Consider the following 62,013-nt stretch of genomic DNA (forward strand, 5'->3'; position numbering starts at 1 on the left):
CCTCTTGTTGTATATTCACCTGAAAAAAGTCAGAATATGGTTCATATGGGTGGTTTAACAAGATATACTCCAGTTACAAGAACCACATTTTATTGGGTACACTTTCTCTTTGAGGTGTTTCACCTCTGGCTTGTTTTTGGTCTAAAGATGAAATTCTTAGTGAAACTTGGCTATATTCACCCACTTTTGCAGTAATAGCTTATTTTACTGCAGGACTTACAGCCTTTTATATGTTTCGGGTCTACTTACTTACCTTTGAGGGGAATTTGCATGTTTGTTTTCAAAATTACAGTGGAACTCAAAATACTTCAGCCTATTTGATATCCCTATGGGGAAAAGCAGAACCTAAATCAGTAAATGTCCTTTTCTCATAAATCAAGACTTATTATGAAAATAAAAATATTTATTTTTTCCTAAAACTACAGATCCGAATGTAATAAATCAAAAGGGATATTTTACTACTTTTTGAAAAAAAGTAATTCGATGTATCCTCATGAAGCCGATAATACTATGATATTTTCTTTGCTTATATTGGTAGTATTTACGTTCTTCATTTGAGGAAATGGAATCCCTTTAGGTCAATCAGAAACAGGCTTGAATTTATTATCCAAATGGTTAGTTCCATCGCAATATCTTTTAAATCCAAATTCAGAAGAGTCCATAGATTTAAATGAATTTTTTACAAATGCAAGTTTTTTAGTAGGTATAGCTTTTGGAGGAATATCTTTAGCATCCCTTTTTTACGGATCTCCCTATTCACCTTTGCAAAATTTAGAATTATTCTATTGCTGTCCATCCTTGAAATTTAGAATTATTCCATTGCAAAATGGCGGTTAAACTACATTATTCTATTGCCTTCCATCCTCAAAATGATGACAAAGCTGAGGTAGTAAATACTAGCCTCAGTAATTGTCTTTCTTATCTTGTGCACAACTGCCATATTTCATGGGGTTTCCTCCTATCACATGCTGAATTTACATACAATACTACTCCTAACTGGTCAAAATGATTAAACCCATTGCTCATTTTATATAGTCATAACCAACAAAGCCCATATATCTCAAACCTCTAGGAGTAAACCAAGAATCATATGTTGCATAAACTATGGTGTCCCACATTTTCACCATTCTACAAGATATAAAAACATAGATAAAACTCTTCAACCATGGTTACAAGACCTTTGTCAGATTCAGATCGATGCTTTTAGGAATTCATGAAAGAAGAGCTTGTAATGATTTGCCCCCATCCAGAATGACTCCCTCAAAAATATTAAAAATTGCATCTTTGAAGTGCTGAGCCATTTCATATCCTCCATAGAACTAGCCTAATACATATGTCATTAACATTCTAATGTAGTTGGGAGTTGGTGCTACTTATAATGTTAGGGCTTATTTATCATCATGTCTAACTTGAAATGTTGTGAGGAACCTTAAATCACAAGAAAATATGTGAGTAACATCACTCTTCTTGCCATTTCCAACTCGTATTGAGAAAGTCTTTATAGACGATCCTAGTGTTCAAGACCATATTGACGCAACCTTAGTACTTGAAGAGTGTAGGAATAGGAATTAAATCCACAAGCCTTGCTCTACTTGAAGCCAAGTCCTGAATCCACAGAACTAGCTTCTCCAACCATTGAGTCCACAAGGGGTTTGCTTGAATCCACAAGCAGCCAAACACTCTCTAGCAAAGAGAACACTCAAAGGGGAGAAACAACTGTTTCAACAAAACAATAGATTTCAATAATGCTCATTCAGGGGTACATGGGGGCCTTTTATAGGCCACGACAAGTGCAGGGTCGTCCATAGTGACTGTACCCATGAAAGGAGAACTCAAAACATTGAAAAAAATAAGTATGACAAGCGAAAATAGAGGATAAGTAGCCTGACAGGCCTGAGCAGAGATATCCTGCAGATTCTAGGGTTTGGAGGAGCTGTCAGTAGATATTTGTGTGGCTTAATAAGATCCTGACGGGACAAAGCACAATACATGCAGTTTTGACAAGTTATGGCAGAGATCCTGGTGGAAGAAGAATTTGTTAGAGGATTTTTTCAGATATCAATATGTTAGAAGATCCTATAAGAGAAAATGTTGTTAGAGAAAATCCTGTTGAGAGGATTTTGAGAGGCTCTACGTAATTTTCTGCAGATCTTGTTAGTTATAAAAGAATCTCCTTCTTGGGCCACAAGTTACTAATGTGCCTTAGAAAATGGGCTTCTCTGCCACATCAGGTGCCCCTTCTTCAAATGAACTTGGCCTCAAGTTATTTTCTTCTGTGGCAAAGTACTCATAAATGTCACTTACATTGAATGTTTTGGAGATTCCCATGTGCTCTGGAAGGTTGATGACTTATGCATTGTCATTGATTTCCTTGAGAATCTTGTAAAGACCATACTTTTTTGGCTTCATTATGTGTAGGTACCCACAAGGAACCTCTCCTTGCGCAGAAAGACCATTACCATATTGCCTTCAACAAAAACCTTCTTGTGCCATTTCTTGTTTGTTGCTTCCCGGTATTTTTCATAACTTGTAGCTAGTGCACTGTGCACATTGTCGTGGACCAATTTGATGTTGTCAGCCATATTGGTCGCCGCTAAGCTTTTGCACTTCTACAAAGGTTGTTGCAGGAGGTCCAAAGGAATCTTTGGAGGATAAAGATACACAACTAAAAATGGGGATTGCTTGGTTGAGTGATTCACCATGGAGTTTTAAGCAATCTCAACTTGTGCAAGTGTGAGATTCACCATGGGTTATGGCCAGAGAGACACCGAATCAAGTTTCCCAACGTTCTGTCAACGACTTTCGTTTGGCCATCTGTTTGAGGGTGACATGTTGAGCTAAACTAATAAATGGTGTTAAAACGCCACCAAAAAGCCACCCATAAGTGGGAGAGAAACTAGGAATCACGATCAGAGGGGATCATTTCAGGCACTCCACGAATGTGTATAAGCTATTTGAAGAAAAGATTCGCCACTTGAACCTCATATTTTGTCTTCTTGCATGGTAGGAAGTGAGCCATCTTAGAGAATCTGTCAACCACAACAAAAATAGAGCCTATACCTCGTTGTGTGCGGGGTAATCCCAACACAAAATCCATGGATATATTCATCCACGGATGTTCAGGAATCGGTAAAGGAGTGTACGTGCTTGTGTATTGGGCTTGTCCCTTGCTGCTTTGGCAAATGCTGCAACGCTGGACAAAATTTTTCACATCCGTCTTCATCTACATCCCATAGTATCACGCCTTAAGCAGTTGGAGGGTCTTGTCACGTCTAAAGTGACTACCAAGACCACCAGAGTGCAGCTCCCTCAAAAACTTCTCCCTCAATGATGGCGGGGGATGCACAACTGGTCTCCTCAAAACAAGTAGTCATCTTGGAAATGGAATCCATTTTTTGCATTTCCTTGAATGCAGACCTTCTAGGTAATGGAAAAATCTTCATCATCTGCATACAAATCATTTAGGTAGATAAAACAAACACTTCAGTGCGAAGGCTTACCAAACGGGCAGTCTTGCGACTTAAATCGTCGGCCACCTTATTTCACATTCCAGATTTGTGCTTGATGAAAAATGTGAAACACTAGATGAAGGACACCCAACGCGCATGCATGCGATTGACTGAGGTCTGGCTATTCAATGACTTCAAAGCTTGGTGATCAGTGAACAATAAAAACTCAAGTTGGATCCAGTAGTGCTCTCATGTCTGCAATGCTTGCACCATTGCATAAAATTCAAGCTTGTAAGTCGTCCACTTCCTTGGAGCATCAAATAACTTTTCACTATAGAAAGCCATTGAACGACCTTCTTGGGATATTATTGCTCCAATTCCCACAACTGAAGCATCACAGTAAACTTGGAACAATTTATCAAAATCAGGAAAAGCTAAAACAGGAGCATAACACAATTTGCCTTTGATCTCTTCAAAACTTTTCTCTGCTTCATCATCCCATGATAATTTTCATTTATTCATACATTAAGTGATTAGGGCCATGATGGCACTAAAATTTCGAATGAATCGTCGATAAAATGAGGCAAGTCCATGGAAACTTCGCACCTAATGGATGTTTGCAGGAGTTGGCCAATCCTGAATCGTCTTGATCATCTCTTCATCAACTTGTATTCCATCTACATTAACCACATATCCAAGAAAGGCTACAGTGCCAGTCATAAAGCGACACTTCTTGGAATTTATGTATAGTTCATTCATTTGCACCACATTTAAAACTTCTCGTAGATGCACCATGTGTTCACCCTCAGTTGTGCAATAGATCAGTATGTCATCAATGTAAACAACCACAAATTTTCCAGTAAAGGGTTGTAGTACCTGATTCATCATTCTCATAAATGTGCTCGGAGCATTGGAGAGGCCGAATGGCATCACAAGCCACTCATATAGACCTACCTTTTTCTTAAATGCAGCCTTCCATTCATACCCCTGGCAAATTCGAATCTGATGGTATCCCCTCTTCAAGTTGATCTTCAAAAACACCTTGGAGCTGCATAACATATCCAGCATATCATCAAGTCACAGAATGAGGAAGCGATACTTTACCGTGAACTTGTTGATTGCTTGACTATCGATGCCTATCCTCCAGCTCCCGTCCTTCTTTGGAACCAACAAAGTAGGAACAACCCATGGGCTCATACTCTCTCTTAGAGTCCACTCTGCAACAACTCATCAACTTGATCCTGAAAAATCTGATTCTCCTTTGGGTTCATTCTTTAGTGGGGCCAATTTGGCAAACTTGCTCCTAGAACGAGGTCTATGTGGTGCTGTACATCCCTCATCAGTGGAAGAGCACGTGGTGTATTTTGAATCCTGGGAAACTCAAGTAAGAGCTTCTGCACCTGTTTAGGGACTTCTAGAGAACCACATGGGTTAGGATCCATCTTCTGAAAAACAAATAAACATTAGAATTTTCATCAATGCAAGAAAACAGCTCCTTTTCCATCGACATCATCTCCTGTTTTTTCTTGCTAGCGGCAAGCGTGCTAGTCATAGGATTTTGATGGAGAATGCCCATTCGAGATCACCCCCACGTCGTTGAAACCATCATCATCGTCACTGAAAACCAGCCGGCTCGCGCGCCGCACGATTGACTCGCCAAGGCTATGGTGAAGAATCCGGGTTTAACACCACAGCGTGAGAAGCATGACTGTGCCATCGACTGATTTGAATTTCTCACCAGCTTGTGTTCTCTTCATTGGCCAATTTATCATGTTTTCATTTTTGTTGTCCGTATCGTCATGTTCGTCCATATCGTCGTGTTCGTATCCGTCCGTGTCGTTTATTTTCACATCATTTTAATTTAACTAGTTTCTTTATTTATGTTGTAAAAGGGGGTCGCTTCATGGACCTCCCTTATTGAACTCTTTGTAAGGGGCCCATCATGGCCCGATATAAGGCCATGATAGGCACCAATTCTTGTCAGATCTGGAATTTTTTCTGTTGGCATTAATCGCTCAAGCCTCTAGGTCTCACCGTGAGAAGAGAATAGGGGAGAGGAAGAGAGGAAGAAGAAATGCCCGGAAGGGAGCACGAGAAGAAAGAAATGAACGGGAAGAAGGTAAACGACTATACCTTGCTAGTTTGATACCCTTGGTGCAAGATCACCTGTCCACGTTGGCCCGTCCATGACTATACCCGCAATTCTACCTATCAACGCCCATCGGTTGTGGGAATCATCACTATTATTGCCGGTTGTTGTCACTATTGCTGCGCTGGAATTGCCCCTGATCATTGCCATCGTCGCGCACAGTTGGAAGACGATTCAGCCACGGTGATCACGTGGGTCAGAAGTGCCAAGAACGGGTGGGAAATACCTGCCATTGGAAGCATATTGTGCGCGCGCTAGGTGAAAGGAAGCACATCGTGCGCGTGGAGTTGACTAGTGCGACGGCTGATCAGGGGCATCTTCTCTCGTCGGTTGTTGTTTTCTTCTACCACAGATACACAGATTGGCATTTCCGGAGGTTGCTGACCCACCCCATGGACGTGAAAGAGGGGTTTGCTCGGTCAAGGCATTGGGGAGTCCTCCATGTGACGTCGAAACCCATCGTGTCGCCAATCCCGCTCGAGGAACATTATCTGGCGCCAAAGGCCTCGGTTGACGTTCTTGCACTATTTGATTACTGCTCGAAAACATGACCCCTATCTCGATGGTTTGTCAGGTCAACGATACCCGCCCCCCCTAGTTACGCGTTATGCTGCACCTTATCATAAGGGTGACCTGCGTGGCAACTCCTCCACTCTGAGGTGTGCCGACGCCCTACATCGCTTGTGTATAGTCCAAACACACAACAACTGCCCAACGGGTCGTCAGAACCAAACCCTGCAACGCGAGCTTGTGTTTGCACCTCGCTCCGCATTGTCTGTGCAATCACCACCCACAGGCACCTCTGCTCGCAAAACCATTTTACAGGATGATTGCATCTGCACTAATGACACCACCTGACCCACTCCAGCCACTCCGATCTAGTGATACAGACGTGCCCGTCGAATTCTGGCCATTTGCCTAGATCACTTCGTGACGGACCCTCCTCGCCCTCACCTTTGACTCCTGACTTCATGCTCTAGTGCCGCATTCTCATCGTCTGTCAAGCCACGTTGGTCCCCTTCCCAGCCTGACTCCACTGCCAACCCATCCCGGCCCGTGCATCGACGAAGCCTCTAAAGATAACGCCACCACCGACGAGGTACGCCGTTTCCTTGCTCGATGAGGGTATATCACTTTCTTCAATATATTTTTGACTGCACTTCACCGCGCTCGGGTTAGAATAGGTGCGAGAAAACTACGAATTGAGTGTTTCCCTAGGCACGTGTTGAGCTCGTCCGTTATGTGCAAGCCCCTACATAATTATTCCGTTCGGCGTCGTAGATGCAATCGTTGCTCTGATGACGGTCAAAAGGTCACCATCATTGTCATTGGTTGCCTGCCCCAGAGCTCGGACTCGACAAATTCCCACAAGTAGGACTTGCATGTTCACCCATCTAGGGTCTCATTACATTAACATAGTTACATCTCCTTAGTGAATTGCCTGTTGGACGACATCATCGACGACGTCTGACATCAGATTTAGCACAAATTTCTGACCATCCTTAAAAAAGGTAAAATAATTTTCTCTACCTCCATGTGTTGCATCGCAGTCAGATTGCCACGGTTGCCCAAGGATGATGTGACATGCATTCATATCCACAACATCACATTATACCTCATCCACAATCTCCCGTCAATGGAAAACTTTACTAGACAAGTCTCGTTGACTTTGGTTCCAATATCATCATATATCCAACCTATCTAATAAGGTTGCGCATGGGGCTCTGCCTTTAAGGCCAGCTTCTTCATCATGTTGAGAGAAACAATATTTTGACTACTCCCTCCATCAATAATGGCATCGCATACCTTATCTCTGATGGTGCACCGAGTGCGGAAAATGTTCCGTCGTTGAGGGGTGCTCTTCCCTGGGGTGAACATGAGCCTTCTCACCACAAATGATAAAGCTTCACCACAGTTGCCTTCCATGACGTTTTCTTGAAATTCTTTATCTTCATCCCCCAGCTCCTCGTCTTGATCATCATCTGCAAAATTGATCACCTTTCGAGTAGGACAGACATTAGACTTTTGCCCTTCTTCATTGCACTGATAACACTTCACTACAAAATTTGGTGCATATGGGTTCTTGGTGGTTGAGCTCCTCTCGGGTGGTTTTGAGCCACTCGGCCTTGGAGTAAATGAGTTAGACTGCCCATTGTGTGATTGATTTTCTCCTCCATGTCTAACACCATCTTGCAATGGAGGTCCACCTTGCACCATGCAAGATTTTGGCCTTCTTTGCATTAGCTGCTCAACACGCTCTACTGCTAACACCACAACAGTAAGCTTGTGAAAGGGCTAAACTGAAAGCTTCTCTTCAATATCCCACCACAAGCCATTCTTGTATCTTGCAATACTGTATTCTTCTATTTCATTAAAATCAAGTCTTGTTTGCAGTCGATAGAACTCCTCTGTATAAGCACAGAGAAATCTATTTTGCTGTTGACAAATTTGATACTGTTTATATAAAACTTGTCCATAATCAGGAGGAAGAAATCAACCATTTAGCAGCTTCTTCATCTTTTCTAACTTACGAAGATGCTCTTTACCAGATCGTGTTTGCATTGTTTGTGATAGACCCAAAATGTGTCATGTAATTGCACACATTTTAAGGTCATTTCGGGAATATTTCATGTGTATTATCTATAATTTTATAAGAATTTTACATTTCATACACTAGATGGAGCAAGTAATGAAATAATCCATTTAAATGTCATTTTTATGCATGTTTTACAACTTTAAATATTTCTAAGTAAAATATATTTAAGACATTTTTAATTTTCTAATGTTCTAATTAGTATGTTGTCTATGCAATTTCAGGGGTGAAGTCAATATTGAATTTGAAGAAAGAAATAGAGAAAATTATTTTAAAAAATAAGAATTAGAAAAAAATTAATAAAAATAAAAAATGTTAAATGGGCTAGCCGGGGCCTACCAGGTGCCCCAACACCCGAGCCAATTGCAGGCTTGCGAGCTCGAGACTCAAGCCAGCCATAGTCGATGAGGGCTAATTACCGATAGAAACGTCGAGCCGACCGCAAGCAACAGATGTCCAAAGAGGCCCATAGCGAGGATCACATAGTTCACAAAGAAGGTATGACTTTTATTTTGATTCAGTTGATAGTACATGCCCTCATTTGTTAGAAATTTTTTGCATGGGATTTAGATCCTATAGTCTATTTTGGAACTGCAGCGGCCCGGGCCACAGAGCCAGAATATGATCAAGGCCCAATGGGCCGCGATCTAAAGAAAATAAAAAGACAGTAAGACCGGGCTTCGAGGCAGCCCGGTCCGAAGCCCGTGTCTTTTCGGGCCAATTTTAAAGGCAGATATGATCTCATCCGTGTGATCTTCATAAGAAAGATTGGATGGTGAGATATATCCCATTTTATTATATTTTTTCCTTCTTTCTATTTCAGGCCTTCATATTGGCCGGTGGTGATGACGCGGATCGCGGGACCCTTTGACAGACAAATCAAAGCACACAAAGCTGACGGGGTAGCTGGCAAGGCTTGTTGATGGGGCAATGTAGGGTTACACTAATCATATTGGGTCCACGACTGCAACTTAATCAGAGCCGTTGATCAAAAATAGAAGAAAAAATCAGACGGTCGGGGGGCAATCTTGTCCTTTTGAGCCCCCGACCGTCCTCCTCGTCGACCGACAGGACCACAGGCCGATCCAACAGCCTCAAAACGGCCGTTGGATGAAGCCTGCCCCTCCAAGGGGTCAAGAGAACCTCTCTTGACCCTTTAAAAGGATGTTTGACACCCCATTTCAAGCATTTTTTGACAGAGGTTCGTAGAGACAGCGGACGACCCTTCTAAGGCTGGCAGAGAAGAGGAGGGTTGTGACAACCCTCTAACGGCTCCTAGAGCTCCAGACAGCACCAGAGGAGGCTGAAGAAGATGAAGACTTGTGCCAATGCGGGAGAGAAGTAAAGGGGTCTGCACACCAAAGCTAGGCGCCACCCCCTAATCTTCGATTCAGGGTGAGTTGGTAAGATTTCTTTCTCTTAATCTGAATGAGAAACCATTGTAGTTTATCTAGTTTGAATTTCGATGAACATTATTCATATTATTAAAGCTTGATTTTATCAAATTTATTCAAAATATAAAAATATCATTACCTCATATTCCGACTTCTTTCGGGTATTTTGTCGAACACCTAACGGGCGTTCGACACAAATACCCCTTATCTTTATCTTGATTTTCTTCTATAAAAATCTATATAATATAGATAAAACATGTAAAAAATCTAAAATACCTATAGTGATTATATAATAAATATTTCACCTACATAAGTAGTGTTCTATAAGTGTAGGTGATCTCTTATTAATATAATTATCTCTTAATTACTATTACTACCTCCTTAATATGTCTCGATCCCTATATAATAACTTAGTATATTATAATTAAATAATCGCTTACTCCCTCTCCCTAGCTTTCAGCGTCTACTCTTCTTCTTCCCTCTTACAACTAATTACTCTTATTTAGTACTCTATACCTCTTCACTATCATTATTAAATATAATAGATAATCTCTTAATTATTTATTATTCTTAGTATCTCTAAAATAGATATACATATAAATCAGATATTCTCTCTTCTCTGGTTATCTTATTAAATTAGTATTTCCTCTACTTACTAGTTACTTATTTCTTCTTTTACATATTATTTATAGTATTATTAGTATTATCTTATTAACTAACAACAACTCACTTATTGAAACATCCCTAAAGACCAGTCCCTATGGGGACGACCTTACTCCTATATAGTTGAGTAAGTTTCTATATTTTATCAAATTTATTTTATTGTAGGCAAATTAAAAATACAACGACAATAAAAATTAACACCGCAATTTGCCTCCATCAGTTTGCACCTACTCCCACCAAGGGAATGCACAACCCTGTGACACCTTTGCTTGTTTCTCTTCTGGGACCTTTGTGTAGTCAAAGAACCTTTCCACTTCAACAAGCCAATCTATGAACTCCTCTATTTCCAAATTAAAATGGGGAATTTGCATCTTCATTTGATACCGATCATCATGCTTGCTTCTAACGGTTGTTGAAGAGGAGAGCTCAACATCTTCAGCAACCTTGTGACACCTTGCATCCTATTCGCAAGATCTTTCATCAGATCCTTTTCTAGGATTTTGACTATAAGGGGATTTCTCAAAGGCAGTTATACGTGACAAGATTTATTTCAATGTATCATTCACATTGTCAAACTGCTCTTGAACAAAATATCTTAAATCATAAAGCTCTTGCCTTAAAATAGAGGATACCTCAAGTAAAGCATCTTCCTCAATTTGCGCACCACTACCTCTTGACATCCCTACACGTTGATGCTGGAACGACAGACCGCTCTGATACCACTTGACGTAGCATTAGTACACAAAAAATGTAGGAACTGATGGAAATATATGTGGCTGGCAAGCCAATTACACATTCCACGCCTCGTTCCATGTTCGTTAATACAACATATTCATTAAGTGCACGTGTGATGCTTAAATGAAGTTCATGAATACATGATCGGGCTTAGTGAATTATGATGAGATCGTAATACATAGATCACTAGTCTTTAAGCATGTGTTCTAAATATTCCTATTTGAAGGATACACAAGAAGGACATCAAAGTATCCAAATAGAATAACACTTTCTAGCCTCACTCATATGATTATGGTCGGTCCGGTAGCCATTAGTGTGGCGACACTAAGGATAGATAGTGGGTGCTCTTTAATGGAAAGAGTTCACTAAATTGATCCGTATGAATCCCTGAATGGTAGTATACCTAACTATCAATCAGGTCGATTCACGTCACGGTTGTGTAAGTGGTACTTAGACTTGAGACACCAAAAACATCTTGTGGATGGACGATTGTACTTTGACTATAGCCAAAGAGACTCTAATCATGGGATTCTAAACGGTCTTAGTTCGGGTACATCAATAAGTTCAAGAAGACGATTGAGTGGTCAAGATGGGATCGTCCACCCTCGGTTAAGAGGTGACAGCTCAAGGAAGATGATGCAACAAAGTCCTTGGCCAAGGTAGTGAAATATCAGAGAAGAGTTCTCCGATGATTTCCAAATGCATCAATACTAACTCGCATGATTGATTAGGGTTTGATAGTTGATCATACCCTAAGTCATCCAATGAGCGTCAAGTGGATGAGTGATTGTCTGTACATAGTAACTGATGACGAACAGGTTCCATGAGTGAGTCAATAAACACTCCTTTGTATCTTCTAGGACACGAGGTGTAGCTTGACACCCCACGTGTTTGGGACTCAACCTATTGACTGGGTTAAATTGATCTGACATTAATTGATCTATATGATGATATCGTTAATTAATTTAGAAGGCCAATAAAATTTATTGTGCTAATAGATCTTTAACGAGGCAAATACGTGGGCGTAGAGGGTCACACAAATGGTCTTTTGAACGTCGGAAGATATACTTAAGTTTTGGAGGTTTTTATCAAAAATACCCACTTAGTATAAATAAGGGAAGGCCCTAAATGAAATTCACCCAGGTCAGAGTTGTTCAGGGGCCTTCCCATTCTTCTCCACTCTCCCCACACCCCCTCTCCATGACCGATGCAATTGGAACAACGTAACGACAACGATGGAGGTAGAACGAGGCTCGTCAATGAGAAGGAGGAGATTCGACATGCCTAGGATCGTGTGGAATGTCTAGAGGCTGCACACTTGAGCAGCTTGACTCGTCTCACTCTTAGATCCAAGAAATCACGGATGCAATCCGTACAAAGGTACTTTGTTCATAGTTTTAATGATGTCATTCGATTCCATTCTAGTATTTTGTTGCGGAATGTTTTGATTTATTCATCCATGTCAAGGCCACTAGAACCCAACAAGAACATGACTTGAATCCACAAGCCTTGCTCTGCTTGAAGGAGCCAAGTCCTGAATCCTCAGAACTAGCTTCTCCAACCCTTGAGTTCACAAGGGGTTTGCTTGAATCCACAAGCAGCCAAACATTCTCTAGAAAATAGAACACTCAAAGGGGAGAAACAACAGTTTCAACAAAATAATAGATTTCAATAATGCTCATTCAAGGGTACATGGAGGCCTTTTATAGGCCACGACAAGTGTAGGGTCGTCCATAGTGGCTGTACCCATGAAACGAGAACTCAAAACATTGAAAAAAACAAGTATGACAAGCTAAAATAAATGATAAGCAGCCTGACAGGATTGAGTAGAGATATCTTGCAGATTTTGGGGCATGTAGGAGCTTTCAGGAGATAATTGTGTGGCTCAAGAAGATCATGATGGGATAAAACACAATATATGCAGTTTTGACAAGTTATAACAGAGATCCTGGTAGAAGAAAAATTTGTTAGAGGATTTTTTCAGATATCAATATGTTAGAAGATCTTTTAAGAGAAAATCTTGTCAGAGAAAATCCTGTGAGAGGATTTTGAGGGGCTATCAGTAATTTTATGCCGATCTTGTCACTTCAAGAAGAATCTCCTTCTTAGGCCACAAGTTGCTAATGGGCCTTAGAAAATGGATTTGTGGGCTACATCACATATTATATTATAAGTCTTAGTGAAATGGAAAGACCACCTGGAGTCAGACGCGAATGAGATTTTATTAATTGACTTAATTGACAAATCTTCTTTTCTATGAGACTGTTATATTTCAGGTTCCATGGAACTGACTCAAAGCCCATTCAGTTAACACACTTATGCAATACGAAGTCAATCCTCTTCTAAGACAAATCATTAGAGTACAAAAGAGGAACATACTTCTACTCCAACAAATTAGCCAAACAAATACCCAAGACAATGCATCTCTCCATCAGACCTGATTCTGACCTAAATACTACCTCTATGCCTAATTAGCTTTAATTTATAGTGAGACATTTTACTGCTAAGATCTTATTAATGCGGGGTTTGTTCTTACATGAACTCTCTTTATCCCATCTTTGCCATTTGAGATCTTGGGTCAGCACACTGTTTTTTGGCCATAGAGTTTTTTGGTAGCCTTTATACTGGACGAAATATATTACATCTTTCCTCACTACGAGCACCGTGATCAATTTCAAGCTGATACTTACATCGTGCCCCTAATGTCTACTCATCATCCTTCATTCCTTCAATATTCATTTATGTATCACAACATTGTGGGCCTGCTCCAATAAATCACAATTTGTTAGAAAAGGCGTCAACCATGGGATGTCGACTGGATCCACACTAATAACTTCATATGATTCCTCAAAGGAGAAAGAGAGAGATAGAGATTGAGAGAGAGAGAGAGAGAGAGAGAGAGAGAGAGAGCAGGAGAGAGGAGTGAGTGGGAGGTTGAGAGAAGGCGGGATAGAGAGAATGAGTGAGCGAGTGAGAGGGGAGAAAGTGAGTGAGTGAGAGATTGAGAGAGAGCAAGAGAGAGGGCGTTTGAGTGAGAGAGAGAGCTTGAGAGAGAAGTGAGTGAGAGAGATAGTGTGGGACTCAGAGAGAGCAGGATAGAGAGATAATGAGTGAGAAAGAGAGAGAGGAAGCGGGTGAGAGATTGAGAAAGAGTGAGAGAGAGAGTGAGCGAGTGAGAAGTTGAGAGAGAGTGAGAGAGAGAGCAGGAGAGAGAAGTGAGCAAGTGGGAGATTGAGAGAGGGGGGGATAGAGAGAATGAGTGAGCGAGTGGGAGATTGAGAGAGGGGGGGATAGAGAGAATGAGTGAGCGAGTGAGAGAGTGAGATATTGAGAGAGAGAGAGAGAAAGAGAGAGAGAGAGAGAGAGAGAGAGAGAGAGAGAGAGAGAGAACATGAGAGAGAAGTGAGTGAGAGAGAGAGAGAGTGAGAGATTGAGAGAGAGCGGGATAGAGAGATAATGAGTGAGAGAGGGAGAGAGGGAGAGAGTGAGTGAGTGAGAGATTGAGAGAGAGATAGATAGAGATAGAGAGAGAGAGAGTGAGAGAGATGGTGTGTGAGTGAGAGAGCTTGAGAGTGAAGTGAGTGAGAGCGAGATAGTGAGAGATTGAGAGAGAGAGGGATAGAGAGATAATGAGTGAGCAAGTGAGAGAGGGAGAGAGCGAGATAGCGAGAGATTGAGAGAGAGAGGGATAGAGAGATAATGAGTGAGCAAGTGAGAGAGGGAGAGAGTGAGTGAGTGAGACATTGAGAGAGAGACAGAGTGGGGGGGGAGAGAGAGAGAGAGAGAGTGAATGAGTGAGAGAGAGTGAGTGAATGAGTGAGAGAGAGCTTGAGAGAAAAGTGAGTGAGAGAGAGATAGTGAGATAGTGCGAGCTTGAGAAAGAATGAGTGGGCAAGGGAGAGAAAGAGAGGGAGAGAGTAGGAGATAGAGATAGAGAGAAAGACAGAGAGACACAGAGAGATATAGATATAGACAGGGAGACAGAGAGACAGAGAGAGATAGAGATAGAGTGAGAGAGATAGAGATAGAGAGAGATAGAGAGATAGATAGAGATAGATAGATAGATAGAGATGGATATAGAGATGGAGATAGAGTGAGATAGAGATAGATAGAGATGGAGATAGAGTGAGATAGGGTGAGATAGAGATAGATAGAGAGAGATGGAGATAGAGTGAGATAGAGATAGAGTGAGATAGAGATAGAGTGAGATAGAGATAGAGATAGAGATAGATAGAGAGAGATAGAGATAGAGTGAGAGAGATAGAGATAGATAGAGAGATAGAGAGAGATAGAGAGAGATAGAGTGAGATAGAGAGATAGATAGATAGATAGAGAGAGATGGAGATAGAGTGAGAGAGATAGAGACAGATAGAGATATAGAGAGAGATAGAGATAGAGAGGGAGAGAGAGAAAAAGAGAGAGAGAGAGCTACTCTCTCTCATCTGAGTCAAACGGGTACCCATTTGGCCCAATAACCTATCTAGAGAGAGAACATCTCTCTCTCTCTCTCTCTCTCTCTCTCTCTCTGTCTCTCTCCCTGTCTCTCAAGCAGAGTCAAATGGGTACACACCCTTTTGGCCCAAGACCTGTTCTAGAGAGAGAACATCTTTCTCTCTCTCTCTCTCTCTCAAGTTGGCTCAAATGGGCACCCATTTGGCCCAAGAACTGATCTTTCATTGCGTGCACTCAATTTCCCAAATAGGGATTGACGGGTTGAAGAAACACAGCTCACCATCGCAGCATCCGGGCAGAGACTCGGAGAGGTGGGCAACGAGCGAGGAAGATGGTGCGCAAGGCGGAAGTGATCTTCGACGAGAACCCCCCAGATGACTTCGATCCATCAAAGCCTTATGCCGACCCTGTTGCCTTGCTCGAGTACAGAGAACACCTTGTCCGAGAGAAGTGGATCCACATTGAAACGGCCAAGATCATACGCGAGAAGCTCAAGTGGTGCTACCGAATAGAAGGCGTAAACCATCTTCAAAAATGTCGCCATCTCGTCGAACAGTACCTCGAGGCTACGCGTGGAGTTGGCTGGGGCAAAGATGCCCGTCCTCACGAATTTCACGGTTTTGCGCTAAACCCAGATTTTTTTGTGGATTTTTGTCTCTTGGGTTTTCTTTTTTCTGTTGAATTTATGGTGTTCTTGTTTTGAAAATCAATGTTAGGTCCGAAGAAAGATCTCGGCGCTGAGTAGGCTTTTGATCCCCGAAGTAAGACTTATTTCCTTTTTGGTTGAATATTATCGTTGTGATTATCATCTTTTATCATGTTTCGTTTATGGGAGTGTAGACCAGTTATATTCATCGAGTTTCTGGTATGATTATAGGTTAGGGCATTATCCTGTGGGAAAATGCCAAACTTTTCATCTTTCTGTCCTGATGCATCATTATTGTAATTGTCCTTTTTTTGTTCTTTTATGTCTTCATTATTGTGAAAAGCTTAAATCATATTTATTTGCTGGGAAAGGAAAGGAATTATATACATCGAGTTCTTGGCATATTTGTCTCTTTATCGTTGAATTTGTTTTGAGTGGCCAAGATTCCATGGTTTGTCCGTAGCATGTTATCCTTTGGAAAAATATCCAGATTTTGGCCTGTCTGTTTGAACGAATAATGATTGGCATGTCTTCATGAAGATTAACAACTTTTATTATGTTTGATTTATGGGAAATGAGAGCGATCGAATACATCAAGTTTTCAAATGTTCGCTTTCATCGTTGAATTTCGTTTCCGTGGCGAAGATTCACTGATTTGAAGGAAGCGTATTATTATGTAGAAAAATGTCCAAATTTATGTCGGTCTGAACAGATGAATCATTATTGTGATCATCCTCCTACGAAATGCTTCTTCATGTCTGAAGATGTTCATCTTCGTTGTCTGACATTGCTTACATTTCGCTTCATTGCTGATAATGGGTCCTGGACTTATTCCATCACAATGCTCAAGTCGAGTGATACATGATGAGAAATGATCTCATTTTTTTTATTCCAGAAAATGAAATCATCAGTTAGATGTAGGGTTCTGCGTTTTCTTACTAAGTGCTCCAAAATATCAAATCAAACAATCTTTCGATTGGCGATATCTTGGTAGATTAAGATTTCTGGAATAATTATCTTGACTGGCGGCACCGTTGAATAACCTTATCTGCTGATTCCGTGTCATTATTATTCTTCTTATTTATATTAGAGTTATTTTCTTACGATATTTTTTTTGACTTCGTCGCTTTGTTTCACCTTCACTTTGTCTAAGGAGGCTACCGATATGTGAAGGGAAGACCACCCTAACAGTTATTAAAAGACTATAACTAATGAGCTGAAATGACACAGCTCCCAAAACGAGGGTTATGCTTCATATCTTTTCTTTTCTGGCTGAAGATTTGTAGATATCTCAGGATTTTTGGCCTGAGTTCTCTTGCATAGTTATGTACCATGGAACTCAACCTCATCCTAATAATTTGACTACTGGATTGGTGGACGTCGGGCTAGAATTTATGTCAACCGGGACCTCTGGAAAAGGCGTTTGAATTGGGTTTTAATGTTATCTATTATTGATCATTAAGTAAGATCTAATTATGGACCTAATTGTATCTCCTGTCAGACATGACTTTCCGCTTTTTGCTGCATATCTTTTTCCCATTATTTTTTGTGTTTCGTTGGGTTCAGTGTGATTGCAATTATATTGCATGGTAGGGCTTAAACCTCCAGTCTGACTGAAATTTGATTGCCGCAGATTTTTATTTAATTTGTTAATCAGCCATTGTCGCCCATTTGACATTGACTCGGCCATTTCAATCTTCTTACCCATTTCAATTCACCGTCTACGCACATCCAATTGCCAAACACGTTCTTTTGCCAATTGCTTTACTCATTACTACCTCGAATGGGCCAATTTGGATGGATCGTCAAACTCCGCTACATGTATCGACGAGGACATATCTGTTGATCGGCTTAATCTCTTCGTCATCAACTAGGCTGATGTTGAACGACTCGGTCAAATGATTCAAAATTCGAACAAGCGCTTCAGCTGATCTCATAAATTGCTTTGAACTTGGACTGGGTTATCCAGGTTGATCAATGAAATCAAGTGGCGTAAATAGAGATTTCTAGCATATAGTTGGAGGTACTCTTACTTATTTCCTTAGTTGGAGCCCTTTGCTTGCCTTTGTGTGCTCTTCCTTACTGAGGGAGAGTATTTGTGCTTGCAATGGAAAGAATACCACTTGAGCACTTGAAAGGCCAGCTCCATCCAGAAGAAGAAAGCTGTGGACCAATCCCAAGTTTTACTTCATTAGGTCTTATTTTTTTCGAAAATCATATATTCTTTGAGCGTAATTCATAAGTACTCAGTCTGTTGTTTTTCTGTTACAAGGATCAATGTGTTGTGGCATAGACAAAATTTTCTTGAAAATCTGATATGGCATGATATTTTCTAGCCCAAGTAGTATTTTCTAGCCCAAGTTTTAGGCGGACAGGGATGGAGTATTCCCACTTTCTATGAAGCAACTATACCTATTACCTTACTATTTCTTCAGTTTTACTTGAATGAAATGGTGGAATCTTAATTTCCGGGTTCAGAGATTTAATCTATTGATATAATCATAACATTATATTCTGAAAGACGTTGTGTATAATTTCTAGTTTCTGTTGACTCTCTGCAGAGTTCTGGGGTTTGGCATCTGCTCAGAGGGTTGATTAGCTTTGATTGTTCCGCATCTAATAAAGGGATTTCCGAAGATTGTGGCCATATTTTTACTCTCATGTGCTATATAATTCGTGAAGTTGACTTCAATACCGCTGAGAACAATGTCCCGGTTCTGTGGAAGCTCGGATTCATCGCAGTATTTCTCTTTTTCTCTGTTGTTCCTTCTATGGCATTCTTATCAGCTTTTCTCTCTCTCTCTCTCTCGATTTTTCTCTCCCTTCTCTTTCTTTTTCCCACGTGTTTTCTCCATTTCATTCTTCATTTCTATCTGGCTTACTCTATCCTCCTCTTCGACCTTTTCTTTAATTTATCAGTCCTTGTCTCTCTCTCTTCCTTTATATCCTGGCCTCGCCATTTCTCTCATTCTTCCCATCTCATCCTCTTGATATTGCTCCAACTGCCATGTCTCTCTATTGTCTTTGGTTTCTCTTCCTCTTCATCCTTTTTTCTCTTTTCTCTCCAATGGCATCTCTCCTTCTGAGTTTATCTATCTCTCTGAGTTTATCAATTTTCTTGCATCTTTCTCTCTCTATCTTTCTGTTTCAAGCACACCCTTTTTCTAGTTTGTGTTAGGTTTCTCCCTCCTGCTCTCTCCATCTCTCTTCCTGTCATGCATCTCTATCTTTATCTCTCACGATCTCGGTTCTCTTTTCTGATCTTCTTTTGCATCCTTTCTTGCATTTCAATCTCAATATCTCTTTATTTGAACTCCCCCTGCATCTTTCTCTCTCACATTTTCCCTTCTCCATCTCCTGCTTTCTTCCTCTTCTCCTTGTGCATATCTTTCTCCCTCTCTTTCTCTTCTCTTGAATCTCCGTTGTCGTGTCTCTTGCCATCTCTTTCTTTCTTTCTATCCATACGAAAGGTTCAAATGGTTAAATTTGTTACCACTTTGTCAACTCACATTTTGTTTTATTTCATATCTCATTATACCAAACCTGAGTCAAAAGAATTCCCCATGCCAACAGCAGAATTCTCTGGTGTATTACTTTCATGATGGTAGCAGAGCTTAAGGTGCATTGACAGTGATGTTCCACCCTCCCTGTGCATTGGATTGAATTTGATCAATTGATCCATTGGTGGTGAACTGATCCTATCAACTAATAGCAGGGCTTCCTATCAGTATCCAATATCTTTTATCCTGGTAATGGAGAACCATAATGCTGTCAATTATGGATACTGATAAGAAAATGGTAAACTTGGACTAGATGATGGATACTGGTAACAGATGTCATCTGATTGTTATGATAACACGATAAGCATATTTCAACAAAAATAACAAAACCAACATTATCTATGCCTTGATGTCTTCACATGCATTGTACATAGGGAATGACAGTGTCGGTCTCAGCATCATTTGTATGCAAAACCTTAACCTATGCCTAAAACTTGGTTCAGTTTTGAATTGGTCAAAGACTGATTTTGGTGTATCAGTCAAACCTATAATTTTGATGGCGTCTATCAATTAAACTTATTGAAGAATTATTATTATGTTAATATCGAGCATTTCACATGTTCATTGGAATTAACTGATCATTGTTTAAATTGATGGCCTGTTTTTAGAGTGATATTCCACTTTTCTAGATTCTGTTCTGCAAAATTGTGGTATGAGATTCATAAAAAATATTGCGTCAAAATGAAGAATGGGTTTTAGTGAGATTTAGCCGTGTTCTGCCATGTGTCACGATCATATCTGTCTCAATTTTTGCCAATGATTGACCGATGGAATCATGGTGAAAAGGTATCATTATAGCATTGTAACGCAACTTCTCTATTTTTTAGTGCATTGGGACATGTGGCACTGCGACAATTCAAAGATTAAAACTACAGTACATGTAAAGAGGATAATACGTGTTGTGGCAGGACAAAACCATCAATTGAAGTTTTAATAAATTATGGGGACAAGAAAAAAATGACATAGAGAACTATTCACTGAAAGGAGGAAAAGCCTTATGGTGTAAATAATCCATCATTCTAGTTAGTAATGATGTGTAATTGAGGTCATTAGAGAATGTCTTCTGGGGACAATAGCACATGGATAATACTTTTACTGCCCTCATGAACAAACATTTTCTTTGCTATTCCATCTTTTAAGAGGATGAATGTCTTCTGCAGGAAAATAATAACAAATATTAACACCAATAATACCTCATTAGATGAGTGCCCGATTCTAGAGCATGTTTAAATATCTACACAAAAGTCATGTAAAGTCAGGAAGAGTAGTAAGACATCTGATCAATATGTTATACATATCATTTTGGGTGAAGTCAGACACTCTACCTAAAGCATGTTGATAGTTTGACAAACCGTAAGGTGGTTCAAGATTCTAATTCTCAGAAATGGGGACATGGGATGGATTTAAATATCAGTCAATCCGTCATAATCATGGTACTTGTTTGACCCTCCCGAAGACAATACCTATCAGGTGTAAATGGATCTTCAAAACAAGGATAAGAGCAGATGAACAAACTGGCCAATACATGATAACACTTAGTTGGGAAAGATTATCATCAAAGACAGGGCTTGACTATGACATAACATTCTTACCAGTTTTTGATGAGTCAGCCAATTATAATTCTTTTAAAAATAGCTACACACGAAGGCTATGAGATTTAGAAAATGGATGTCAAGGATACTTTCCTAAATGGAAACATTGAAGAATTAGTAAATTAGGATATAAAATAAGGTTTATACACTAAATAATTTCCAGAAAAAAGTGCAGAGGTTGTAAATTAGAAAATTTATGTAGAAAACGAATAGGAGATTTCAAAATGAATCTAAAAATCAAAGATTCTCAGACAGATAAGAACCATTTTAATTAGTTTTTATGCAAATCATGGTGCAACAATGATGCCAATTCCAATGATTGGTGTAGCCAAATATTGGAAAAATATTAGCTAAAGAGAAAAGCTACATGTAGTGAGACACAACTAAATCACAATAAAATTATTTAAATCCCCAAAATAACTTCAAATAAAGGTTAATACATGTTGATGAATAAAAATAATATCTCAGTTTATCATTCTTCTGAAAACTCTAGAAAATTTGAGAAATCCAGAAAATAATACTAACGAAAAAATATATTTTCTGACTTGTAAATATAAATTCAGAGCAAGAAAAATATTAAAACTCTACTAAAAAAGTTATATAATAAATTATAACCTGGAGAACATGTGAATATGACCATTTTCCTGCAGGTATTTATGTGAAAGGCATGATTTTATGCGGTAATTTTCATGTTATTTTACACCCTACTTAAATCATTTGTTGTCCACTACCACTGTTCCCCTAATTCACTTTAAGGAATATTGTCATCCATAAAACCTAATCACATTTGCATGAAAATATTAGGAATATAAATTTTATTTGAAGATTGAAGATTGAAGATTCCCTATGACGGTATGGATCCTAACCTTTTCAGGAATGTGTGAACCACCATTTTTTTGGACAAAGCTAGTGAAGTGAGGTTACAAGTTATACTTGTCTCTAAGGATGAAAAAAAAATGTGAGCTATCATTTATATGATCCTTACTGGATGTCTGAAATATGAGTCTAACTGGATGTCTTATTCCGTTATAGAGGGAAAATAAAACATCTAGATAAGATCTTCTCATAGATAACTTATGACTATACCTTTTGGGTCATAGTGATACAATTATGTGATTTGAATAACCCTTACACAACCTGTAAGATATACGAGCCACTTAATTGACTCCTACATTCTTCAAAAAATCATGGTTTGTGCCATCACGGCATGATCCTGATAAACTATAAATGCCTAACTTCCCTACAGGTGCATTTAAGATCCAGGATGAAAATGGTTTTAAAAAATTGGTAAATAATTTCTAATAGACTTCTTGAGACATATTACCCCTAACAATATTAAAATAAAAATATTCAAAGAGGTATGAAATTATCAAAAAATTCTAAAATGTTTCCCCCCTACTTCAACATGCCGTGCCCTCAATGCATGTTGAGAAATATTATTTTCAAAATAATTTTAGAGGTTTTATTTGAAAATTGAGGGTGATGTGTTTATTGATGGGTGGAGCTAACTCATGCAGATCTAGTTCTTGTATTGGAGAGGATTCAAGTCCTTTATAGAATGTCTTGTATTTTATTACATGGAAGATGGATAAAACACAAGGATTACAAAGGGGGAACCTAATGAAAAATGACAACAAATAGTTATTTCCAAAAAGAGGAATGCAACATTAATATTATACCAAGGGGATTTTAATGAAAGGGATTGATGATTAGGAAATGAATCATGTTATTTCTTAGTATCCTCCAAATTATATATGTTAGTATCTTCAAAGCTCTCCTCTAGTTTCTTTAGGGAACACCAACAAAAAAAAAAGGAAACTAAAATTTTTAGCTACCTTTAGGAAAAATATAAGAAATCCAGGGGGGAAAAACTACCGCAAAGGGATAAAATAAAAAATAACATAAAAATACGTCAAATGAAGCTCACTACACATAACATGCTTTTAGAAGGTATTTCATCCCCTTGTAGACAAATTTTAATTTCATGGTTTGTTTCGTTATTTTATTTGTCCATAACATTATGGGATAGACATTAAAAAATATTTTAAGTTTCGATCATCTTGAAATCATTTAAATTTGACATTAAGTATGGATCGCTAGTTTTTAAATATGTATTCTAAATATTCCTATTCAATGGATATTCAAGATGAATATCGAATTATCTGGATAGAATAACACTATCTAATCCTAATTAGATGGTACGTACGGTTGATTTTGTGGTTGTTAGTGTAGCGACTCTAAGGATAGGTAGTGGGTGCTCTTTGGAGAAAGAGTTCACTAGGTTGATTCGTATCATGGTTGTATAAGTGATCCATTGATCTGAGATACCAAGGACATCTCTTGGATTGATGACTATATTTTGACTACGACTTACGAGTCTCTAACCACAGGATTCAAACAAGTTATAGCTTGGATGTAGTAAGAAGCTCACAGAGATGATTAAGTGGTAAAGACGAGATCATCCGCCCTCAGTATAATAGGAGATTGACTCAAGGAAGAGGATGAAGCTAAATCCCTGGATAGGGTAGTGAGGATTTAGAGAAGCGTTCTCCAATGATTCCCATTACCCATCTGTACTAATCGAATGGCGGATAAGGGTTTGGCCATCAACCGTACCCCAAGTCATTCGAGAGTCTCACGCGGATGATGGATTATACATATACGATAACCGATGACGGTAAAGGTCCCATGAGAGAGTTCAAATACTATTCGGTATCTTCTAGAGTATGAGGTGTAGCGTGGCACCCCACAGGCTGGAAATTAACTTATCTATTGGGTTAAATTGATCCTTTGTTAATTAATCTCTATGTTCATATAGTTAATTAATAAGGTTGGATAATAGTTGTTATTGGGCCACTAAAGTTCTTAACAAGAATATACATGGGCGTCGAGGGGCACACACATAAGATAATTGGGGCATTTATGAATATATTTTAGTTGATAGGTTTTTGATAAAAAAATTAAGTAAAATATAAATAGGGGAAGGGGCATCTATTTTAGGGACCCATCCAGCCAAAGCTGCTCCATTTTCTTCTCAACTATTCTCCACTCATCTAAGAAGATAGTCTTCATTGTCATTTATGCGGTACACTCTCGCACCCATGCCCTCTATACTACTTGGCAGTAACTTCCCCTAGAGGCCCGCGACAGCCATCACATCGAGAGACTCGGCTTGCCAACTTCTCCACACACGTGAGACTTGTGAGCCCGATGGCCCCCATGAGTGGCGTATCGCATGGAATGTTAGAGGCAAGGGTGCACAACGTCTCACCTAGATGTTGTACCTTTTGTGGAGCTCCAAGATGATACCTGATGAGCGCGAACATAACACCTACTCCTCGCATCTCCAACTCCGAGGTACACCAACAAGCTGTTGGCACCTAAGGTCGCCAATATGACACACATCAATATCAATATTGTATCTTTTTCTTTTGTGTCATGGGAGTGGTTGAGTGGGGTCCATGAGTAATTGGGATATTTACACTCACTCCATGCCTATAAAATCTTATATACACTCAACCTTACATATATAACACCCCCCTTGGGTGGGGTCCAGGGCACGTTTGGATTGGTCTACAAGAACAACCCTTGGGTTGGTCATACCCAATAGGGGCACGTGTCCAGCCTAACGGGCACGCCAAAGCGTCCGTGAAGACGCCCATGTCCAGCCTGACGGGCACGCCAAAGCGTCCGCATCCGTATCACCGTGTTTTAATTATCTATTTTCAGTCATTTTATTTCATGTTCATGTTCGTCATGACAAGTTTCACCGTATTCGTCATGATGTGTCCGTATCGTCGCATTTCATCCATCATTTTATTTTGAGTCGTTTTAATATTTCTCCTTGTTTTTTTCATTTTAAGTGTTGTAAAAAGGGGTCCCTAATTGGGCCCCTATGTGTATAGTGTAGTGGATCCATCATGGCCCTATATAAGGCTATGATGGACCACGTACATCTCAGATCTAGAAGTAGAATTTGCCGTTACACAACGTGTTCCAGGTCTCACCCCTTGAGAGAAAGAGGGAGAGGAAAGAAGAGGAAGGGAAGAGGAGGAAGAGAAGATGAGATCGTAGAGGGAAGAAAATGATGGAAATACATGTGGCTGGCAAGCCAATCACACATTCCACATCTCGTTCCTTGTTCATTAATAGAACATATTTATTATAGTGCACATGTAATGCGTATAATGAAGTCCATGAATACATGATCGGACTTCGTGAATTATGATGAGATCCTAATGTGGAGATCACTAGTCTTTAAGCATGTGTTCTAAACATTCCTATTCGAAGGATACGCAAGAAGGACATCAAAGTATCCGGATAGAATAGCACTATCTAGCCTCACTCATATGATGAGTATGGCCGTTCCGTAGCCATTAGTGTGGCGACGCTAAGGATAGATAGTGGGTGCTCTTTCGTGAAAAGAGTTCACTGAATTGATTCCTATGAATCCCTGTATGGTATTATACCAAACTGTCAATCAGGTTGATTCACATCCCGGATGTGTAAGTGGTCCTTAGACCTGAGACACCAAAGACGTCTTGTGGACGGACGGTTGTACTTTGGCTATGGCCAACGAGTCTCTAATCATGGGATTCTAAACGGTCTTAGTTCGGGTGCATCAAGAAGTACACGAAGGCGATTGAGTGGTCAAGATGGGATCGTCCACCCTCGGTTAAGAGGTGACAGCTCAAGGAAGATGATGCAACAAAGTCCTTGGCCAAGGTAGTGAAATATCGGAGAAGATTTCTCCGATGATTTCCGAATGCATCAGTACTAACTCTCATGGCTGATTAGGGTTTGATAGTTGACCATAACCTAAGTCATCCAATGAGCGTCAAGTGGATGAGTGATTGTCCGTACACAGTAACTGATGACGAACAGGTTCCATGAGTGAGTCAATAAACACTCCTTTGTATCTTGTAGGACACGAGGTGTAGCTTGACACCCCATGTGTTTGGGACTCAACCTATTGACTGGGTTAAATTGATCTGACATTAATTAATCTATATGATGATATCGTTAATTAATTTAGAAGGCCAATAAAGTTTATTGTGCCAATAGATCTTTAACTAGACGGATACATGGGCGTAGAGGGTCACACAAATGGTCTTTTGAACGTAAGAAGATATACTTAAGTTTTTGGGGTTTTTATGAAAAATACCCACTTAGTATAAATAGGGGAAGGCCCTGAATGAAATTCACCTAGGCCAGAATTGTTCAAGGGCCTTTCCCCTTCTTCTCTACTCTCCCCACACCCCGTCTCCATCCCTGATGTGATCGGGATGACATAACGACGCCGACGGAGAAAGAACTGGGCTACTCAATGAGAAGGAGGAGATCTGACGTGCCGAGGACCGCGTGGATACGTCTAGAGGCTGCACACTTGAGCAGCTCGACTTGTTTCGCTCTGGGACCAAAGAAATCACAAATGAGATTCGTGCAAAGGTACTTCGTTTAATGTTTTTGTCGATGCAGTTCGATTCACAAAAGTCTTCCGCTGCGCATCGTATTATTTTGTTCATCCATGTCAAGGCCTCTAGAACCCAACAGAAAAAGCGTCATTGCCACCCGTCAGCTTGCCACCCTCTCCCGACTCCCCGTGCGGTCCCCTAATTCGTTGACCCCTCAACGATTGCCAGGTCAGATCTTTGCTCGACTCGTCATCACTCCATTGTGCGTACGGCCAAGCCTCGGTTGTGCATCCGGTGAAGGGAAGCATGGAGGACGACTGCTGCTGCCCGTTGGTCTTCTTGCTTGGTGACTCTAGAACCTGCCTTGTAAAGAGCCCGACCCCTGGCCACCCCGCTGCACTGCACAATCTGTTTCTCGCCGCTTATGAATCAACATCTCTTGGTCCTTGACGTTGCCCAGACCCGCGAACACGTGGCCACCTGAACATCCTATGGGTCCCATTGTGTGATTGGTGCTTGTGTGGTTGCATTGAGTGGTGCATCCTCACCGGCAAGGTCGTCATCCTCCACCTACGAGTCGGAATCCTGCACGCGGCTTGTTGCTCTACAATCCCAACGACCAACGACGCCCGAATGCATCTGTCTACGGGTCATCTCTTTATGGCCAGATCTGTTGCTTTGTGGCCGACAAGGGTCTGCGGCGACCAGCTGCTGCTCTCCGTGAGTCCATTAATCAGACGTCGACGTCACTCTTTGTAGGCAATCGCCTTGCCTGCCATTGCCCGAATCGTTGCGGCTCGCAAGGTTTGGTCCGCTGTTCAAAGGTGACCTATCATCATCTTGTGTAGTCCAAGTACCTCGTCAACCCATCTGCACGATTTTTTACGCCTCCTGCACCTAGCCCCTTGTTGTCGACAATTCCATGCTACTCATGTTGTGTAGCGCCGCCGGATCTAGACGTGCCTTCGGTTGTGCCTTCGTCTTCCTTGCTTTGTGCTATCGACGAAGGGGCCGTTCGCCTTTCTCTGCCTTCTCTACCATTGACACACTCCTGCGCCAGTTTCCAGTCGAGGCGCTGATCCTCTCCAGCACCTCTCCCCCGCACCGCACCGATTGTTGCCGTCGATGAGGAATCTGCACAACGAGCCACGCGTCGACAAGATACGTCTTTCCTCTTACTCGTTTGTTATATTACGTCTTTCAGTATATTTTTGACTGCACTCCACCGTGCTCGGGTTAGAATAGGTGAGAGAATTATTTCGAGAAAGCTACAATTTGAGCTTCTTCCTGGGTACGGGCCGAGCCCGCCCATTACGTGCGAGCCCCCACAGAACTATTACGTTGGGCGCCATAGTCGCTGTCGTCGCTCTAACGAGGGTCAAAAGGTCACCGTCATCATCATCGGTCGCTCGCTCTAGAGCTCAAAACTCAGGGAATCCCCACTCGTCGGCCCTACACGTACAATTCACCTAGGGCATTCGCATCACGTAGTCACATTCAGTTAGTGATTTACCCGTCGGACGACGCCAAAGATGACGTCTGACATCAGATAACCCTAAAACATATCAAAAAATGATAGCTTAAGTCATCTGACATCAGATAACCCTAAAACATATCAGAAAATGATAGCTTAATCTCTTTCACCTAGGAGGAATCTCAGCCCAGTTACTAGTCCTGAAAAAAAGGGCGTGCGGTGCGGTGCAAAAATTTGCACCAATTGTGCAAATTTTCGCACGTACCAAAGGGGCTGTGCGATGTGCAGTGCGGATTCATGCGGAAATCCGCACCGCACATTGTACAAATTCGCACAGCTCACTGTCGCCAGGCCAGGGCGGCACCGGTGAAGACGATGCCGGTGAAGGAGATAATCCGAGAAATCGAGATAGTTGAGAATGGGGAGGAAGCTGAGCTCCGCCGGGGTCATCCTTGTAAGAAGATTGCTTTCCAGGTTGAGCTCCGTCAGGCGTTGCCATGAGAGCACGTCTTTGGGGCTCTTGGAGCCCGACCAATCTCCCGATCGCCGGTGGTAGCGGCCCGGCGAGGCAATTCCTGGTGGTGGAGATCTCGAAGAGGTTCTTCAGCACGACAATCTCGCCGGGGACAATGCCAGAGAATTGGTTGCACGATATGGCAAGGACAGAGAGGTTCCGAGATCCGGCTATGGCGGGGAAGAACTCGCCGGAGAGAAGGTTCCATTCGAGGTCCAACAGGCTGACCCTCAGCAGCACCCACATCGCCAGCGAGACCTCGTTAGAGAGGGAGTTTCTGTTGAGCTGGACCCGCCGGAGAGTTCTGCAGCTTCCCAGTCCCTCTGGCAAAGTCCCAGAGAGAGAATTGCCGATGTGCATAAACTCCTCCAAGGAGTTCCCATGACAGATCTCCCTGGGAATCTCCCCGGAGAATCAGTTCTGCGAGAGGTCCACCATGACGAGGGCGGAGGTCTCGCCCAAGTTTGCGGGAAGCCGCCCGCTCAAGCCGTTCCCGGGGAGGCAGAGGTTGGCGAGCTGGCGGGCTCCAGCAAGGCTCGCCAGCAGCCCGCTGGCGAGCCTGTTCTGGTAAAGATGGAAGCTTTCGAGCTGCGGGAGGTGGAAGAAGGCAGGGGGGATCTCTCCTTGGAGGAGATTATCGGAGGCGTCGAAGAATCAAAGAGAGGAGAGGTTGCTGGCCAGTTGGTCAGGGATGGCCCCGTAGAGGCGGTTCCCGCATAGCTCGATCGCGGTGATGGAGGAAAGCCCGTTGAGGGCGATGGGACCGGCTCGCAGAGGTCATTCCGTGTGAGGTCGAGCCGCTTGAGCTGGCGGAGCCACCCTAGGGAAGCAGGGAGGGGGGGCAGTCGTCAGCGAGAGAGGGCGACGGAGCAGTGGAAGATGGGGAGGGCAGGAGAAGCTGCGGAGAGGGGGCATGGGCAGCCGGGGGAGGAGGGCGGGGGCGGGGGGGCACCTTCAAAAAATTCGAACAGCCGCACATAACCGCACCGCACAGACCCGCGTGCGGTGTGCGGTGCGATGTGCAAAATTCACACCACACCGCACAAACGCACGAAAATATTTCGCTTGCACATTTGAACCTTCCCTACTAAAAACTATGGAATGTGTAACTCTCATTTCATATGAGCTATCCCACCGCTGGATCGGTCTATGAGCACGACCCTCGGGATGGTTATACCCAGCACCATACTTTTTGCCAATAAGAAAACTTTAATTGTATTTCATTATAGCATTCGAAACAGATTTCTAACGGATTTCTTATTTAAATAAACCAAATGATCATTTACTTTAGTATCTCTCCTCCTTCAAAATATAGCGGGAATCCTTTGACATATATGTAATCCACGAGCACATAAAAATGATATTTATGATAATTGACCGAGTAATCTTAATGTTTAACCTAAACACATCTAATTTATTAAATGGACTTTTAGTTGACCTTAAATAATATTAACAGAATTCCATTTTATCATAGAAAGATGAAATAGGAGTGTTATGGGACACATTTTTACATGGTTCAGCAGTTGACCTCACATGTTATTTTTTAGTGTTTTATCCTTCGATAATGGCATCTTGTTAGTAGCTTATAAGAAGAAAGAGTACTTTTTTAATAATTTATTCATGGATAATGAGGTTATTTAAACTGACTTAGTTTTATATTTCCCTCTATGTCATAGCTGTTTAAAATATGATTTGATAGCTTTGACATCCAAATCGATAAGCTAAACTTAATATATTTTAATTAGTCCCAACAAGAAAAATAATGCCCAGCAACATTATAATGCAAACGATAGGATTGACGTGAATAACTCGTTAGATAATTATTAACAAAGACTTGTGTTTAATATTCTGTACCCGAAAAGTGGCTACATATGTCTACTGATATCCCATATGAGGTAATTCTAAATCAACAATTTCCTCAATCATCCCCTCTGCATCAACTCAATCCACATCCATGGAAACCAAATCAGGCTGGTCCATATAGTTCAACTTGAACTCTAGCACAATTTGCAAAAGGATAACACTCTAGAAGATGTAAGAAAATGATACCCATCTGCAAATTTCTTTCACCTAGGAGCAATCTCTGCCCGGTTATTAGTCCCGAAAACTACGGAGTGTGTAACTCTCATTTCATATGAACTATCCCACGGCTGGATCGGTTTATGAGCACGACCCTCGGGCCGGTCTTACCCAGCACCGTATTTTTTACCAATTAAAAAAAAACTCTAGATTCATGGGCTGAAAGCAGATGACCTAAGAGGTCTCAATATTTTGGTCCCTTCATTCAGCATCAGAGAGAGATGATCTGAGCCGTCGGATGATGATCTGACGGCTACATGCAGTGAAGAAAGATCACCCGGGCCCTCCCTTCTAAGCCGTTCATAGCCGCAATCGCCTCATCTCCAATGGGCCACCCATCTCTCGCCACGTGTCCCCCCCACCATATCTCCATCCACTCTCTCTCCACCAAGCTTTTCCCTGCGCTTCTTCCCATCACACATACTCCTCTCCATCGAACCAAGGAGATAGAGAGAGACTCTAGAGTGAGAATCTAGAGAGAGAACCCGGGTCGGGCCATACACTTCTTCTCAGAGCCCTCCCACGGCCCAATTCTAGAGAGAGAAACACTCGCAGAAAACCATATCCCCTTCCTTGTTCTCCCCACCAAGCCTTTCCCATCACCCATCCTCTCTCCAGCGGATAGTGCGAGAATCCATCCAGAATCTAGAGAGAGACTCTAGAGCGAGAGAGAAAAGCGCCACGGCGCCACCTGGGTCGGGCCGTGGGCTGCTCCTAGAGAGAGAGAAAGAGAGAGAGAGCCCGTTCCTAGACAGAGAAACGGATAATTCCAGAGAGAGAAAGGGATAATTCTAGAGAGAGAGGAGGGAGAAAAACGGACTGCCGGTGGAAACAAGTCGCTTGCAATCGTGGGTCTGAGCTCGAGCTGAAGGGAGAGATAAAGAAAGGCCGAGCCAGACTTGGGCGGGCTCTCTCCCAGCCAAAGCTCGCGCCTTTCAACACTCTCAGAGAGAGAGAGAGAGAGACTAGAGAGAGAAGGAAAGATGGCGCTGTGCACAGTCCCCAGCGCGCACACGCTGGTCGCGCCGCGGCGCGAGGTGATAGTCTTCGGCGTGGCCCGCCGCGCGCGCCGCGGCGCGCTGGTGACTTGCTCTGCCGACGCCAAGACTGTGGTGATCGGGCTGGCCGCGGACTCAGGCTGTGGGAAGAGCACGTTCATGAGAAGGCTGACGAGCGTGTTTGGAGGGGCCGCCGAGCCGCCGAGAGGAGGAAATCCCGACTCGAACACGCTGATAAGCGATACCACGACGGTGATATGCTTGGACGATTATCACTCGCTGGATAGAACTGGCAGGAAAGAACAAGGGGTGACCGCGCTTGACCCCCGGGCCAACAACTTTGATCTCATGTACGAGCAAGTGAAGGCTCTCAAGGACGGAATTGCCGTGGAGAAGCCGATTTATAATCATGTTACGGGGCTGCTTGACCCTCCGGAGCTCATCAAGCCCCCCAAGATCCTGGTTATCGAGGGCCTTCACCCCATGTCAGTCCGCCCTTTTGATCTTTCTCTCTCCATTTCCTGATCTCTCTCTATCCTCTCTCTCTCTAAATCTGTCTCAATCTTTTGATTATTCCTTCTCTATCTCTTGATCTCTCTCTCTCTCTATATCTCTCTCAATCTTTTGATTATTCCCGCTCTATCTCTTGATCTCCCTCTATATCTGTCTCAATCTTTTGATTATTCCTTCTCTATCTCTTGATCTCTCTCTCTCTCTCTATATCTCTCTCAATCTTTTGATTATTCCCGCTCTATCTCTTGATCTCCCTCTATATCTGTCTCAATCTTTTGATTTTTCCCTCTTCGTATCTTGATCTCTGTCTTTCCATCTATCTATCTATGTGTCTCTCGTCTCTTCTCTCTAAGTATATTTTTCTCATTATATCTATGTATCTATCTATCTGATATCTCTTTATAAACCTATTTATCGATATTTCTTTCTCAATCTGCCTATCTCTGTCTGTCTATTTGTTTTTATGTCCGTCTATTTTTGTATCTATTTGTGTACATCCATCTCTTGATCTCTCTCTCGTCTCTCTCGCTCTAAATCCTTCTCTAGATATCTATCTTTCTCCCTGATCAACAGGCTTTTGTGGGTTATGGTCTCCGCAGCTGCTTTATTTTTATTTTTATTTTCTCTCTTGGTTTCTGTGATAAGCTGTTTTTTTGAGGGTCAGAGTCTATTTCCTCGCTGCTCAATCTCTGTCTGATCAGCTTTTTTTGGATAAGGGTCTATTCATTTTTGTTCTCTCTCCATTGTAGTCCTCTCGTTTGATTTATTTGTAATGCAGATTAACCTATCTCTTGGATTCACTGATAAAACTCTTTACTCCTCTCTATCTCTATCTCTATCTCTTCAATGTTCAACCAAGATCCGATCCGCAGCTGAGTTCTTTCTCTTTGATCAGGTTCGACTCGCGCGTCCGAGACCTCCTCGACTTCAGCATCTACCTCGACATCAGCAACGAAGTCAAATTCGCATGGAAAATCCAGGTAATCATCCCCATCACCATCATCATCATCATACCTAAATCATAGTTATCCTTGCCATCATCATCAATATTATCATCACCATCACTAGTACCATCATCTCTGCTATCATCATGACCATAATCATCTGGCAGAGAGACATGGCGGAGCGCGGCCACAGCCTGGAGAGCATCAAGGCCAGCATAGAGGCCCGGAAACCCGACTTCGACGCTTACATCGGTACGATTTATATTGTTGTTTATAAACCGAAGCAATGACTTTTATTGACATCTGATCTAGAGAGAGAGATAGAAGAGAATGGAAGTCGGGCACCGATAGGGTAACATGTGCTCATCTAGAGAGAGATGAATCGGGTTGGAGGAAGGAATGAGTTCTAGACTACAGGGATATGACGGAAGCACCACAACGACGGGTAAGCTGATCTTTTAGAGAGAGTAATGGAGAGACATGACATGAATCTGAGCTAGAAATGAGGGGCATAGTTGAATTCTAGAGAGAGAGAGATGAGATGGATGATTGGAGTGAATGGGTAGTCCTGGGTCGAACGGATTATGATGGTAGTACCTCTGTTGGAAGAACATTCGGATAGACTATTTGTGTGTGTTTCTATGAAAAGAGAGAGATGTCATGAAAGATAGGTGGCAACGGATTTCCCTGGGCATGATGTGTATATTCCCACCAGAGTATTAGCATCAGCGTAGATGACTTGGTAAGATGCGTGTTCTCATAGAGAGATAGATAAAGAGAGAGACAGAGAGAGAGAGATAGAGACAGAGAGAGAAGTGACCTGAAGCAGTGGCGGGAATGGGCTGTGCGTGATGGGATTAGCACGCTAGGAAAAACGTAATGATACATGACAGGTTAGATGGTTTCTATAAACTAGGCTTGTATATAGAGAGAGATAGATAGTGAGAGAGATGACCTAAAGCAGTGGTTAGAATGGACAGTGTTTGATGGAATCCCCACACTCGGGAAAACATGATGACAGACGACGAAGCTTAGATTGTTTCAATTGGATAAGTCGACATACATGCATACATGTACAGAGAGAAATAGTGAAATAGAGAGAGAAATGGAGGGATAACAAGAACGAGACGTAGCTTACAATTGATTTTAATGGATAAGTTGTGTTCGTTTAGAGAGAGATAATATGATACGGGACTGAATGGGAATTGATTTGAGCAGACCCTCAGAAGAAGTTCGCGGACGCGGTGATCGAGGTGCTGCCGACGCAGCTGATTCCTGACGATAACGAAGGGAAGGTGTTGAGGGTGAAGCTAGTGATGAAAGAGGGTGTGAAGTACTTCAACCCTGTCTATCTCTTCGACGAAGGCTCCTCCATCTCTTGGATTCCCTGCGGTCGCAAGCTCACCTGCTCCTACCCCGGCATCAAGTTCCACTACGGTCCTGATACCTACTTTGGCAACGAGGTTCTCTCTCTCTCCCCCTCAACTTATCTATCTATCTATCTATCTATCTATGTCTCTATCCATCTCTCTGTGTTTCTCTATCTATCTCTTTCTCACGCTCTCTATCTGTCTCTCTTTCGCGCTCTCTACATCTCTCTCTCTATTTATCTTTCTCTATCTCTTTCTCACGCTCTCTATTTATCTGTCTCTCTTTTGCGCTCTCTACATCTCTCTCTCTCTCTATTTATGTATCTCTCTCTCTCTCTTTATGTATCTATCTCTTTCTCTCTTTCTCTCCCTAACTAGCTCTCTCTCTTTGGCGCTCTCTACACCTCTCTCTCTCGATTTATGTTTCTCTCTCTCTTTCTCACTAGCTCTCTCTTTCGCGTTCTATACATCTCTATCTCTATTTATGTTTCTCTCTCTTTCTCTTTCTCTTTCTCTCCTCTATCTCTCTCTGTAAAGATATATTTACACATCTTTAACTTCCCATCGATCAATCGGTTGTCCATTCATCCATTTATATCTATACCTATATATATCTATATATGCTCATCCACCCATGTATAAATCAGCCTTTTCATACATCTATATCTCTATCTGTATCTTCCCATCGACCCTTCAATTATATTTCTGTCCATAAAGATCTTTATTTGTACACCGAATAATCCATCCATCTATTTCTCTATCAACTGGACCATATATCAATACACCCATGCATCAATCTATCTTCCAATTTATCCATCTCTTTTTAAAAAAATAGATTTGTTGAGGGCAACGGTAATATTCTACGTACCTTTCCTATATTATCCTTCAATCTCATTTCGTTATCTATCAAAGTATCTTTCTGTCGCTCTACTTATCTATCAATCGATCTATATCGGTAGATATAGATGGATATGTGTCTGTCTATATATTTATACTTCCATCTATCTCTCTTTTTTTCCAATCTATCCATCCATCCATTCTATCTATACATCTAGCTATCTAACTATCTATCTATCTATCCATCGATCAATCTATCTATGTCTTTCTATCCATCTATCCATCCATCGATCTATCTATGTCTATCTATCATTCTATCTATGTATCCACCGATCGATCCATCTATATTTCTCTATCCATCGATCGATCTATCTATGCCTATCTATCTATCCATAAATCGATCTACCTATATCTATCCATCTATCCATCAATCGATCTATCCATGTCTTTCTATCGATCTATCCACCGATCGACCTATCTGTGTCTATCTATCTATCCATCTATCGATCGATCAGTATCTATCTCTGTATGGACATCTATTAATCTATCTCTTAAACTATCTATCCATCTCTATCTATCTTTCTATCCGTCGATCGATCGGTCTGTATCCGTCTATCTTTATATCTATCTATCGATGTACCTATCCATGAACCCACCAAGATCTACGAACCCTGTTCAATCGCTAACGGGGGGAGGGGAAGCGTAGGTGTCGGTGGTGGAGATGGACGGCCAGTTCGACAGGCTAGACGAGCTGATCTACGTGGAGAGCCACCTGAGCAACCTCTCGACCAAGTTCTACGGCGAGGTCACGCAGCAGATGCTCAAGCATGCCGACTTCCCCGGCAGCAACAACGGCACCGGCCTCTTCCAGACCATCGTCGGCCTCAAAATCCGCGATCTCTACGAGCAGATTATCGCCGAGTCCGCCTCCGCCTCGCTCCAAGCCGCCAAAGTGTAAATCTTCTCTCCCATGCCTGCGCTGGGTCTCGTTTCTCCTATCCATTCTCTCTCTATCTCTTCTCTCTTTGTCCATCTCTCTCGCTCTTCTGCTATGTTCAACACAAATTCGTCGATGTGCCCGGTTCGCGTCCGCCGTAGCCCGAAAGAGACTAGATGTTGATCATGGTTCGCCTACGGGGCTTTGCGGCAGCAAAAAATTTGCGCTTATGATTTCTGAACATCTCTCCTTCTCTCTCTCTCTCTCGTTCTCTCTCTCTCTCTCTATTTCTATCTCCCTTCCTCTGTCTCTCTCCCTTTCCTCCTCCCTCTCTGTCTCTCTCCTTCTCTCCCCCTATCTTTCTCCATTCCCTCTCTCCCTCACTCTCTATCTTTCTCTCCCTAACTTTCCTCCCTCTCTCTCGTTCTCTCTCCCTCTCCCTCTCTCTCGTTCTCTCTCCCTCTCTCTCTCTATCGTTCTCTCTCCCTCTCTCCCTCTCTCTCTCTCTTTCTCTGTCCCTCTCTCCCTCTCTCCCTCTCGTTCTCGTTCTCTCTCTCTTTCTCTGTACCTCTCTCCCTCTCTCCCTCTCGTTCTCGTTCTCTCTCTCTTTCTCTGTACCTCTCTCCCTCTCTCCCTCTCGTTCTCGTTCTCTCTCTTTCTCTGTACCTCTCTCCCTCTCGTTCTCGTTCTCTCTCTCTTTCTCTGTACCTCTCTTTCTCTGTACCTCTCTCCCTCCATATTCCTATCTCTTTCTCTCTCCCTCGCTCTTGCTCCCTCTCCCTCTTGCTCTCTCTCTCTCTCCCTCTCACTCTCTCTCTCTCGTTCTTCCCCTCTCTCCCTCCCTCTCTCTCTCTCTCTCTCTCTCTCGTTCTTCCCCTCTCTCTCCCTCCCTCTCTCTCTCTCTGTCTCTCGTTCTTCCCCTCTCTCCGTCCCTCTCTCTCTCTCTCTCTCGTTCTTCCCCTCTCTCCCTCCCTCTCTCTCTCTCTCTCCCTCTCTCTCTCTCTCTTCCTCTCTCTCTCTCCCTCTCTTTCTCTTTCTCTCTCCCTCTCTCTCTCTCTTTCTCTCTCCCTCTCGCTCTCTCGCTCTCGTTCTCTCCCCTCTCTCCGTCTCTTTCTCTTTCTCTCTCCCTCTCTCTCTCTCTCTTTCTCTCTCCCGCGCTCTCGCTCTCTCTCCCTCTCGCTCTCTCGCTCTTGTTCTCTCCCCTCTCTCCGTCTCTCTCCCTCTCTTTCTCTTTCTCTCTCCCTCTCTCTCTCTCTCTTTCTCTCTCCCGCGCTCTCGCTCTCTCTCCCTCTCGCTCCCTCGCTCTCGTTCTCTCCCCTCTCTCCGTCTCTCTCCCTCGCTCTCTCGCTCTCTCTCTCTCTCTGTCGTTCTCTCCCCCTCCCTCCCTCGCTCTCTCTCTCTCCCTCTCCCTCTCTCGCTCTCCCTCGCTCTCTCTCTCTCCCTCTTCCTCTCTCGTTCTCTCTCCCCCTCTTTCTGTCGCTCTCACTCCCTTCCCCCCCCTCTCTCTCTCTCTCTCTCGTTCTCTCCCTCCCTCTCTCTCTCTCCCTCTTACCCATGTCTCTCTCTTTTTCTCCGTCTCTCTCTCCCTCTTACCCCTGTCTCTCTCTTTTTCTCCGTCTCTCTCTCTCCCTCCCTCTCTCTGTCGCTCTCTCTCTCTCTCCCTCTTATCCATGTCTCTCTCTTTTTCTCCGCCTCTCCCTCTCCCTCTCTCTTTCTTTCTGCTGCCTGCCCGTTGTCGTGGACTGAAGATGAAGCCAACGGACCATCACGAGGCCGTTTTTTGCTCGATTTTCCCTCCGTCTCTCTCCCTCTCTCTCTCAATGTTCCTCTCTTCCTGTCACGTTATCTCTCCCTCTCTTTCTCTCTCCCTCCTCTCTCTTTCTCTCTTTTTTCCTCTCTTTCTTTCTCTCCCTTTTTCTCTCTAGCTTTCTCTCCCTCTTTCTTCAACTCCTTTTCTCTATCTAGCTCTCTTTCCCTGTCTTTCTCTCACTCCCTCTCTTTCCAGCGCTCTCGCTTTCTCTCTCCTCCCAAGTCTCACCCCCGTTCTCTTTCTCACTCTCTCCCCAATCCCCATGTCTATCTATCTCTCTCTCTCTCTCTCTGTACACATATATACTAATAGCGGATTATTTATTACGTGAAGAGATTATCTATTGCTTCTCAAGATTAAAACGTATTCACAAAATTTGAAATAAGAAATGTTTATGAAGAGACAAAACGAAGACCCTTGGAGAGAGAACGATAGAGATTTAGAGCGGGCCCTCACAGTAAAAACCTGCACAATTCTTTGTCTTCATTCATACATCCACCACATTAATAACCTCCATCCTAGCAAGAGCAAAGAGCGGTTTTTCCTAGAGAGAGAAAGCACATACTAATAATGGGTTGGTAGAGATTAGCCCGAAACATAGCTACCACAATTAAAACCACCAATATGGCATGTTTCTAGAGAGAGAAACATATCCCCATAAGCACAAACCCCTTATAACACTAGAGAGAGAAATGCAATTATAGAGAGAGACATACCGACTACAACTAAAATCACCATCCCAATGAGACCAAAATGGCATGTTTATAGAGAGAGAAACATACCCACTTTAATTCATGCGCGGTTTCAGACATCCGGCCCCATCAATAGAGTTTAAAATCACCATCTCATTAACAAAAACTGTAAGATTCTAGAGAGAGATGCATACCAGATGAAATCATCATCCCCATAAGAACAAACCCCATATAATTCTAGCGAGAGAAATACAATTATAGAGAGATATATACCCACTACAACTGAAATCAACATCCCAATGAGCCCAAAATGGCATGTTTATAGAGAGAGAAACATATCTACTTTAATTCTTGCGCCGTTTCAGACATCCGGCCCCATCAATACAAATTAAAAATCACCATCGCATTAACAAAGACTGTAAGATTCTAGAGAGAGAAACCAAAACTATAGAGAGATGCATACCCACTACAATTCACCACCATTTCAAAGATCCAGTTTCATACATGAACCACAATTAAAACCACCGTTCCAGCAAGACCAAAGAACGCATATTTCTAGAGAGAGAAACCAAAATCATAGAGAGATGCATACCCCCTACAATTCATCACCATTTCAAAGATCCAGTTTCATACATGAACCACAACTAAAACCACCGTTCCAGTAAGATCAAAGAACACATATTTCTTGAGAGAGAAACCAAAACTATAGAGAGATGCATACCCACTACAATTCACCACCATTTCAAAGATCCAGTTTCATACATGAACCACAATTAAAACCACCGTTCCAGCAAGACCAAAGAACGCATATTTCTAGAGAAAGAAACCAAAATCATAGAGAGATGCATACCCCCTACAATTCATCACCATTTCAAAGATCCAGCTTCATACATGAACCACAACTAAAACCACCGTTCCAGCAAGACCAAAGAACGCATATTTCTAGAGAGAGAAACCAAAATCATAGAGAGATGCATACCCCCTACAATTCATCACCGTTTCAAAGATCCAGTTTCATACATGAACCACAACTAAAACCACCGTTCCAGTAAGATCAAAGAACACATATTTCTTGAGAGAGAAGCCAAAACCATAGAGAGATGCATACCCACTACAATTCACCATCATTTCAAAGATCCAGTTTCATACATGAACCACAATTAAAACCACCGTTCCAGCAAGACCAAAGAACGCATATTTCTAGAGAGAGAAAACACAGACATTTAGAGAGAGAAAGACAGAGACTGGTCATTACTACCGGATGGTGACGAACTTGTTGGTGCCATGGCGGGCCCAATGGGCCTTCAAGTCAACTGGGTTGGAAAGGTCGTAGCCTTCCACGGCCAGCCTCTGCAGCAGCTTCCCGTAAGCGTTGATGCTCATCTTCCTCCCCGCCAGCCTCGCCCCCGGCCTCGACGTGCTCATCGGCAGCGGGTACTCCGATATCGTCGTCGTGCAGCACGACGACTGCCACCCGGCCGCGCCCCACCGGTAGCACTGCCTCGGCATGCCGGTACACGAGCAGACCGGCGCCGGCACGCCGGAGAAGTCGAAGGTGACGCCTTCGAGGGGCAATTCCTGCGCATTCTTCTTCTCTCTCTTTCCTGCGGAAGTAGACGACGCTTTCTTCCTCGGCGCCGATGCCGCTGCCGCTGCTGCCGCCGCCCTCTTTGGTGCCTTCGGCTGGAGAATCTTCGACGCCACTCGGCTCGACTTCTTCTGCTTCTTCGAGGTTTTGCTCGTCGCGGCCGGCGGCGGTGCCGCCGTCATCTCCAGATTGACCTGCCCTGCTGGAGCAGAATTGAGGTCAGATTTCGGGGGCGGCGCAAGGAAGTTGCGCTGGGGAACCCAGCCAAAGTCCATGCTGCCGTAATTGGAGTCGGCGCCAAGGACCGTGTGGCGGTCCTGGTAGCCACCCATCTTCAGGAAGGCGGCGTGCTGGGCGGAGACGGCGGCGGCGGCGGCGGCGGCCGCCTGCTGGTGAGCTGGCGCTGACGTGTCCGGAGACGGCTGCTTCAGAGACGAGTCGACCCCTCTCGGGGGCTGCTGTTGCCCAGAGAAATCCCAGTTCCTCACTCCCAATCTCCCCTTTCCGTCCATTAATTCCCTGAATTGTATTTCTCTCTCTACTTACTACTAGCTCTCTCTAGACCCTCTCTCTCAAGCTGAATTTTGCTTCTCTCTCTCTTCTCTCTATTACCTCTCACTAGACTTCGATTTCCAATCCTCTCTCTACTCACCTATCTATATCTCTCTCTTCTTCTGGCAAGATTTATCTCTCTCTCTATAATTAAAACTATGTCAGCCCATGAAGTCCACAAGTTTACAAGAAGAAACAAAAAGGCCAGGCGGGTCTCTGAAAAAGAAATGGTACAGATCAAAACGCTGCACCGGATGATGATTAGAGAAAATTTAAGATGGATAAACGACATCGTATTTCTTCGTTTAATCAAAATGAGGAAGTAAAAGAACATGGTTCATGAGCAGGAGATCAATCGATGTACTTGCAAGAGGTATTAGAATAAGAAATAGAGAAAATGAATATCTAATCTAATATTATTGCGCATATGTGACTTAAGGAACATAGTCATTGAACGCAAGATTAGTCTACAAACTGGATGTTCTAACCAAAAAGACAAAAAAAAATCTGATCTCAGACAATCGTCGGTTGAAATGAAACGGGTTCCATAGAGCAAAACTATTTAATCGAGGTGTGAAATACGCTTCTCAGATCCATCAGAGAGAGATATCAGAATATTACAAGAAAAAAATGGCAGTACTGCAGTGTTTAATCCCAAACACATAACATATGTGACTTAAAGACACAAGATTAGTCTACAAACTGGAAATTTTAACCAAAAAGACAAAAAAAATCTGATCTCAGACAATCGAATCGTGGGTTGAAATGAAATGCGTTCCATAGAGCAAAACTATTTAATCGAGGCGTGAAATACGCTTCTCAGATTCATCAGAGAGAGATATTAGAATATTGCAAGAAGAAAATGGCAATACTGCTGTGTTTAATCCCAAATACATAACATCGGTCGCATCTTTTAATTTTTTTTCGGTCGCAAGGAAGAACAAAAACTTCCAGAAATAACTAAGAGGAGCAACTTGTGAAATAAAAAGATCAAAAAATGTTCTCAAATGCGAGCGAAAGAACGAGAAAAAAGCCACGGAGCGCACAAATCTGCAGCGAATCGTGCTACCCTCTAAAGATATTTAAAAACACTACGCGAAAACCTAAAAATAGGCAGAGATAACCGGGATAATCGAAGAAATTAAAAAGAACAAAGATCTAGGGTTTGCGGAGAGAGCATGCAAACCCGAAAATCCCACAGAAGAGCAAAACGAGCTCCGAAAGATCGGAAAAGGGGCCAGCCCAATCGATCAGATAAGCAAGAGAGATAACAACCCAGAAACTGTAATCCAAAAAACACACAGAAAATCAAAAACCCAGATGGGAAGAGAGAGATATACATGAACAAGGAGGGAGAGATGCTTACAATATAAGATCTTGTTCAAGAATCACACACCACTCTCTTCCAGTTCTCAAACCCTTCTTCCCTTGTCTCTCTCTCTATCTCCCCTTCTCTCTCTATCTCCGTATCTCTCTGTCTATATCTATCCCTATCTCTATCTCTATCTCTATCTCTTCTTCTGGGTAGATAGTTTTTCTGCGATTTCTTCCCTACTTAATGTTGGGGAAAGAGAGTTAATCGCCCTTCGCCACTTTTACTGCATGCGCAGTGGGTACAGTTCTGAAAAGTCGGACCTTTCAGTCTCTCTCTCTCTTCTTTCTCTCTCTATCCCAATCTTATCTCTCTGTCCGGATCTTCTCTCTCTTCTTTTTTCTTTTTAGTTTTTACTCTCTCTCGTCTGTATTCTCCCTCTTTCTCTAGCCTCTTTCTCTCTCTTTCTTCTTTGTTTTCTTCCGTTTTTTTGTTTTTTCTGGCTTTCTCTCTCTTCACTCTTTATCTTCTTTCTATCTCTTTACCTTCTTTTTCCCTTTTCTCTTTTTTCTCTGTATTCTCTCTCTTCCCGTTTATCTTTCTCCAGTCTTGATTCTCTCTCTTTCTTCTTTCACTCTCTTCTTTTTTTAATTTGCCCTTTCTCTCTCATCTCTATTCCCTCCTCTTTCACTTTCTTTCTTCTCTACTCTCTTATTCCTGTCCTTTCTCTTTCTCCCCCCTCTACCCTCTTTTTCTTTCTCATTCTTTCCTCTCTTTCTCTCTCTTCTTTCTTCCTCTTTTTCTCTCCATTTTTCTCTCTCTTCTTTCTTCCACTCTTCTCTCTTCTCTCTTCTATCTTTCTCTTTCTATCCTCTCTTCTCTCTTCTTTTTTCTTCTTTCTCTTCTCTTCTATCTCTTCTTTCTTGCTCTCTCTCTTCTCTGTCTTCTCTCTCTATCTCTCTCTTTTTTCTCTTCTTTCTTTCTCTTTTACTCTCTTTTTTCTCTTCTTTCTTTCTCTTTCTATCATCTCTTCTCTCTTCTTTCTTTCTCGTCTCTCTTTCTTTATCTTTCTCTTTTCTCTCTCTTTTTTTTTCTTCTTTCTCTTCTCTTCTATCTCTTCTTTCTTTCTCTCTCTCTTCTCTGTCTTCTTTCTCTATCTCTCTCTTTTTTCTCTTCTTTCTTTCTCTTTTACTCTCTTTTTTCTCTTCTTTCTTTCTCTTTCTATCATCTCTTCTCTCTTCTTTCTTTCTCGTCTCTCTTTCTTTATCATTCTTTTTCTCTCTTCTTTTTTCTTCTTTCTCTTCTCTTCTATCTCTTCTTTCTTTCTCTCTCTCTTCTCTTCTTTCTTTCTCTTTTACTCTCTTTCTATCATCTCTTCTCTCTTATTTATTTCTCTTACTATCCTCTATTCTATCTTCTTTTTCCCTTTCTCTCTCTTCTTTCTCTTTCTATCTCTGCTTTCTCCTCTCTCTTCTTTTTTCTCTTTCTCTCTCTTCTATCTCTTTCCATCACTACTTTCTTTCTCTTCCATCTCTGCTTTCTCCTCTCTCTTCTTTTTTTCTCTTTCTCTCTCTTCTATCTCTTTCCATCACTTCTTTCTTTCTCTTCCATCACTGCTTTCTCTTCTCTCTTCTTTCTTTCTCTCTCTCTCTCTCTCTTCTCTGTCTTTTTTCTCTTTCTCTCTCTTCTCTCTATCTCTTCTGAGGTCGACGGGACAGGGGAAGATAATGATGCCAGTTGTACGCCTTATGTGATATGTATTAATAGTGCGGTATAATTTTGAAATTGTAAAAAAGTCCTTTAAAATGGGGGGTTTTGAAAATTGAAAATTTGGCAGCTAGCGGTGACCAGATCTCTGTAAAGCAAAATTGAAAGTTCTGACACGTGTCGGCTGGATAGACGCTTCAGCCAGGGAATGACCAAAATCCCAGTTGCCACATCATCCTTTTTTATTTTTAAATATTGATGAGAGATTTTTAGTATCCAACAATCAGATACTGATTAATAATTTGTATAAGTTTGCATACCACAACTGTTTATTTTCAGATAATTCTTTCACTTGAGTGTCTCCACTAATTTAATGCAAATTGATTAATTTCCACCATCATTTTATCTATAAATATTTCTAACATTGAGATTAAGCGAGTGTCTTTAGCTGTGGATAGATTATTATTTCAACGATGGTTCTTGATTTTTGAATTGATGCTGGAAAGTAGCCAAAAAATTTCAATTATTATATTGCATTCTGTTTTTAATTATATTTTATGACTTGTGAACGGTGAAGAATGTTATTAATTAACTTTCTAAGGTATTATTTAGTTGAGTATATGCATTATTTTGAGTATTTCCATTGTATTTATTATTATTTTTAATGAATGAGGAAGGTATCAAAGTAATTATTTTAAGAAATGTTGAGAAGATATCAATAAATATATGATGCATTTTGAGGAAGGTAATTACAAGTTTTTTCAAGTACTTGCATCTTGAGAAACGTGATACATTTATGAACTGAGAAATCATTTATTTTTCAAGATGAAAATTCAGAAACTTTAGATGGACACCGAATTCACAGGATAAAATATTACTATTTGGTCCTCTTTATAAAATAAGTATAGCTGATATGTGGTCATTAGTGTGAAAACTACAATGACAAATGGTAGGTGTTCTTTAGAGAAAGAGTTCATTGAGTCAATCTATATGAATCCCTTAATAGTATTATACCGTAATGTCAATGTCGTTGACTCATATCATTGTTGTATAAATTGTTAGTTGACATGAGACACCAAAGACATTTAGTGTACAGATATAACTATTTTAACTAAGATGCATGAGTCTCTAACCATGGGATTTAAATGTCTTAGCTCAGACATAACAAAATATATATGAAGGTGATCAAGTGTTTCAAACAGGATTGTTGCCTTCAATATAAGTAGAGATTGACTCCTGGAAGAAGACACATCAAATGCTTGACTATAGTAGTTTGGATATTATCCAATGATCCCACAACATATCAATGCTAACTGAATGATGGTTTATGTTTTGGCGACTAGTCATACTCAAGTCATTTGGGAGTTTCCCTCAGACAAAGGATTATACTTGTATAGTACTGACGACATAGTGTTCCGTATGAGAGTTTAAAGACTTCTTTATATCTTCTACAACACGAAGTCTAGCTTGGTACTCCATGGGCTAGAAATTTTTACCTATTTATTGGATTAAGTTAATCACTCATTGCTTAATATAAGATTAGTCATTAATATTATTTTTCTTGTAAAGTAATTAGCTCAAATGATATATGTACTACAGGGTCATGCACATAAGAATAAAGGATGAAACATTTATTTTATTAGAAATGGTTTTTGTGAAATTTTCTATTAAGTATAAATAAGTAGCTAAAAGTTAAGTTTAGCCAGGTCTCGGTTAAACTAAACTTTTAGTGCCCATGATTGTCAGATTTTGGCCGCCCTTTCTTCTTTCTCTCTTTCCTCGACATGCTCCAAAAGTGCTTCTTGATAGTAAGGATATCTATAAGGTCTTGAAGAAGAGTTGGAGAAGAAGGATAGGAGATCTAACAATCCTCTAACCACCTGAATACTTCTACTGATCGGCCTAGAGAATGGGTAAAGGTTACTCTCACATAAAGTACGTCAAAATTATCTAGAGTAATGAGTCAAAAATTTAAAATATAAGGGGTAATACTTTAAAACACCAATTCAACTGCCCTTCTCAATATTTTTAACAATTACTTGTTTCCAACACATACATAGTATTCTCTATGGTTTATTGAAATACACCGTAGAGACTTTTGAATATTCAAAATAATTTCAACAGAAAAATTAAATAATATTAAGATTAGAATCAATGTTTTGAGTCAAGTAAAATTGGATAAAAGTTTCATGCATGCAGAAAATACAAGCTATAATGCATTACTATGGGTAAAATTACATAACAATTAATTACTTTAACATAATTTTTATCTTGAGGTTTAACTCAAAGGTATGTTAGTGCCTTAGAAAATAAACTAGGTAATGATAGCACATGGATTTGATTTCAATTAAGACGTAAGTGTTTATAGATTGTGGCAATGAGGACTAATAAGAATAAAAATGGCCCTAATGTTTTATGCTTGCGACAAAAATAAGCTTGGATGCTATCAATATTTTTCCATAACTTTAACTGAACTTGCAATACTTGAGATTACCTTTGAAAGCATTTCTGACTTTGGATCCTCGAAGCATTGCAATGCATCATCAAAATAGGTCGAGTTGAATTATAATTTTTATCAGTTGAAAAAAACTCTGAAAGAAAAAGAAAAAGAAGTTTACCTCCAATAAGATACATCAAACTTAACAGAAATAAAAATGACTTTTGAATACTACAGAAAATTAATTTTTTACCTCTTTAAGATGACCAAAAACATAAATATATTGATACATGTAAATAGCGATAATGATAATGAAAAAAGTAGGGATGTAGAGAGAGATGGTCAATGATTAAGCTATGGATAGCAATAGGTATGTCAATCAAGATACATAATTTTGCGAAAAGAGATAGAGATGCAAATAGGGAGAAATAGATAGACACAGGTATAAGTGGGAATGTGTATGTATCTAAATAATTTTTTTTAATTTAAGGGGGTTGAATTAGCTTATATACAATTTATTTTGTATAATATAGTTAATTCTGTGTGATATGATTTACTTATACTGCAAATGAGATAGATGATAAGGTACACTCAGTTTTTTTGACAACTTATGAAAGTCCTTTGTGTTGTTAAGGAACATTCAGTGCCAGTTCTTAGTCAGAACAAAAAAATAATATCTTAATTCCCCCAAACAAAAAACTTTGTAAATAAGCTGCAAAAGGATACCAAGTAAAAAATTCAATGACAGTCTATTTCCTTAAACCAGAAAGTCTTCCATGAAACAGTGGCCCTTCACCACCATCAACTCAGCCCCAAGGCCTTCACCAATTCAACCCCCAAAGAATCTTAGAAACCCCTTAAATTGTGTATATTGAAATTTCATCCAAATAAAGTATAGAGATCTTCAATGAGAAGTAATCACTCAATATATAGCATATAAACTATTTTGAGTATTTTATTTAGTATCATTAGATGTTTAAACATACCCTTTTTTCCTGTATGATTATTATTTTCTCCCCCTTTTTAATTTATATCTCCTCTATTATATTAAAGTATATTTACTCCTCATGATCAAAGTCACTACAATTGAAGATGTAGAAATCAATATTCTTCATCCAAAATCTTGGAGAAGTACCTCGGGATGTTTCCTCCTCACCCTGCTGTAACTTTGAAAAATTCTGCACCAGAATTTGTGAAAAATTCTGAATAATCCATACACCTTTTGTAAAGTACTTAACTAACTTTCAAACTGTCCATGGACATAGGATATTTTAAACAATACACATATATTTATGTCATAATGAATCTTTGAGTGCATTTAGTCACCTGATTTTTTTAGAAGCTGAAAACTTTCAGAATGAGATTATCCAAATATGAGAGAACTAATATCTTCTTTTTTAGATTTTATGTAATTATAAATGCAGAAAAAATGAATAATAAAGGTTTTAAAAAAGGGCACAAGGTAATTGATGAAATGACTAAGAAAAACAATATTACTTGCTCTTTATGTGACTTTTAGTTAATCTATTATTTTTTTTGATTTATGCTTCATATTCACCTTATTGTTATCTTTTGAGCATGTATACTCGCCCAACTCTTGCTTTCTCAATGCGTCTTTATTGCTTATTCATTAAATGTCCTTCTGCCCTTCCCTCTAGAGCAAGGAGCTGTCACCTCCTTGATACACTCAAAATTAAGGTTAAAATTTCGTCATTATATAATTGAGTTTAATCAATAATACTTCTAAACCTTTACTCATAATATAAAATAATTAATTAGGGATGAGAAAGGGTCTTCTCCACATGTAAAAAGTATTAGGGCAGGAACTCTCATTATCAGTTGAATTTTAGAAGGTAAGAAGGATTACGTATAGAGTATGATGTACTAAATAGGGTAGTAGTAATTTATGACCATGGTGTGGTTTTAGTATTAGTAATGGATCATTATCAAATGAGTAGGACTTGAGGGTAAAAGGGGGTGAATTGGTGACGGTGAGATGGGATGGGAGTTAATAGGTACCCCATTCAGGATTTTATTAGATAGGATTTAATAGAATACAGGAGGATGGGAAGGCAAGATGGGATTGTGACTGTGTAAGTGACACAAGAAGTGGATGGTGGAAGATGATAGAGAGTGATGGTCATGGATGAAGATAGATGTTGATGATAGTGATGGAATATATGTGGCCTACAAGCCAATCACACATTCCATGTTCATCAATAAAACATATTCATTATAGTTTATGTGTGATGCTCATTATGAAGTGAACCAAACCCCGACCCAGCGTCACACGTTCTCCAAATCCGAAGGGATCCAGTGCCCAACTACCGACTCCTACCAGAATTGCGCGGTGTTTACGGCATGCACGAACACCCCAACGTCGAGGAAGAGTATGTTGCGATGTATCACAACATGACGATGCAGTATTTGATCATCGGGGCAGATCTTCTAATATTAAAGCAGTTCATTGCGACAGTCTTAACCGGCGGGGCAGATGATTTCAGCCCAGGAGTGCAGATATTGTAGTTCAACCAGGCATGTACGAGAAGTCCTCAAGAAGCACGATCAGATTGGGGGACGACAGTGGCCGCAAGAGAGAGAAGAACCCGCTAGGAGAGCCCGATTATTATTCGTTACGAGGAGGAATGAAGCCGTTTCTAGGAACGTGAAGTTGAGGAAAAAGAATCAATGCACCAGCGTATCAATGACTGTTGGCATAAGTTTCTGACTCCCGTTCATTATCAATTGGTGATCAAAAGTGCAACCATTAGGATTCATTGAAGATATCTCAGGCAGAAAAATATCCCACGAAGCTGAGATTGATTAAGATCCATGCAACAACAGACCCGCGGGAAGCTATTTGGACGGAAACAATCATGTGGTCTCCGCTACAGTTCAGGTTATCCAAAATACAACCAACGAATGGTGGACATAAGTAATTAATCACCATTCACGTTTGATTCCCACCGTTTGGAGAAGAAATTGGTGAGCATCAACAGCAAACATCCTTGATGTACAGTGCTTGTGTCCAATAATGGAGTAGGACCAGAAATAATCACAGAAATCGACCATCAGTTACAACTTCTTCACTGAGAGAAGAAGGATCGATGATTCACCAAGGATCGCTAATCCCTTCATCTTCAACAAAACACAACAAAAGAAGCTCACTTCCTTCTTCTGCTACTTCTTGATTCCTCCTTTGAGGACTTATTCTTCTTCAGAAAACAAGCACGATTGAACAAAATAACTGCCACTAAAACAAGAACTAGATCTGATTCTTCAACAATGACTTCTTTCCCATCCCCCGTCCACTTCTCCCCTCTTATAGAGGAAAGTGGTAATTGTGTAATGTCCTATTGGGCCCCTTTTAAGGGAAAGCCTGTTGGGCTTCCCTTAAAAGGGCTCTTTAGGGAAAGAAGAAACCCATCTTGTTTTTCTCTCCCTAAAGAGAAAAATTAAACTGAGTTAAATAAAAGAAAACATACAGGAGGCCGCTACCCACATAGGAGGGGCCTCCTGACAACCCAGAAATGACGAAAAACACAAAATTGACAAAATAAAATTGACATGAACAAAGACGACGACGCTGTTTCTCAAATCTGATAGTGAAACTATAGATTCTTCACGTTGGCTCGGCCTTCGTGACGTGGCTGATGATGGGTCAGGGTGCGATCGACTGGATGGTCCTCCATCAATTTCTATGTGAAGGATACTTGAGAAGGACATCAAAGTATCCAGATAGAGTAGCAATATCTAGCCTCACTCATATGATGAGTATGGCTGGTCCTGTAGCCATTAGTCTGAAGTTGCTATGGATAGATAGTGGGTGCTCTTTAGTGGAAAGAGCTCAATGAATTGATCTGTATGAATCCTTGAATGGTATTATACCAAACTGTCAATCAGGTTGATTCACGTCACGGTTGTGTAAGTGGTCCTTAGACCTGAGACACCAAAAACGTCTTGTGGATAGACATTTGTGCTTTGACTATGATGTACTAGCTTCCAATCATGGACTCTAAATAGTCTTATTTTGGTTGCACAAAGCAGTTCCCGAAGACGATTGAGTGGTCAAGATAGGATCCTCCACCCTTAGTATAAGAAGTGACAGCTCAAGGAAAATGATGCGTTGAAGTCCCTGGCTGAGGCATGGAAATGTCAGAGAAGAGTTTTTTGATGATTTCAGAATGCATCACTACTAACTTGGATGACTGATTAGGGTTTGACAGTTGACCATTCCCTAAGTTGTAATATAGTGGTGAGTATTCCCGCTTGTCACATGGGTGCCCTGGGTTTGTTCTCAAAAACTCCCGTTGATAAATCCTAATTTAGGGGTCTAGTGTCGTTGTTTTAATTCATACTTAACCAAAAAGATTTATGAAAAATTCCATTTGAATATTCTTTAATTAATATAGGGCAATTAAGGGGTGGATCCACAACGAGGAAAACATTTAATTTTCGAGAGATAGAGACTTTTTAGATGTTAAAGTAACTATAAATTGATTATAAAAATTTAAGGATTTTTTATTTTTTGTGAATTTGGAAATGCAAAAAAATATCCAAATTTTCTATGATTTTTCCCATTTCTTGCATTTTTAATGCTAAAAATAAAAAATACCTTTTCTAGTGATCACTAGTGGCAGCGGAGCGATTAGATGGTGGTGGTAACATATTGGGTTCAGCTCAATTAAGGCAAATCTTAGGCAAATGGATCATTCAAATTGGGTGATTTGGCTAAGTCTTGCACAAGGCACTTCTCGGTAGTCGCACGTGCTAATGCACATGGACCGATGGGCGGAGGGGTGTCCCTATTGCACAAATGTCCGTATGGCAACGTACAACACCACACTATGACATCTATGAAGAGAAAAAAATCAGATTTTGAAGTGATAAAAATTTATTTTAAAATGTAATTTTTTGGATTCGAAGTGAGGAATTCTGGAGGATCTAGAGAGAGGGATAGAAATGGGTTTTAGAAAGAGAAAGAAACTACTCTAGAGAGAGAAAATGAAGAAGGGATGTAGGTACAAATGAAGGAGATTTTTTAATGAAATTTAACGAGATGACCTAAGGATATGGATGAAGATCTAAAGAGATAAAGAGTATGCTCTAGAGAGAGAAAGTAGGAAAATTGAGTGTTTAGAGTGAGAAAATGATGGATTTTAAAGGTAAGAGGATATATAATGATGGGAAAATGGAAATTGAGGTTCCTTAAACCTCAATGCAAGCCTAATGATCCCGCAATGCTTTTGCTTAAGTCTTGATCCTTATATTTTACTAGGATCAGGCGTTTTCCAAAACAAACAAGAGTTGAGATTGAGAGAAAACTTTAATAAACTTACATCAAGCAAGTTGAGCAACCTGGATCCCAAAATATGCCTTGTCCTACTAGCCATCCACTTTCTGGAGCACGTCCAGAATGAGGGGAAATGAGGGAAAAAAGGAGTATTTATACCTCGGAAGAATCACTAAAATACCCATTGGGGCATTTTATATTTTATTTTCTTCTCATTTTTGTGTCTTTTTCTCCATGGGCTGAGAGCTTCCTCTTGTAATCTTCAGTCTCATTCTTAGAAGGCTTTTGAGAGCTTAATGGGCAGGTCAAGTCATGGCCAATTTCCCTCTGCTTTTTCTTTTGAAGGCCCAAAACACCATTTGATCCTTTCAAGACCCTTTTGAGCATTAATAAACTCTCTGACCTTGTGCAACTCATAAGAATTGTATTGTCTCATTCCTGTAAATTTCTGCACATGTGAATGATGGGGTAGGGGATCCCACTCCATCAAGGATGACGTAGAAGCCACGCTGTTACTGCCGAAAGCCACCGGCTCGAGCCTCGCCAGATTGGCACGCCAAGAAGAAGGTGAAGGCAGTTCATCACTCGTACGTTTCGGCCCATATCCCCACACACGGCCCTTCTTTTCCCCAGCTGAACCGATGTTTTTATCCGTTGTGTTTGATTTGTTTCAAGAGGGTTCCCTATGCTAATGAGGCCCCTCTTATGGACCCCTTGTTAGGGCACATCACCATCCCTATAGAAGGGATAGAGAGGGTGCCCTAACGCCTTAGAGAAGAAGTTGAACTTTTGGAAACCCAAACTCCATGATCGTGTGAGGATAGAAAGAAGAAAGTAGGAGAAGGAGAGGGAAGAGGGAAGGTAGGCAACGCCGTCGACTGCCAGCGTGCCACTGTCACCCACACCGCCGCTGCCCCGCTGCCGCACCGCCGCCCTACTGCTGCACTCAGCGTGATGGATGCGTCTTTGAAGTCACCAACATCATCATTGTCAACCTCGTCGGCTCGCTCCCTGCAAAACTGGCATGCCAAAGCTACATTAAGGATGCCCGGGTTTAAATACTTTGGGTGAAGCACATCTACTCGACTCGAATGTTTTGTTTTTCCATGGGTCGTGCTTATCGTGTTCGTTGGTTTTTCCCATTTTCATATATTCATTTTTTTTTATGTGTTTGCATTCATCACGTCATGTTGACCGTGTTCATCATGGTGTGTGCGTATTGTCCGTATTGTCATGTTGTTTAATTTCCTTAATTATTTTCTTGTGTTGTAAAAGGGGGTCCCCTTGTTGGGCCCCTTGTTGGACTCTTTTGTAAAGGGCCCATTATGGCCCTATGTAACGCCATGATGGGGCTCCACACAGATCTAGATTTGGTGGCAGTTGTGGAAGTTATTTTGTGTTCAGATATCACGTAGGAAGAAGAAGGGAGGAAGAGTAAGGAGAAGGGAGAAGGGCACCCTACAAGGTACATAGCCACTGTTGTTAGCCCTTTGCCCTTGCAACAATCTACCGCACGCGCCGCTGGTCATTCATCTCGACTACACTTGTCGTCGCCTTCCAGCACCAAGCATCTCCATGAAGTGCTATTGGGACCCACTAGGTGCATCGCCAAATGCCTACTAGTAGGTCTGTCAACAGTTTCTGAACACCGTAAGTCGCCAACCTGTTTCACCGGCTATCAGACAACCCGCGCGATCTAGTCAGTTGGCCCGTGTGACGGTCTGTTCACTCACGAGTGTGGCATTGTGCAGGTTGGGACATATTTCACTCATGTCAGATCACGTGGTCTGCCAGAAGTTGAACGTGCAACACGGGACACGTCGACCCATCGACGCCTCAATGTTGCACGTTGAACTACTAGAGATCAATGTGCAATGATCTCCTACCGCACGGGCTACTCCTGCACCAATCTGTGGCGCTCGATTGGATCTTTGTGGGGGTTGACTAGTTTTGCTTCCCCTTTTATTGCCTCTTACGCCCCTGATCAGTGTGCCTACCGGGCTTGCAATTGGACGACGCACTATCTCGCAAACATTGACTTGCCAGATTGTGCACCTCGCGTGCGAAGTGTGTGTTGCATCTGGATGTTCCCAGAGCCATCATCGAGCCGCCCATTTGCTATGGCAAATCTTTGTTTGTGTTGAGCGCGCCTGCATTCCAGCCTTCACCTGTGATTGTCCCTGCCACGCTGCATTCATTCGCGCCTGCACTCTTCTAGTTTGCTCGAATGCTTCCTCCATGCCACGTCACCTACCGGCCTTTAGTTGCTGTGTTGTTGCACTAACCGACCGCTGTTGCATAGACTTGCATCCGATATCGTGATGCCTACCATCGCTCGCAACCGCTGACTACCTCTGCTTGCGCCATCCATCATAATGTCACACTTGTCGAGTTCAACCATTGCTTTAGCCGCCTTGCCGATCTCATTGCTCTGCTCGCCTCCGACTCCTTAGACGACTTGCTCCAGTGCCGAACTATCACCGCCTATCGAGCTACACTGTGCACCGAACGCTGCCACCAATGAGGTTCACCGTTCCCCTTGTGCATCAGTTATATTACGTTTTCTCATATATTTTTGACTGCACTCCATCGTGCTTGGGCTAGTTTAGTTGAGAGATTATTTCAAGAAATCTAAGAATTGAATGTCTTTTTAGGTACGGGTCAAGCCCCTTCGTTATGTGGGAGCGCCAACAGTATTATTCTGTTCTGCGTCGTAGTCATTGTCGTCACTTTGACGAGGGTCAGAAGGTCGCCGTCATTGTCATCGCTCGCCCATACTAGAGCTCAAAGCTCAGCAAATCCCCACGAGTCAGGGCCTAGATGTACATACTACCTAAGGCACTACATCATGTAGTTACACATCCCGTTAGGGAATTTATTGGTCAGACAACGTCATGGACAATGACCGACCTCATATTGGTATCTGAGCACCATCTTGATACCAATCCAACGACGTTTGGCATTATGCCGTTGACTTTGTTGCGTCGCAGCTCACACCGCTGTTGCATTGCCGCCGTGCCGCTGCCCGCGATGCCGCTTGCGTCGCCGTTGCCGCACCTTGTGCCTCGACCATGCCTCCTCTACTCTTGCATCAAAATTCCTGAGCCGCGTCAATGCTACTAGTCAAGCGACGCCATGCCCACCTCCATCACTGCACCAGCAACTCTACCATTGGTTCCTACATCGACAAGTACCACGTCTCATAGACAACGACGCCATAGAGGTACCTCGCTCCCCTCGTCCGCTAGTTAAATTATCTTTTGGCTATATCTTTTTATTGCACTCCACTATGCTCGGGTCAGAATAGGTGAGAGGATAAACGCACATGAGGGAACCTACCAAGCATTCCCAAGTTCGGGCCGAGCCTGTCCGTTACGTGAGAGCACCCATTGGCTAAGTTCGTTTGGCGTCGTAGACACCGTCGTCGCTCTGAAGAGGGTCAGGAGGTCATCGTTACCATTGTTGGTCACCCGCCCTGGAGCCCAGAGCTTGGCAAACCCCATGAGTCGAGGCCTGCACGTACATCTGCATAAGAGTCTTTGCATCACGTAGTTGCATCTCCATACATCCACACCCGACCAGACGAGGTCTTGCATTACTTCGGTATTTGAGCATCATTTGGTACCCTCGGGATGACGTCACTGATGTTGTCCTGCATTAGTGAAACTATAAAATACTGATTAGTAATAAATTTTTTGACTTAAAAGAATTCAAGGAGTTTAGTAAAAAATAACCATAATGTACAAAAATTAGAATTTATATATTATGCATGATAAATTAATCAAAATAATAACATGATAAATTTTGAATTCATAATACCTAAATCATCTAACATGTATCTTAAGATCTATGCACTTATCATGTTAGCCCTAACCCTAAGTCATCCTAGGAGCGTCAAGTGGATAAGGGATAATACATACACGGTAACTGATGACGAACAAGTTCCATGAGTGAGCCTATACACACTCCTTTGTATCTTCTAGAGCACGAGGTATAGATTGGCACTACATGTGTTGGAGACTCAACCTATCAGTTGGGTTAACTCGATCCAACAAGAGCTTCTCATAACTTTTGCTATGATTTGAATAGTAAAGACCATCAAGAGCTTCTCTCTCCTCTAAATTCGGCGATTTCATCATGAATTTTTCTACAAACCTTGGATTGAGCTGATTTTTGCTCAATTAGATTCAGAAGGCCTCAATCTACAAGACGCGACTGCAAGAACGTCACAAACTGAGTCATATAGATCGGATTGGAGGCCATTGAATCCTCGAGATAAGTTTTTAATTTGCAAAAAATTGATGATTATAATGCGATAAATATATCAAATTTATACTCAAATTGTTCGTCTCGAAGAGACACTTCTTTTATATGGTTCACTGTTTATGATTCTCAAGTTATAGTAGGAAATTTTTAATCAAAAGTTCTCTCCTTCGTCAAAGGAAACTTGCAGCCCGCAATCCAATGCAGGCTGTTGAGTCACACGATTGTCAGGGTTGCCCACCTGATATAGCGACCACGTCGGCAGGGCGACCAACCCTGGAAGCCCAGGTGAAGGAGAAATAATGGTCAACTGTTATTTCAGTGGACCTTGTTTTTTCCATGTCAACCGTGAGACATGGCGAGGTCGTCGGATCAGATAGCCTAGATGCATCTAACGACCTATCAAAAAAGAAAACAAAAAAATTATTAAAAAACTCAAAAAAATAAAAACAGAGATGCCCTAGACTGCAATTAATGTTGTTGGGGACCTGATTATAGGGGTCATCCGGATCGTCGCGACACCCATGTGTCGCGATTGCGACGGTCCAAACGATGGACCCATGGACCATCAAAATTGCGTTAAAAATTTGAGCCATTGGCATTAAATGCCGACGACTCAATAACTACAACTTTTTACCTCGGGGAGCTTGATCTGACCCCGCCAGATTGAACGGACAAGAATGAATCCAAAGACCTAATAGATCTTCTCCCTCAATCGGATGCTCCACGTTAGCGCTGCAGCTCCAAAAATCAGACAACACATTAAATGCATTATCGATTGCCTTGCCCACCTCACCGGCCACAATTGTTGACTCTTTCGCATCATTGTCATGGTCAGATCCCTCAGAGGAATACCAAGTAGACGGCCAGGATATGCGGACGCACGCACTAGTTCAGTAGCTACGCTGCAATCTAAGTTAGTTGAGCCCGATAGAGACAAGTCTGACTCGAATGGCCCAGCCCAAATGGTTGAGTTTGACCTAGCCCAACAGGCCAGGTTAACCCAGCCCAAACTTGTCAACCCGAGCTGATCTAAACCGGTCGAGTCTGATTGGGTCGACCTAGTCGACCTAGCCGGGTTTGACTGGGTCGACCTAGTCGACCTAGCCGAGTTTGACTGGGTCGACCTAGTCGACCTAGCCGAGTTTGACTGGGTCGACCTAGTCGACACAGTTGGGTTTGACTCGGGCAATTCTGACTGGGCCATCCTGGCTGATTTGGCCAAAACCGACCCGGTCCCCTTGGCCGACCTAGCTCAAGTTGGCCTGGTCCAATTGGTTGAGGCCAACCTGATTGACCCCCTTGATCGAGTACGTGTTGATCTGACCGAACTGGCCAGATCTGACCTGGTCGACCCAACTGACCTCGTTTGCGTCGACCTGGTCAAACCAGTTGGGCCTGACCCGACATACCGAGCTGACCAAGTATGGGTCAAATCGATGAGGTCAGACCCAGTCGCCCTAGCTGACCCGACCGGGACGACCTAGTCGATCAAGTCACCACGACCAGAGATGACTTAGACCACCTAGATCGAGTTGACTTGGCATATTTGTTTCAAGAAACTTGACCGAATCGGTCAAAGCCGTCACGGCCAAATCGGCCCACGATGACTCGGCTAACCTAGGCCGCATAAACCTAGGTCCCGATTGCCTTGGCTCGATAGGCTCAACAGAACATATCACCCCAATGGGACCCACACGAGATAGAAGAGAGGGCCAGAGATGGTAGGGAAACCATCCGGACCAACACCTTTGATGACTTGGATAGCGAGAGTGCTGGGAACTCAGATGGCTACCACCCTACCACTCCCTAGACTACACTTCCCCCTATTTATGATTTTACAACCCTGAAGAGGGGTTATACCAACTGTGAGCAAGTGCGAGTAGTGGCATTCTCTAAAGACGAGGTCTCACGAATGGCAGCACCATTCGCTTACACCTTGATAGGGAGATTCGCTACAAAGTGTCCCCTTATTGATGACATCGTGAGGGTATAATTAGCGCCAAGGCACTTCTTCGGTCCGGTGGTTAGTGCAGCATGCAACCATGGAAGTATTTTCATTTGCTTACAATTGGAAGCCAACTTTAGAAATGCTTGGAGCCACACCACTTAGACAATCAGTGGCTCCATTATGCAAACCTATCAATGGATGACAGAGCAAACGGGCAGGTCACAAGATCACTGCCCCACTCTGTTCAGGTGTGGATAGGTTTCCCTGGGCTACGACCACATCTCTTCATGCCCACTGCTTTGGAATCCTTAGCCGGTGCTATTGGCACATTTATACTTCTTGACAAATATGTACATCTGTTCAACCGCCCAGGATATGCCAAGGTATGTGTAGAGATAGATCTACTCGAGCCGATTCATCGTATGATACTCATTCACAATGGCGATGAGCTGATTCGCCAGCCCATTGTGCACGAGAACCTTCGACATTTTTGTACACATTGTACCCTTTTGGGCCACACTCATTACATGTGTCGCTAGAAGGCGTCACAACAACTCTGTCTTCCTCAGAGGGGTACCTTCCTTCCTTGCCCTACGATGAATACATCGTAGAGGCAACGTCTGCCCACCAAAGGCGTTGTCCTAACAATAAACCGCCTCCACCCACACTCCCATCCCACACTACAGGGTGATATTAGTGTACCTCCTCCCCTCCCTCGTGATCATATGTCGGCTAAGCTTGCAGCGGCCAAGCCTACACCTACAACTTCACAATGCTTGAAGAAGGACGTTGATAAGTGCCCCCATACCCTTCCTCGGGGTAAGGATGCTCCTGTTAGCCCCCGGCCGGGCAAGGGCAAAGAGGTTGGGGAACCCACAGTCACCTCCAATAAATTTGCTCTTTTGGACGTATTAGAAAGACCCGATATGTGGGATTGCACGAAGGTCGGCCACTCCTTAGGAACCATCCCCACCCGTCCCCTCCATCCCCTAAGCATACATCCCCCCGCATTTCATCCCCTCCACCTGCATCCTGCCACTCCTCACCATCTTCCCATGTTCATCCATCATCATCCCCTATATCACCCCCTCGTTCCCCCACATCATCCCGCTCCCCCCCAGCCGTTCCATCTCCATCCCGTCCACCTCCTACACCCAACCATAGCCCTAGCCAACTATCCCATCCTAATCATATACCACCCACAATCGATATACTCAGCTCCCTGCATGACCTCCATCCATCCCATATCCCGTTCGATCGAGATGATGAGGATACTTGTGGGGCTACTAGCGGTCACGCTTCCATGGGAGAGGAGGATGATGCCTCCATCTCTGAGGAGTTTGACGCGGCCATGGACACCTCCCCTCCTTCAGGACATCATTCGGATGTCCCTCATACTCGTCCCATATATAACACCCGATTGAGGGTGCGTCACGCAAGCCGATATCTTTATGATTCCAAGTCTTGTTTGGAGTTGTAGAGGGATCGGCAACCCTCTAACCCAATCACATCTCCTTTCTCTAATCAGAAAGCAAAACCTAGGGATAGCTGGACTTATTGAGCCGATGACTACATCAGATCATTCCCATTCCATTATGAGGAAACTCGGATCTGGCTCAATAAGTCCATTCAATAGATCACATTTACTGTCATTCCTGGAATAAGATCTGGCTTTTATGGAAGCGAGATTATTCGTTGGAATTACTTGACGAAGGGACACAATATGTTTCTTTTGATGTAAAGTATCTCCCGAAGCCCTACATGCTCACGATAGTCTACGCCTTGCATAGACATCTAGTGCGGGAGGCCTACAGCCACCTTCTTCTTGGAGTATCCTGGGAGCAGTCGCTGGCTTATCGTGTCTACATAAAACAGACAAGTAGTCCCCACCATAACCCTATCCGAAACTTGAATCCAATTCCAAGCAAAATATTAAAATTATGATCATGGCTTTGGTATTTCTAGACTTTCAAAGGCCAAATTGACTCAAAAAAATGATCAGGAGACTGATTGACAATGGAATACTTATTGGGTGTAAAAGGGATGATTTCATATATTATGATACCAAAGTTACTTCTTCGGTTCGAAATTTTGTATGTCTTCTCAAACATTATTAAGAGAGGTCAATGCAAAAAATAAGAAATTACTTTGGTTTGCTGCATTGGGCTGAAAATTAGTATTTCAAAATGGATTCATGCAGGGTTATCAGGGGCTTTAGCTGGGGTTCATGAGGGTGAGCTTGGTCTACTATACTTCTACTGAGGAGATGAAGTTTGTGCTTGACGCAATAGAGTTTATTGCAGAGTACGTCCACCATTTTCTCTCGTTGTACAATTTTGATTGGAAGACGAGCTCCTGGGACTACAGGGGCGATACCACACCATTTAAGGTCTCTGTGCGAAGATTCTTGAATCTTGTGTTCACTCAAGATCAAGGACAAAGATAGAAGAAGAGTAGACAGAATGAGAGAGAGACAATGAAGTTTAGATGATTTAAATCTACAATTTATTCATCAAATGCAGGTTCGTATTTATACTACTATATAATATTTTGTTATCTAAAATTTTAAACGTATTCGTTATAATTTTTATAATGGCTAATTTAACATTCATCTTAACCATTTAGTTTTGTTACCTATCTTGATGAAATCCTCACTGTCTACGTTTAATCCTCTTTAGATGAAATGCTAACCATCTATGGTTGATCCTAAATTTAATCCTGACCATCTAAACCTCTTAACGAGTATATGATATGTGTTCTTTTCATACTAGCTAATGATGTAACACGTTTGGGTGGACCCGTCACGTCACACCACAGGGATGGAGCGATATGAAGGTGGCAACACCAAGATAAAATGCATGCAAGTCTAATGAAAATTTAACGAGAATACGTAGCAACTGGCTGGCCCGAGGCATGGTTCAGAAGACAACACATAGAGGTGTCAAGGCTTGCCCTGGCTCCCAATGATCCATGAGTTCAGCTCAAGGCTGATGAAGTGAGGGACGAATGACCTTCCGACAATGTCCGTACCGTCGATGCTAACAAGTGGTCGCAATACCGACAAGAACGTACCTAATATGAGATGGTGGCTAATACGATGATGTCATCGTCAGATCTCTCAAGGAAGAGGAGCAGCCAAGACCGTACTGATGGAAATAATTGATACTGCAAAATATAGGTGAGGGTCGAAGGAAGTAACCTGTGTGGGTAGGGAAGGATCTGATCATCGAGCGGCGAAGTACGACTGAAGGGTGAGGACAGAGAAAGCCACTGTCTAGGAACTCTATGGAGTGGGATTGTGTTGTAGAATCAGCCACCCTGGAAGAGGAGATGAAGCTCGCACAAGAGAAGATGTTTTCTGGTTGATGATCTCTACGCAGGTTGGTATGTCAGGTAGGAGCAATCAACACCCCGACTGATAGGGCCTCGTTCAGCGATCAAGAGTCACTCTCTCAAACCCCAAAGACCACGTTCAGTATCCACAACACTAATCGCTATAGCGTTGTGTTCACACTATAGCTGCTTAGTATGCCACCGTGGTTCAGGTGAGGGGGGGGGTTCAGGTCCCAGCTAAAGTTCAAAACCAACAAGGAAAGGTCAAAGAAGAACGACGTCGGCTTCATGGCTGTCGGCGTGGAGCACGGTTCTGGCAATCGTTCATACAGACTTCTTTCTCTGGCGTGGTTGATGTGGTCAATGGAACAGACTCCTCTCACGTGGGTCAGTCCGGTGAGGCGGTCACCGAGCGGAGGATAAAGGGAAGGATTCCATGGGAATAACAGCCGTAATCGCCAACAGTACAATAAAGATCATCCACGAGGTCCTGTAGAGTCGACTGTCGGGTGCACCATAGTATCTATGCAGAGAAACGAGCAGGACTGATGGACACGGGTGCACGAACTGGCGTCAGGACTACTACGTCGAGGTGAAAAGAGAAGGAAATAAACTCAGCCGAGAAAACTTCCTCGATCGTTCATAACGTCAGCATAGGCTTTCTCCCTTGGCTGAAAAAAAGCGAATGCATTGTGGGCGTCGTGGGGAGAAAGTACGAGAACCTAATCCTCAACCGGGAAACTCAGTAAAAGAAACATTCAT

At 42.1% G+C, this 62,013-nt stretch overlaps 3 protein-coding genes across 6 annotated transcripts; 2 read left to right on the forward strand and 1 right to left on the reverse strand.

Annotated features, from left to right (window-relative positions):
• Window positions 1–15,651: 15,651 nt before the first annotated feature.
• Window positions 15,652–18,835, forward strand: LOC144710315 (NADH dehydrogenase [ubiquinone] 1 beta subcomplex subunit 10-A-like). Of its 2 annotated transcripts, none has more exons than XM_078584053.1 (3): window positions 15,652–16,052; window positions 16,152–16,196; window positions 17,235–17,520. In XM_078584053.1, exons 1-2 carry the CDS (start codon window positions 15,767–15,769, stop codon window positions 16,178–16,180), a joined length of 315 nt encoding a protein of 104 aa, XP_078440179.1. In that variant the 5' UTR covers window positions 15,652–15,766; the 3' UTR covers window positions 16,181–16,196; window positions 17,235–17,520. The 2 variants fall into 2 exon arrangements, with proteins under 2 accessions (XP_078440179.1, XP_078440178.1); XM_078584052.1 differs by lacking the exon at window positions 17,235–17,520 and adding an exon at window positions 18,643–18,835 and having other exon boundaries at window positions 15,654–16,052.
• Window positions 18,836–31,519: 12,684 nt separating this feature from the next.
• On the forward strand, window positions 31,520–36,554 carry PRK (phosphoribulokinase). The gene is made up of 5 exons (XM_078583936.1): window positions 31,520–32,197; window positions 33,121–33,205; window positions 33,337–33,421; window positions 34,388–34,632; window positions 36,083–36,554. The coding sequence occupies exons 1-5, from the start codon at window positions 31,698–31,700 to the stop codon at window positions 36,332–36,334; spliced, it is 1,167 nt and encodes a 388-aa protein (XP_078440062.1). The 5' UTR covers window positions 31,520–31,697; the 3' UTR covers window positions 36,335–36,554.
• Window positions 36,555–39,908: 3,354 nt separating this feature from the next.
• On the reverse strand, window positions 39,909–42,506 carry LOC144710143 (uncharacterized). 3 transcript variants are annotated; one of them, XM_078583821.1, is made up of 3 exons: window positions 42,322–42,506; window positions 42,142–42,237; window positions 39,909–41,171 (listed from the first exon to the last, which is right to left on the reverse strand). In XM_078583821.1, the coding sequence occupies exon 3, from the start codon at window positions 40,913–40,915 to the stop codon at window positions 40,070–40,072; it is 846 nt and encodes a 281-aa protein (XP_078439947.1). In that variant the 5' UTR covers window positions 40,916–41,171; window positions 42,142–42,237; window positions 42,322–42,506; the 3' UTR covers window positions 39,909–40,069. The 3 variants fall into 3 exon arrangements, with proteins under 3 accessions (XP_078439947.1, XP_078439946.1, XP_078439948.1); XM_078583820.1 differs by lacking the exon at window positions 42,142–42,237; XM_078583822.1 differs by lacking the exon at window positions 42,142–42,237 and having other exon boundaries at window positions 39,909–41,200.
• Between the last annotated feature and the right edge of the window lie 19,507 nt (window positions 42,507–62,013).

Source organism: Wolffia australiana, chromosome 12, assembly GCF_029677425.1.
Source record: "Wolffia australiana isolate 7733 chromosome 12, ASM2967742v1".
Lineage (NCBI taxonomy): Eukaryota > Viridiplantae > Streptophyta > Magnoliopsida > Alismatales > Araceae > Wolffia > Wolffia australiana.

What these genes read in the sequence shown, in the direction of transcription:
- PRK (XM_078583936.1), top strand. Translation starts at nt 31,698, where the DNA reads ATGGCGCTGTGCACAGTCCCCAGCGCGCACACGCTGGTCGCGCCGCGG. An exon ending in AATTCGCATGGAAAATCCAG is followed by an intron (nt 33,206 to 33,336) that starts GTAATCATCCCC and finishes ATCATCTGGCAG; the next exon opens with AGAGACATGGCGGAGCGCGG. An exon ending in CGACTTCGACGCTTACATCG is followed by an intron (nt 33,422 to 34,387) that starts GTACGATTTATA and finishes TGATTTGAGCAG; the next exon opens with ACCCTCAGAAGAAGTTCGCG.
- LOC144710143 (XM_078583820.1), bottom strand. Translation starts at nt 40,915, where the DNA reads ATGGACGGAAAGGGGAGATTGGGAGTGAGGAACTGGGATTTCTCTGGG.
- LOC144710315 (XM_078584053.1), top strand. Translation starts at nt 15,767, where the DNA reads ATGGTGCGCAAGGCGGAAGTGATCTTCGACGAGAACCCCCCAGATGAC. An exon ending in CCGTCCTCACGAATTTCACG is followed by an intron (nt 16,053 to 16,151) that starts GTTTTGCGCTAA and finishes AATCAATGTTAG; the next exon opens with GTCCGAAGAAAGATCTCGGC.